The following is a 72089-nucleotide window of genomic DNA, read 5'->3' as shown; positions in this document are numbered from 1 at the left end:
TGGATGGTGGTTACATGAAGTGTGAACTGACATGGTCTTATGTGGAAACAAATCTAATCTCTGACCATGCCTTGAAGGATAACAAAATGCTGGAGTAACTCAGTGGGGACAGGCAGCATCTCTGGAGAGAAGGAATGTGTGAAGTTTCGGGTCGAGACCCTAAAAAGGGTCTCGACTTGAAATGTCACCCAATCCTCTCCAGAGATGCTGTCGGTCCCGCTGAGTTACTCCAGCATTTTGTGTCTACCTTCGATTTAACCAGCATCTGCAGTTCTTTCCTACATATGCCCTGAAGGACCCTCATTATGACAGCCATATTGTATAAACACAATGATCTATATATAAATTATAATTTCGCAGGCAGAATGACTGCTCCAACAGCAGAAGAGAGGAAGAACTGTTGGGGAGCAAGGGACAAGTACTGGCAGTGTCTGGATCAGACGGATGAAGACTTTTCACAGTGTCAGAAATCCAGAATATTATTCGAAGGCAGCTGCCCACAGCAATGGGTAAGTATTGAAATCACATTGTTTTAAACAAAAAACAAGATCAGCAGTACTACTTTGCCCATCTTAATACATCCACCTAAAATAACTTCACACTCTCTCACTCAGTATGTCTACACACTGAGTGGGAGAGTATTCTACCTCAAGAGCTATTCTTGAGATTGGTGTCTTACTTGGAGATGAATATAAATGAATGGATGAATAAGTTTATTGGCCAAGTATTCACATACAAGGAAATTGCTCTGCCCGCAAGTGACAACATGACATACAGTGATAGTTAGGAATGACACATAAAACATTAAACATTAATCATTAATCAGAACACAGAACAAGATCTATTTACAAAAGGTACACAAAAATGCTGGAGAAATTCAGCGGGTGCAGCAGCATCTATGGAGCAAGAAAATTTATCCAGCATTCTTGTGGCTCCATATATGCTGCTGCACCCGCTGAGTTTCTCCAGCATTTTTGTGGCTCCATATATGCTGCTGCACCCGCTGAGTTTCTCCAGCATTTTTGTGGCTCCATATATGCTGCTGCACCCGCTGAGTTTCTCCAGCATTTTTGTGGCTCCATAGATGCTGCTGCACCCGCTGAGTTTCTCCAGCATTTTTGTGGCTCCATAGATGCTGCTGCACCCGCTGAGTTTCTCCAGCATTTTTGTGTACCTTCGATCTTCCAGCATCTGCAGTTCCTTCTTAAACACAAGATCTATTTATAAATCTGCGCTCCTTTAATTTTTGTCCCCTTGCTTACCCATGGATTTAAGTACCGTGTCAATGGTGCACATGGTTGCAGCTGCCAGGCCCACACTTCTGGAACTCCTTTCCTGATTCTTTCTACCTCTTTTTTCCTTCACAGCGCCCTTTATGACCTTTGACCGAATCTTTGATCTTCTGACATGTGGCCATGTCTACATTTGGTCCCCAAGCCTGCTCCACCATTCAATAAGATTATGACTAATCTAACTTCCCTTGGCCATTTTCCTACCCAATGCCCATAACCTACAGTTTAAAAATCTATTGCAGCTTTGAATATATTCGAGTATACAGAGAACAATAATTCAAAAGATTCACCCCTTTGAGAGAAGAATTACTTTCAATTCCAGTCACATTTAGTAGTGGCCAGAGGATCTGGGGTGACGGAGGAACTGAAGGAAATCAACATTAGGCATGTTGGCCTTTATAACAAGAGGAGTCGAGTATAGGAGCAAAGGGGTCCTCTGCAGTTGTACAGAGTCCTAGTGAGACCACACCTGGAGTATTGTGTGCAGTTTTGGTCCCCTAATTTGAGGAAGGACATTCTTGCTATTGAGGGAGTGCAGCGTAGATTTACAAGGTTAATTCCTGGGATGGCAGGACTGTCATATGCTGAGAGAATGGAGCTGCTGGGCTTGTACACTCTGGAGTTTAGAAGGGTGAGAGGGAATCTTATTGAAACATATAAGATTGTTAAGGGTTTGGACACGCTAGAGGCAGGAAACATGTTCCGATGTTGGGGGAGTCCAGAACCAGGGGCCACAGTTTAATAATAAGGGGTAAGCCATTTAGAACGGAGACAAGGAAACACTTTTTCGCACAGAGAGTTGTGAGTCTGTGGAATTCTTTGCATCAGAGGGCGGTATCTGGATACTTTCAAGAGAGAGCTAGATAGGGCTCTTTAAGATAACGGAGTCAGGGGATATGGGGAGAAGGCAGGAATGGGGTACTGATTGGGGATGATCAGCCATGATCACATTGAATGGCAGTGCTGGCTCGAAGGGCCAAATGGCCTACTCCTGCACCTATTGTTTGTTGTCTATTTTGACACCCCTTTATTCTGAGTTTGCCCTTTGGCCCAGAAATCTCCCACAAGGGGAAACATTCTCCCAGCACTGTCCCTGCCCCTTTAGAATTGTATACAGTTTAGTAAGGTTGCCTCTTACTTTGCTAATTTCCAGTGAGTACGGACCCAATCTGTTCAACCCTTCCTCCTAATACATTCCATATATAGCCAGGGGTGTCCTAATGAACCTTTTCTGAAATGCCTCCAATGATAATATGTTTTACTGTAAATAAGGGGAGCAAATTTACGGTGCTCTGGATGTGGTTACACTAGTTCCTTGCACAATGATACACTGACCACCTTGATATGAAGGCCAACATTCCATTAGCTTTCCCAAGCTAATGGAATGTTGCAACCTGCGTGTCAGCTTTCCATGCCCCATGCACAAGGTTCTGAATCACACGGTGCTGTGGCTTTCTAAGTAAAATTAAATTACTTAATTAACAATCTACTTTATCATTTCATCCTTTCAAAGTGAACCACTTCACCTTTTCCCACATGATACCCAGAGTTATGCAGCACGGAATCGCCCCTTCGGCCCAACTTATCCTTGCCGACCAAGATGCCCGTCTATGCTGGTCCTACTTGCCCGTGTTTGGCTCATATCCCTCAAAACCTTTCCTCTCCATGTACCTGTGCAAATGTATTTTAAATGTTGTTATTGTACCTGCCGTTACCACTTCATTTGGGAGCTCGTATACTTACCACTCCCTGTGTACAAAATTGCCCCTCTGATCCATTTTTAATCTTTCCCCTCTCACTTTAAACCTATGCCCTCGAGTTTTGATTCCCCTTCTGTGGGAAAAGGATGGTGTACATTCACCATATCTATGTCCTCATAGTTTCATATAACTCTTGTCAGATTCCTAAGCTCCAAACATAAGTCTTAGCCTGCCCAACCTTTCACTATAGCTCAAGCCCTTGAGTTTTGGCAATATTCTCGTAAATCTTTGCATCCTTTCCAGCTTAATGATGTCTTTCCTACAGCAGGGTGACCACAATCGAACATAAAACTTGAAGTGTGGCATCACCAACGTGTTCTATTGTTGAAACATAACTGTTACATGTGACATGGAGACACAAGGAACTGTAATTGCTGGTTTACAAAAAAAAATACACTGTTGGAATAACTCAGCGGGTCACATGACATTTCTGGAGGACATGGTTATGCAATGTTCCCGAATGTAATAGGGAGGAAGAATGCTGGGAAAGAGGTGGGGGTGGTACAACCATGGCAAGTGATAGGTGGATACATTTGAGGGAGGTTTGATTGGCAGAGGGGTGGTCAAAGCCCAGATGAAAAGGAGACAAAAGGGTATAAGATGAAGAATGAAGAGGAGTGAAATGTGAAGCCAGAGGGAGGGCTATAGATGGAAGGGGACAGGGGGTGAGATAGTGGGAGAAATAGGTGCACACCAGTGTGATGCACGGGAAAGAAAAGGGGAGTTGTTATCTAAAATTGGAAATTTCAATATTCATACTGTAGATACAGTCAATCTGAAGAAGGGTTCTGACCTGAAACGTTGCCCATCCATGTCCTCCTGAGATGCCCCCTGAGCTGCTGAGTTGCTCCAGCACTTTAAAAAAAAATCTGTCACACCACATTCAAGGAACTACGTACTGTACTCTTGGGTCCCTCTGTTCTATAACACTCCTCAGGGCTCAACCATTTACTGTGAAATCCTACCCAGATTTGACCAGAAAATGCAACACCTCACACATCTGAATTAATTGACATTTACATTCCTTGGTCATTTCATTCCATTCGCCCAACTGATCAAGCTCTTGCTGTAATTATCGATAATCTTCATTGTCTATGATACTACCTATTTTAATGTCATATGGAAACTTGCTAACCATGCCCTGCACATTCTCATTCAAATTGTTTACATAAATAATGAACAACAATGGGGCCAACACCATTCCCGGTGGCACGCTACTAATCGCAGGCATCCAGTGCAAAGAAATCTTCCACCATCGCTCTGCTGCTACAATCAAGCCAATTACGCGTCCAATCTGCAAGCACTCTCTGGATCACATGCGATCTAGTCTACCATGCGGGACCTTATCAAACACCTGGATAAAGTCCATATTGGCACTGTCCATTGCTCTGTTCTTACAATTCATCTTGGTTATCTCTTCAAAAAACAGATTTCTGAGGCACAATTTTCAGCACAAAACGCTGTGCTATCACTAATCAAACCTTCACTGAAGCTATAAAATCCTCTCCATCAGAATTCCCCCCAGTAACTTACGCACTGGCCACTGGTTCTCTGGATTATCCTTGCTGCCCTTCCCAAATAACTATTTCGAAGTTTTACCAGTATAGCTGTACTGGATGTTCCTGGACTGAAGTCTGAAGAAGGGTCTCGACCCGAAAGGTCACCCATTCCTTCTCTCCAGAGATGCTGCCTGTCCCGCTGAGTTACTCCAGCTTTTTGTGTCTATCTTCCATTTGCCAAATTGTTGGCTAGTCACTTAACCTATTGATATCTCCTTGCAAACTATTTGTATTCTCTTAATATTTGCCTTCCCATCTACTTTTCATGATTTGCAGAACTGGCTGCAGCACATTTACATCCTCTAAATCATTAATATATATCAGAAACAACTGTGGTCCTACCATTGATTTCTGAAGTAACCCACTAGGTAAGGCTGCCAACCTAAAAATCATAATTTTGTTGCTTCCTGTTAGTCAGTCCATGCAAATATATTACTTCCAATACTAAGACCTCTTGTGAAGTAACATTTTTTTTTTGGAAAGCCAAAAGCCAAAAAGCCTTTCCAAAAAAACATCCAATCTGACTGCAATGACCTCCAGGAACTTTTTTAAATGTGTCAATGATTTCCTCATGAAGACGTGTTGACTCTGTTTAATCTGATGATGACTCTCCAATTGGCAACTTACTCATGAAGTGAATGTTTTGCTCCATACAAGGGCCGGCAAAGTGGAGGTTATTATTGATGACAACAGATTCAAATTATACATGAATCTGACTGATGCATGTCATTGCTGCTCAATCTGATGTAGGTGAGCCGTTCCCGAGTTACATATGTAACTCAAAATGGTTAAATATTTAGAACAAACAACGGCTGAGAGTGGTCGGAATTAGAAAAATCTGCAAGATTTTGGATAGCTAACTTGTCAGAAATGCCTGCAATTCTTTCAACTTTAGGCGCCCCATTTTTTCAATTGAATATTTTAAGGTGAATCCTGTTTTTTAATAATCAGTTTATTACAAGCGTATTCCAGGACTATCTAACCCCAGTACAAGAAGGAATGCTGTGGGTGCAGGAAACATTCATCAGGTCAGGTAGCAGCTGTGAAGAGAGAAGCATACAATTTCAGGCCTGCTGTGAAAAGTTCTGATTACATTGTTGAACTGAATCATTAACTCTGTTTCCCTTTCTGGTGATCCTAGAGATTTGATAGGACATGGAATCCAAGTCTGAGCCATAGAAATCTAAAACCAACCCCAAACCAGAGGACTTGCCTTCAGACCCATCTGCTTAGGTTTGAGTAGCCAGGATGTCAGCAGGACATAGATAACAAGAATTGGACTGAAGGTACAACAACAACCAGCTCCTTCAACAAAGAGATTTGTTAGGTCAGTTCTCATTGGCTTTATTTCCTCTGTATTCATGAGATATTAGTACTTTAAGCAAGGCCAGCATTTATTAACCCCACACTTGGTGCTCAGTGGCCCATTTGAAAGGTAATTATATCACAAATTGGAGTCACCAATGGGTTACTTTCCCTGCATGATAGTGGTGAATACCATTCCCGTGGCATTAAGGATGCTCAATAAATGCTAACCTCATCATGGCATGTATACCTGTAAATCTATTTACCATGCAATTCAATCTACTTCCTCATTGTCAGTGGATTATTTTAACAGACTACCCTTTACTCAACAGATCAAGTATTTTGACAAAAGAAGAGATTATCTGAAATACAAGGCGAAAATACAAAGTGTAGAATATCAGCCGCAGGAGAGCACTGACAAATTATAACCACCCGCCGGCAGAGACTGCATTCAACCAACTTTCGGTGGCTGTTGATTGGGAACTGATCACAGCATATGTTTTATAGTGGACAAAAGAAATTGTGCCCTCAGAAAAACACTCCGGTGCTGCAATAAATGAATGTTGAAGATACTGAAATGGCCAGGCAGTAGCTGTGAAATCAGAAACAATTAAAGTTCCTGGGTCAATGCCATTTCGGATTTCCAGCATCCACAGTGGTTTGCTTTTGTAGTTCTGTGTTCCAGAGAGAATAATATTATGACCATCATTTATTGTCGCATTCTGCTGTTATCATTTGATTTAATACTGATTACAATGTAAGGAAAGCTGCAGCCAAAATCAGCATAACATAATGCTGTCTGATTCACTTGATCTATTCACATCCAAAATCTAGTGATAGTGATGTGACCATCCTAATATGATCCTCCTTCAAATCCACACTTCAAATGTGGCCTAAATTCACAAGGATTGGATGTGTAATTGTAGTTATGTAGTTGCAAATTTGTCCACTCCTCCATTGTTTGATGGGTGCATGGACTTTTGACCTTTTGACTTGGCTTTTAATTTCTACTATCCTTGTGACATTGTTGTATCAACATTTTAAGAATTATAATTAACACAGAATGTCAGAGAATGTGATTTAAAATCGAGTAATGCAAGGTTATTTGTTAACCATGTTCAAATACAGCATGGAGATTATGCTCCCTCTGCTGGTAAACCAGTAAATATTACACCAGCTGGATTTCTCCAACAGAACTGGAACTATTTGTGGTTAAACTATTTATTTAAAATATGTACAATTTTCTCTGTATTACCTTGAAAACAAATCTGAACCTGAAGTAATATCACTTTTGAGGTCTCAATTTAACAAATTATCACTTTAAATGGCTGTCTTTAAATAGTACAAAATAACCAGCTGCTGCACACATTTGGAGTCATGCATATTTATTAAATTTAACATGTTTAATTAACTTCATCGTTTGTCAACAGCTTGTGGTGGAGAGACTGATGGGACTTGAAAGGAGATGCTGCCTGTCCCGCTGTTATTCCAGCATTTTGGGTCTACCTATTTATTTAATATATTAGTTGCTCCGTACAAAATGGGCAAAAACTGAATGCAAATGAACAATGTTGCATGACATCTTCAAATTTCTCTGCTCGTCTACAATCACATGTATAAAATAATCCTTTTGGAAGGATAGAACCAGCATTTTTCTGCAGAATGTTCTTGAAAAACACAAGTGCAAGAACGACAAGCAAGCACTTTTACACATTCCAGAAATCCTGTGATGTGAATTGTACTTATCCCTTTTATAGAGATCTAAAAATATAATTGCATAATTATAACGAAAGATGATGCCAGCAGTGGCCATATGTTAGTAGTGTATGGTTTCAGTTTTCCATGGAACAGTTCAAAAAGAACATCTTCGCCATTTCACTGAAAATAACAGTCAAAGGGAATCTTTCTTGTGTGTGTGTGTAATGTCACAACTGTAAAATGGTCAGAGGGAATTGCCCAACCACCCAAAGCTTCAACCCTTCTGAGAACTGCTGCTGTAATCAGCTTCCATTGCAATAGATGTTCAGTAGTTGCATCATTCTTTATTTTACCTTATTATCTGGTTTACGAAGAGATTAATCTGCAAAACCACTGCTCCATATAATACTCAATCAAAAGATACTGCATAATAAAAGTCCAAATAATTATATAATTGGACTACTTAAGATTGCTGGATAGATTCGCTTGACTATAATAAGAAAATATTGCAATCACGGTATGAATAAAAGATCTGATGTTCTCGGTGTTGATCTGGATTAATGCTTGAGTATTGGTTGATTTTAGGGAGACTACCAACCTTGATTGTGTCTGCAGTTCCAGGTTTAAGCAGTCCCTGGTGCCAGGGTGCAAGATATCACGAACCAACTTCAGAACATCCTTGAGACGGAAGGTGAACATCTGGCAGTGGGCACAAACGACGTAGGAAAGAAGAGGAAGGAGGTTCTGCAACGCAAGTTTAGAGAGTTTAGGAAGAAGATTGAAAAACAGGACTTCTAGGGTGGTTATCTCTGGATTGCTTCCAGTACCTCGTGCTAGTGAGGGCAGGAACAGGGAGATAGGGGATCTGAATGTGTGGCTGGGAGGCTGGTGCTGGGAGCAAGGATGTAGCTTTATAGACCACTGGGATCCCTTCTGTGGTAGGGGTGACCTGTACAAAAGGGACAGTTACACCTTAACTGAAGGGGGACCAATGTTCTGGCAGGCTTGCTAGTGCTAAACATGTGGATTTAAACTAAATGGAGGGGGGAGGGATTGACAAATTGGGAGTATAACGATAGAGTTAAAGGGGAAGTGAGTACAGGAAAAGTTACAAAAGACTCCCAAAATAATGTGAAGGAAAGTTCGAGAAGGGATAAGAGAGTAAGGTCAGGGCCAAAGGTGACTGGTGTGAGAGGGGAGGTGAATACCGAAGTCAAAGTGTTTATGAATGTGCAAAGTATAAGAAATAAAGTGGAGGCTCAGTTAGAAATTGGCAAGTATGATGTGGGAATTACAGAGACGTGGCTGCAAGAGAACCAGGGCTGGGAACTGAATATTCAAGGGTATACGTCCTATTGAAAAGACAGACAGGTGGGCAGAGGGGGTGGGGTAGCTCTGTTGGTGAGGAATGATATTCAATCCTTTGCGAGGGGTAACATAGATTCAGGAGATGTAGAGTCAGTGTGGATAGAACTGAGAAATTATAAGGGTAAAAATACCCTAATGGGAGTTATCTACAGGCCCCCAACCAGTAGCCTGGATATAGGGTGTGAGTTGAATCGAGTTAAAATTGGCATGTCATAAAGGTAATGCTACGGTTGTTATGGGAGATTTCAACATGCTGGTAGATTGGGAAAATCAGGTTGGTACTGGAACCCAAGAAAGGGAGTTTGTGGAGTGCCTCTGTGATGGATTCTTAGAGCAGCTTGTACTGAAGCCTACCATGGAGAAGGCAATTCTGGATTTAGTGTGTAATGAACCGGATTTGATAAGGGAACTCAAGGTAAAGGAGCCATTAAGAGGTAGTGACCATACTATGATAAATTTTAATCTACAATTTGAGAGGGAAAAGGGTAAATCGGAGGTGTCAGTATTACAGTTGAACAAAGAGGACTATGGAGCCATGAAGGAGGAGCTGGCCAAAGTTGACTGGAAAGATACCCTAGCAGGGATGACAGGGGAACAACAATGGCAGGTATTTCTGGGAATAATATAGAAGGTGTAGGAGGAAGAAAGATTCCAAGGGGAGTAAGGGATGACCGTGGCTGTCGGGGACAGTATAAAAATAAAAGAAGATATAACATAGCAAAGATGAGCAGGAAGCCAGAGGATTGGGTAGCTTTTAAGGAGCAACAGAAGATAACTGAAAAGACAATATCAGCCGGAAATGGCAGACGAGTTGGAACAGGTTCTTTGGATCCGTCTTCATTAAGGAGGCCACAAACAACCTCCCTGATGTACTAGTGGCCAGAGGATCCAGGAGGACAGATGAACTGAAGGAAATGCACATTAGGCAGGAAATTGTGTTAGGTAGACTGATGGGATTGAAGGCTGATAAATCCCCAGGGTCTGATGGTCTGCATCCCAGGGTACTTAAGGAGGTGGCTTTGGAAATCGTGGACGCATTAGTGATCATTTTCCAATGTTCTATTGATTCAGGATCAGTTCCTGTGGATTGGAGGGTAGCTAATGTTATCCCACTTTTTAAGAAAGGCGGGAGAGAGAAAATGGAATTATAGACCAGTTAGTCTGACATCGATGATGGGGAAGATGCTGTAGTCATTTATAAAAGATGAAATTACGGCACGTTTGGATAGCAGTAGCAGGATTGGTCCGAGTCAGCATGGATTTACGAAGGGGAAATCATACTTGACTAATCTTCTGGAATTTTTTGAGGATGTAACTAGGAAAATGGACAAGGGAGAACCAGTGGATGTAGTGTACCTGGACTTTCAGAAACCATTTGATAAGGTCCCACATAGGAGATTAGTGGGCAAAATTAGAGCACATGGTATTGGGGGTAGGGTGCTGACATGGATAGAAAATTGGTTGGCAGACAGGAGACAAAGAGTAGGGATTAACAGGTCCCTTTCAGAATGGCAGGCAGTGACTAGTGGGGTACCTCTAGGCTCGGTGCTGGGACCGCAGTTATTTACAATATACATTAAGGATCTAGATGAAGGGATTAAAAGTTACATTAGCAAATTTGCAGATGACACAAAGCTGGATGGCAGTGTGAACTGTGAAGAGGATGCAGGGTGACTTGGACAGGTTGAGTGAGTGGGCAGATGCATGGCAGATGGATGAATGTGAGGTTATCCACTTTGCTGGCAAAAACAGGATGGCAGATTATTATCTAAATGGTGTCAAGTTGGGGAAAGGGGAAGTACAATGGGATCTGGCGGTCCTTGTCCATCTGTCACTGAAAGTAAGCATACATGTACAGCAAGCAGTGAAGAAAGTGAATGGCATGTTGGCCTTCATAACAAGAGGAGTTGAGTATAGGAGCAAAGAGGTTCTTCTGCAGTTGTACAGGGTCCTATTGAGACCACACCTGGAGTATCGTGTGCAGTTTTTGTCTCTAAATTGGAGGAAGGACATTCTTGCTATTGAGGGAGTGCAGCGTAGGTTCACCAGGTTAATTCCCGGGATGGTGGGACTGTCATATGTTGATAGAATGGAGTTGTGAATTTTGAAGGATGAGAGGATATCTTATTGAAACATATAAGATTATTAAGGGTTTGGACACGCTAGAGGCAAGAAACATGTTCCAGATGTTGGGGGAGTCCAGAACCAGGGGCCACAGTTTAAGAATAAGGGGTAAGCCATTTAGAACGGAGATGCGGAAACACTTTTTCACACAGAGAGTTGTGAATCTGTGGATTTCTCTGCCTCAGAAGGCGGTTGGAGGCCGGTTCTCTGGATATTTTCAAGAGAGAGTTAGATAAAGCTCTTAAAGAATGCGGAGCCAGGGGATATGGGGAGAAGGCCGGAACGGGGTACTGACTGGATGATCAGCCATGATCACATTGAATGGCAGTACTGGCTTGAAGGGCCCAAAGGCACCTGCACCTATTGTCTATTGTCTATTGATTAATATGGTTCACTTATTAAACCATAAATCTGTCTCCATTGTTCTCAGAAATATTCAAAGAACATCCCAATTCACCCCTTTAACTGTAACAGTGGTGTATTCTGCATCAAGTCCTGCCACTGTGGTTGGGTTAAATTATTAACGTTGTAGACTCGTTCAGGTTCAGGAAGTGAAGACCATTTTCCTCTTTTTCGTTTTGGAGTGCACAAATGATCACATAAGCAAATATTTTCTCTCCCAGTATCAAAGGATTCCTTGTTTGGGCTGGCATTGACACTTGGAGAGTGCCAAATACAAAAGATGTGTAACTTGTGTATTATATCGATATGTTATTGACTGATTATGGTCAAACTTTGGAACAGTCTCCATTGATACATAGTGTTTGTCTAGTTGCAAATTAGATGGGTTTATTTTAAAAAAGGACACTAAAATATCGTGCATTTTTTGTGTAGTATCAGACATGTGACATTTGAACTATAATTCACAAAGTTAATCACCAATGTAATTTCTCCCTCTTGTATTTGGGTATACTGTGGACTCATTGACCTGTTGTTGCCACTGTAATTACAGCAAAAGTGACTGCATTCACAACTTTTACATTGTGCTCTGGAAAGCACACATAGGAGATGTTAACAGTTTTGCCTGCTTTTGTGTGGGGTGTGTCATTTTGCAGTCTTCCTGATCTTCAGAAATCCAATCCAGGGTAAATTTCTGCTATTTAGGAACTCTTCTCATTTAAATTTCTGAAAATATAATGTTTTATTGCACAAAGTCTCAGCCACATTTTAAAGGTAAACAAATTATGGTAATTAAATATTTTAACGACCATATCAACCATATTTTTCGAATGGATGAAGAACTTTGTTGGAATGAATGAAGCTGATATTGAGGCCAGGTATCTTTGGCATTTAAAGCTCTATTAATAATAGTGTAATGATCGGAAGCTGGAATTTCCAAGTCATCAGCTTGTGGTTTTCAGCCATTTTCAAACAACTAGAAAATTGTGGCTTCAGACCAATTGTTTCCTGTAACAGTGCTTATAACCAGCACTTTTGTCAGCCAATTAACTAGAATTGTGATGAAATGCTTCCAGCGAAGAATGTACAGTACAAAAAGTAGTCGATTTAACACAGGTGTAATTCAGTACAACTTTCCAATGTAAAAGCAGGGAGATTTCTCCACATAAATGCAATGAATGGAGTAATACATTTAAATGACGTGTGTAAGATAAAGTTATATCATTTACAGTGTTGCGGGCATCAAGATTAATTGACAGCGGTATTACCCCATCATTGCCATTCTAGCTGGCTATAGTATTTTCACTTTGTGAATGTGGTTCCAGTCGGTGATATATTCACTAACCCTGAATTGTTTTTCCATTTTGTGGAGGTGCTAATTCATTTGTCATAAATAGCTTACAAATTTGATCTAAATTGCAAGGTGGTATGATTTGTATGAACTCAATATTTCTGCTTTAACAATCTTGTTAACAACCGTAAGGTCATTTGGAATTGGGATGTAGATTTACGATTTCTGGATAGTTATTTATGTCTAGGTATTTATGGAAGTGCCTATAGTCATCTGTTAAGAAAATACAAAATTCTGTAATAGCACAGTAATATGGCACTTAAGTTACTGGAGGAGTGAATCTGAATACCTTCATGGCAGCTGGTGAATTTGTTCAAGTAAGTTGATAACTCTACAATTAAAAAAACTGCTAATAATAACTTTGACCATGTAACAATTAGATTGCCATAAAGCCAAGTGTACTGATGCAGGGTCACAGCTGCAAAATATTAATTTTCTATTTCCATGGATGCTGCCTGACTTGCACAGTTTGTCAGCATCATTTTTATTTGTTTCAGATTTCCAACATTTTTTTTTTTTTGTCAAGTCAGTTAATTGTCATTTCTATGACACGTGTCGCAACTTGGGGTCATACCAAAGTGAAGTCAACAGCCAAGGTACTCTTTTTAGTTTAGTCACTGGTGTATTATAGGAAACATGGCAGCCAATTTAGACACAATAAGCTACCACAAACAACATGATATTGATCACTTAAATCACACAAACAATATTGACCAGACTGGCACCTTTGTGGGACACAAAGATAGAGGGGTGGGGGGGTTGTATTTTAGATTAAGTAGATCATCACTTCAGTGATTAGAGAGGATATTCATTGGGAATCATCCAGTGATGGTATGTGGGTGGAACAAGTCATTAAGGGGATGCTTCTTTGATGGGGTTATACTGAAGCCACTACCCAATAATCAGTGAGAAACAGAGGACAAAATATGTGGGGATGTTACAGATAGTTGCAAGAATATTAGGGTTGTAATAGTGGGGGATTTTAACTTTCAAAAAAAAAAACTGTGACTGCCATGGTGCTCAGGGCTTAATTAGGGTGGAATTTGATTTGTGTTTTCAGGAAAGTTTTCCAATTCAATATGTAGTTGGCCTTACTGGAGCAGGAACAAAACTCAACTTCTTGGGAAATATGGTAGGGCAGATATTTAATGATTAGTGGCAGAACACTTTGGGACCAGCAAACATAATTCTATTAGTTTTAATATGATTATGGAAAAGTATAAGGCTGATCGATATGTTTAAGTCTAAATTGGGACAAGGCCAATTGTGGTATTATTGGACCAATTTTTAAAAGTTGATTGAGTGAGGCTTTTAAATGCGAGATAGTGAGAATTGAGGGCTACCGTGTTCCTGTTAAAGTGAAGATAAGAAGGAGGCATATATTAGGTATAGGCAGCTGGGATCAAAAACATTGATGGATTATAAGGATTGTAGGAGTACACTTAAGAGGGAAATCAGGAGGGCAAAAATGGTACATGAGCTAGTTTTGGCAGATAAGGGAAAGGAGAATCCAAAGAGATTCTACAAGTGTTTTAAGGGCAAAATAATAACTAGCGAATAGGGCTCCTTAATGATGATCAACAACGTTATCTATGAATTTATGGTGGAGAAAGACATGGGTGCAGAAAAATCTGGTAAGTTTAATAGTAATGTCTTGGAGAGAGTCAACATTAATGGTGAGGAGGTGCTGGAGGGTTTAAAACACTTAAAGATGGATAAATCCTTCGGACATGATCAAGCCTATTCTAGGACATTGAGATAATAATCTGCCCCCTTGTTTTTGCCGCCAAACCTGTCCAGGTCACCCTGCAACCTCCTAACATCCTCTTCACAGTTCATACTGCCACCCAGCTTTGTGTCATCCGCAAACTTGCTAGTGTTGCTCCTAATTCCCTCTTCCAAATAATTAATATATATGGTAAACAGTTGCATAGACATAGACGTAGACACAGACACACCTTAATTTAAACCTAAACCTTTGGCAGGTTATCATACATCTGAAGATAGACACAAAATGCCGGAGTAACTCAGTAGGACAGGCAGCATCTCTGGAGAGAAGGAATGGGTGACATTTCGAGACTCTTCTTCAGACTGAAAGTCATGGGAAAGGGAAACCTATATCTCTCATTTCCCTTTCCCCTGACTCCAGTCTGAAGAAGGTCTCGACCCGAAACGTCACCCATTCCTTCACTCCAGAGATGCTGCCTATCCTGCTGAGTTACTCCAATATTTTGTGTATATCTTTGGTTTAAACCAGCATCTGCAGTTCCTTCCTACACATCATACATCTGGTCTGGAAGGTAAGATCCTACGGGATCCCGAGCGAGCTGGCCTATTGCATACGAAATTGCCTTGAAAGTAGGATGCTGAGATTTCTTCTTCAGATTGGAGAAGTGGTGTACCACAGGGATTGGTGCTGGATTCAGTTATGTTTGTTTTTTGTATTAACAATTTGGATGAGAAAGTAGGTGCCATGATTAGTAAGTGTGTGGATGACACAAGAATGGTTGGTATAGTGGACAGTGCAGAAGGTTATCTTATGATTATAACAGGATCTTGATCAACTGGACAATAGGCTGAGGAATGGCACGTGAAGTTTAATTCAGATAATGTGAGTTGTTGCGTTTTTGTAAGACAAACGAGGGCAGGACTTGGTAGTAAATGATGGGCATCTGGTGAGTATTGTAGAACAGAGAAATCTAAGGGTGCAGATAGATAGTTCCATGAAAGTGATGACACAGGTAGACAGGTTGGTAAAGACGCATTTGACGTACCTGCCTTGATTGGAAAGTGTATTGAGTACAGGTGTTGGGATGCCATGTTATAGCTATACAAGATAAGCCCACATTCAGATATTGTGTACAGTTCTGGTCACCTTGCTACAGAAAGGATGACAATAAACTAGAAAGAGTGCAAAGGAGATTTACAAGGATTCTGCCAGGTCTGGAAGGTTTAATTTATAAGGAGAGGCTGAATAGGTTGGGTATTTTTCCAGGGAGTATAGAAGGACCTTATATCAGTTTATAAAAACATGGAGGGCACCCATCCAGTCTTTTCCCGAGAGTAGCAATCTAAAACCAGAGGGCATAGGTTTAAATTGAGAGGGGATGGGTTTAAAAGGGATCTGAGGGGCAACGTTTCACACAGAGCACGTGTTACACATATGGGAAAAATTACCAGAGGAAGTAGTGGAGTACAATTACTGTAAGAACTTAAAAGACACTTGGACAGACATGGATAGGAAAGGTGTGGATTATGAGCCAGGCACAAGCGAGTGGGAATAGCTCAGTTAGGCAACTTGGTGGGGATGAATAAAGGGCTGTTTCCATGCTGTACAGCTCTTTGATTCTTGACTACGAGAGTTCCCCATGGTTCTTTCAGCTCCACCCAGAGACTGGATCTTATTAATATCTCAACCGACAAAGGATATTGCCAAAGTTCTAAACTAGGCTATAGCATCAGTTTTTGTCCTCAATATTCTTGGGTGACCCCATAGTCTTAGGACTAGAGGTGAGAGTCTTACTAACTGAGCCATGGCACAGCTGGGTATGGGTAGTTTGTGTACTATACATACAAACATACATACATTCTAAAATATGTTTTATTTTAATTTTCATATGTGCTATACACATAACCCAACCAGCGATATGCCTATGGTGAACAGTGGTTACTGTGAGGCATGTTTCTCACACTGTCTATTTAAGTATTTGTTAAAAGTAGCAGTAACAACTGACTCACCCTTGATAATTACATAAGTCATGCAAAGGGAGCAATGAGAGAATGATGCCAACGACACACAGCATATTAAAGCTGTACTGGGAAGATCTCATAATTTTATATACCTATCAGGTCTCCCTTCAGTCTCCGATGTTCTAGAGAGAAAAATTAACATCTGTGAAACTCTCATTGTAGCTAATATCCCTTAATCCAGGTAGAATTCTGGTAAACTTCCTCCACACCCTCCCTAAAGCCTCCACATCCTTCCTGTAATGGTCATGTAATACTGCAAATGCGGCCTAATCAAAGTCCTATAAACATGACTTATACTTGATGCCCAAATCTGCTGAGTGTTTCCAGTGTTTTCCACTTTTATAAAATGTCATTTAGCTCAATTCTATCTCTGGATGGTACCCAACACTTACATTTCTAAAAATGTTAGTCAGTTAAATAGCCAATCTCATTCAAAAACCCTTGGCTAACTTTACAGTACACTAATTCTACCTTATAAGAAAGTCAAGAGGGTTTACTTGACATGTGCATCCTGATGGTACCAGCAAGAAGAGAGCATTGCTAGGGTAACGTAGGGCTTTGATGCTGTTAGCTGCCTTCTTGAGGCAGCAATCCTGTAGATCCTTTCGACAATGGGGCAGTTAATACCCATGATAAATTTGTCAATGTCGATCACTTTCTTAACCTTCTTTAACTTGAACATCCACATTTCCGAACAAGGCCATGGTGCGAACTGTGAAGATGCTCTGCACCATCCACTTGTAGGAGTTCGATAAAATATTCAGCCAAATCTCCTCAAATTCCTCAGCATCAATGTGCTAGGTACAGGATAGATCATCAGAAATGTGTACACGTAGGAATTTAAGTGTTGACTCTCCCCACCACCACCATCCTGCTCATGATGCTAGGTCCCCTATATGGTGGACGATGCAGCCATTGGCATAGTAAAGCAGATGAATGAGCCTGCAGCTCTGGACCCCCAACATTTACATATAATCATTTACAGGGGATAGCCAGAAATAATTGAAAAATTAGGGCTAAAAGGAAGTTCTTCTTTCTAAAATATCCTGTCATTTTGGTGTAGCTTATGGCTGTGGGCTTCACATCACCAAATACAGTGCATTCAGAAAGTATTCAGACCCCTTCACTTTTTCCAATTTTTTTTTACATTACAGACTTATTTTAAAATTGGTTAAATTCATTTTTTTTATCATCAATGTACACATAATACCCCAGAATGAAGAAGATGTTTAGAAATTTTTGCAAATTAAAAATAAATAACTGAAATGTCACATTTACACAAGTATTCAAACCCTTTGCTGTGACACTCAAAATTGAGCTTAGGTTCATCCTGTTTCTATTGATTATCCTTGAGATGTTTCTACAACTTGATTGGAGTCCTCCAGTGGTAAATAAAATTGATTGGACATGATTTGGAAAGGTCCCACAGTTGACAGTGCATCTCAGAGCAAAAACCAAGCCATGAAGATGAAGGAATTGTCCGTAGACCTCCGCGACAGGATTGTGTCGAGGGTATAAAACAATTTCTGCAGCATTGCAGATCCCGAAGAGAACACTGTGGCCTCCGTCATTCTTAAATGGAAGAACTTTGGAACCACCAGGATTCTTTGTAGAGCTGGTCGCCCGGCCAAACTGAGCAATCGGGGGAGAAGGGCCTTGGTCAGGGAGGTGACGAAGAACCCGATTGACACTCTGACACAGCTCCAGAGTTGCTCTGTGGAGATGGGAGAACCTTCCCGAAGGACAAGTATATCTGCAGCCTTTATGCACCACCAATCAGGCCTTTATGGTAGAGAGGACAGACGGAAGCCTCAGTAAAAGGCAGATGACACCCGCCTTGGAGTATGCCAAAAGACACCTAAAGGACTCTCAGACCAGACCATGAGAAACAAGATTCTCTGGTCTGATGAAGCCTAGATTAAACTCTTTGACCTGAATGCCGAGCATCACGCCTGGAGGAAACCAGGCACTACTCATCACCTGGCCAATACCATACCTACGGTGGAGCATGGTGGTGGCAGCATCATACTGTGGGGATGTTTTTCAGTGGCAGAACTGGAGGACTAGTCAGGATTGAGGGAAAGATGAATGGAGCAAAGTACAGGGAGATCCATGATGAGAACCTGCTCAAGAGTGTTCCGGACCTCAGACTGGGGCGGAGGTTCACGTTCCAACAGAACAACGAACCTAAGCACACAGCCAAGACAACGCAGGAGGGGCTTCGTGACAAGTCTGTGAATGTCCATGAGTGGCCCATCCAGAGCCCGGACTTGAACCCGATCGAACATCTGGAGGGACCTGGAAACAGTTGTGCATCGACGCTCCCCATCCAACCAGACAGAGCTTGAGAGGGTCTGCAGAGAAGAATGGGAGAAATTACCCAAATACACGTGTGCCAAGCTTGTAGCATCATACCCAAGAAGACTTATGGGCCTGTCCCACTTAGACAACTTTTTAGGCGAGTGCAGGAGACTCTGAGCTCGCCACACGGTCACCACATGTTCGCTGGTGGTCTCTGGTGAGTCTCCTTCATGGTCGCGAGGAGTTCCCGCATTCTGGGAACTAGTCGCGGCCTCAGTATGGTCGCCACAAATTTTTCAATTGTTCGCCATGGAGATGATTGATAATCCTGTAGTCGCAGGTGCAGTTGTAGTGGGGTCGCCATTTAGTTGTAGGTTGTCGTAGGTAATTTTAGTTAAGCGTCTTTGCTGACCGGTCGTTTTCATTGGCTCATTGGGGGAAAAAACTTAATGGGCCTGTCCCACTTTGGCAACTTTTTAGGCGACTGCAGGAGACTTTGCAGTCGCCACATGTTTGCGGGTGGTTGCCGGCGAGACGCGTTCATGGTCGTTAGGAGTTCCCACATTTTGGGAACTAGTCGCAGCCTCATTATGGTCCCCGAGAATTTTACAACATATTTAGCGGCGACTAAAATGAAGTCGCCATGGAGATTAGCGAGAATTCTCGAGTCGTAGGTGGGTCGCAAGGCAGTTCTAGTGGGTTGCCAGGAGGTCGAAGGTTCTCTGAGGTTCTCGTAAGTTGGAGCCGGTGCTGACCAGTGAATTTCATTGGCTCATGGAGGAAAAAAAAGGTAAGCAGTAGTTTTCAGAACCAAGGAACCGACCGGTAATGTTAAATGTCCGCCGAACTTCACAACCGTGTATCTCTGGCTTGTTAAAAGTTGTCTCTACTCCGTCTCCCTCCTCTTTTAAAGGACTTACCATACACTGTGCTTTAGCTGTCTTAATTACAGCGCCAACCTTCCTGTTCATCGCAGTGTGTGTCTATATCACCTTGGCTTTGTACCGTGGGAATTTTTTAGACAGCACTCCCCCGCTTGGTGTGTGTGTGTGTGTGTGTGTGCGTGTGTGTGTGCGTGCGCGCGCGCGCGTGTGTGCGTGGGTGTGTGCGTGGGTGTGGGCGTGTGTGTGTGTGTGGGCGTGTGTGTGTGTGTGTGTGTGTGTGTGTGTGTGTGTGTGTGTGTGTGTGTGTGTCTCTCTCTCTCTCTCTCTCTCTCTCTCTCTCTCTGACAGTCACTGTTCAAGTTCCCGGTTATCGCACAAGTGGGACAGGCCCATTAATCACTGCCAAAGGCACCTCAACAAAGTACTGAGTAAAGGGTCTGAATACTTATGTCAATGTGAATTTTCAGTTATTTCTTTTTAATTACTTTGCAAAAATATCTAAACACCTGTTTTCGCTTTTTTTAAATTATGGGGCAAAATTGATTTTAATCCATTTTAGAAGAAGGCTGTAACTTAACAAAATGTGGAAAATGAAGGGGTCTGAATAATTTCTGAATGCACTGTACATTCTGCAATTAGTTTTCACATGTCATTGCTGAGAGAATTATTTATTACTCAATGTAGTGCTTCAATCAATTCTTAAAGGGTGTACTTGTCCTTAATTAAGTAATCATTAAGTTGTTAAGTGGAAGGAGTCTCCAATAACAAGAAACAAAACAGGGTGGGAAACTGAAAACATATCTGGGAATTTCTCCAAGGAACTGATTCCTTTTCAGACCATAGGATACAAACCATACAAGGACAGCCAGGACAATGACACAATTGGAGTCTTTGTCTAAAAGGACGAAACTCAGATATCTGAGGGTTTTCGGAAATAATTGCTGGTAACTTGGTAATTTTCACAAGTTACTGGACACACAAGTTAATCGCAAACAATAAACTTGTGGAATTGCTCCGCTCAGATTTTGCTCTATATAAGAGCAGGCTCAAGGAAATGCAGAGTTGACTTATACTGGCTTTGCATGTTCATCAAATGCAAGGCGTCATTCTTGTCCAAAAATAATAACAGAAACATTTGGACATTGCGACACTAGACAAGATAATGGAAGCATCTGAGGTTTTTAAAAATAATTTTATTATCAATTGAACCACAATCAACTAAACTGCATATGGTCTCTCCAAATAGGAAAGGCACATTGAGTTCCTTGAGCAGTAGGGCTGTCGGGATGAGTAAAGTTTTGTCCGCTCCCATTTTATTTCATTTTATGAGTCTGACCCAGCTGCAAATGGACCAGTCTAATTGTGGAAAAAGACAGTCATTTTTAATCTGTATATTGCAAGCATTCAGTGTTCCACAAATTGGTCTCAGTCATAGAGAACTGAAGGACCTGACCGGATATCATGTTCAGGCAGGGCAAAGAAACCATTTAAAATAAAACTATTGTTTGTAAAATCTTTAATGTCAACAGCCCGAGCTTAAAATATGGAAAATTATTCCAAGAGCCCTAAAGATTGAAACAAGTCTGAGCCAAGGAATAAAGTTAGGAGGACCGATAAAATTAGACAATGGTATGGGTTTAACTGAGAACAAAGGGATGGAGGAGAGTTGGCGTTCTGATCTGTAACCTAGGGAGTTAAAGGTGCTACTGTTAAATGGCAGATAAAATGAATTTGAGGAGCATGGAACATTAGGCATGGAGAAATTAGGGGAATTTCTAAAAGTGTAGTCACAGAGAAGCAACGAGTTCAGAGGGCATTGAATAGGAGGAAGTATTTAAACATCAAGGTAACAGTCTTAGATTTGCGTTTCCAAGAAGCTTGATGTACTGCTGGTAGAAAAGGTTATGAAACAGTTGAGATAGGGTGACAAGGAGAGGATTGAGTTGTTGTAACTTCTGTTGTTGGAACAGAGTCTGAAGAGGATGTTTTCTGTCTTTGTTAGGTTAAGCTGGAGGAAGTTGTAATTCACCAGTACCGGCTGTCTGATTTTCTGATAGCAGTGAGGCTGGGGTCAAAAGAGGCGCCGCAGAGGTGGATGTTCGCAGGATGACTTTCTGACCACTTTTACAATAATCAAGCTAGCAAAGGCAGAGGAATATCACACATTGCCTAATCGGTGTTTGGTTTCACTGATGCAGAGGCCATATCCTTAGCACTGAATATAGTGGACAAGGTTGGAGGAGGCGCTTATAAATCTTTGCTTGACGTGGAAGGACTGTTTAGGTTCCTGGATGATGGTTAAGGAGGAGGTTTAAGAATAAACTTTACATAGTGGAAGTGCCCAGAGTACTCAATCTACTCAAAATAAAGGCCAATGTACCATTTGTCTTCCTAATTGTTTGCCACAACTGTATGGGGGCTTTCAGTGACATGCCTATAAGCACATGTTGAACACAACATTTTCCAGTCCCTGAATGTTTAAAATGTACTCTGCTTTTTGGTTTTCTGCACCTAAGTGTGTGACCTCACATTTTCCCCACATAATATTACATTCCCAGCTCACACTCTGATAGAGCATATTTATATATACTCTTGAAGCCACACCAACCTCTCTACTCACGATTCCACCTTGCTTGGCATCTTCACCGAAGCTGGAAAAATTATATTTTGATACTCTGCCAAATCTTTGATGCAAATTGTACTTGTCCCCACTTCTTCAATGTCATGAAATCCAACCCACTACAATAAAAATGACATGCGGAGTCATATTAAAATAGAAAATGTTGAAAATACACCGCAAATGTGAAGTTTACACTTTGGAAGGTCAAATGTAAGGGGAAAGAATATTGTGAATTACAAGACAGCTAATAGCATTGATGTACAGAGGGGTTGGGGTCAAAGTTCATACCTCCATGGAAGTGTCAACACGGGATATGGGTTATGCTAGTCTTCATCGGTGGGGGCATTGATTATAAGAGTCAGAAAGTCATGTTGCATCTGTACAAAACTTTGGTTAGGCCCTATTTGGAGAATTTTGTGCAGTTCTGGTCGACCCATTACTGAAGGCTTAGGAGAGAATGCAAAAAAGGTTTACCAGAATGTTGCCTGAATTTGAGGGTATTAGCTGAAAGGAGAGGTGGGTTAAACTTGGATTTCTCTGGACCATCAGAGTTTGAGGAGAGACGTGATAAAAGTATATAAAAGTATGAGTGGCATAGATTGGGTAGACAGTTGAATCCTTTTTTCCCAGGATGGAAATATCAAAGACTAGCAGGCATAGCTTTAAGATAAGAGGGGAAAAGTTTAAAGGAGATGTGCTGTACATGACTTTTTCTTTTACACAGAAGGTGATGAGTGCCTGGAACAGGTTGCCATGGGTGGTGGTGGAAGTAGTGGTATTTAAAAGGCTTTTAGATAGGCACACATCAGATATGCAGGGATGAAGGGATATGAAGGACATGCTGGCAGAGAAGCAGAGGTGATTAGTTTCTTGACATCTTGCTTGGTACAGAAATGTTGGGCCAAAAGGCCTGTAATTGTGCTGTGTTGTTCTATGTTCTATGAGTCAGGCAACATTTGTGGTCAGTGAAACAGAGCTGACATTGGATGATCGTGTCAAACGTGTTAAATGAAACACAAAATGAATAGATCTGATTCTCTTTAAAGCCATTTAAAAGGCTGTAGTCACATCATCCATGGGATGCGCAATGAACAGTGTTAAGGTGCATAGATGATTCACACCATTTGTCTTTGATTTCTTACTTCAATACAGATTGGGACAGCACAGATATAATTCTCCCGTATTGGTTCATGTTTTTCCTTTTCACTTTTTGCCTGTCATTGGGAGTTATGTAGTATCTGTTTGTGTATATTTTGGGGTGGGTGGGGGGTGCTCAGAGAAGCATCGAGTCAAATTACTGTTATGCTGAGTTTTTCCAAATAGAGAGGTGCCTTATCCCATTAGCAGCTGGTTGAAGGCCCAAGGAGAGGGGCATAGATTTGGACAAAAGGTACAAAGGGGATATGAGGAAAACTTTGTGTAGAGGGTTGTTGTGATGTGGTGCTCTACTAGCAAGGCTGGTAAAAGCAATCTGAGCCTTCAACGGGGCATTCGTATTTGTTAGACACTTCAGAGAGTGTAATTTGCTGGACTACAGGATAGGAATGGAGGAACAGCACTGACTGGACTGCTTGTAGGTGTCAACATGATGTAAACTGACAAATGGCTCGCTCTAGCATTAAACGATTGTGCTCAAGCCATCAAGAGTGTGAGACAGCATGTAAGATCAACTGGGCTTTTCCCTGCCATTCAACCCTATACACTGTTTTATTTCTTCCAAGGCTTCTTTAATGTCTCCCCTACCTGAAATGAGTCTGGGCTATGTGTGCACAATACCCATGCTTGTGTTTAACCTGCAGTTGAGTCAACTAGGACTCACTGTTTTGGCACTTGCATGGACTAATGCAACCCACAGTACCCCATTGTTTACAGTTTACAACTGGCGCAGCAACGTTCGAAGCATCTACAGGTCAAGTGCATCGTTTTCAACCTTAACGATGATATTTCCAAATACATAAGTGGACGATTGCTTCTCACTGAAAGTCTGTGACGGCAACAGCATGGTGTCAGCCTCCTGGGAAAGCTGCGGGACTTTCAAGTATTGTTTGGGACAGGGATCGTTCTGCGGGTCCCTGTGGCGCTCCGACATCTTGCCGCACGGCACGAAGACCAGGGAGCTGGCGGAGGCCGGGCAGGACAGCAGGTCGTCCAAGGGCTCATCTTGCCCGCTGCGGGGCAGGGAGCTGATGGAGAAGACGGAGCAGGAGCGGGCCTGGAGCCCTGGCTGGCGGGGGCTGAGCTGGCTGATGGCCGTCACGTTGGAGCTGGTCCTCCTCTGGCTGGCCGGCGGCTTGGCGTGCAGGAGGGCGGAGAGCCCAGCGGCAGCGGCCGCTTCCTCCCGCCGGGCCCGCCCGAGACCCACCTTGGCTTCCAGCCGGCGCTGCCAATGGCGCAGGGCCTTGCGGAACCTCTTGCTGAGCAGCGCGTACAGCAACGGGTTGATGTCCGAGTTGAGCAGGGCCAGCCAGTGGGCCGCTGTCACCAGGCCGGGCGGCACACTTGAGGCCTGCTGGCCACCCACCACCGCCATCTCGATGGCCTGCACCAGCCCCACCACCTCGTATGGCACCCAGCAGCAGAAGAAGGCGAAGATGACCAGGAAGAGTCGGAAGGCGCCGTGGTGTTCGCGGCCTGGGCTGCCGTACTTGCAGAAGATGTCCGGCCCCTTGGCCTGCAGCCTGCGGCAGCGGCCCTGGGCCTCCTCGCACCGGTGATCGGCGATGATGGGCAAGTTGACGCTGGAGATGAGCTGTGAGAATGTGGGGCGGTCGGGGGCTGCGGCGCGACCGGGCGGGCGGCGCTGCAGCTGGTTCTCGATATCGTGGATCCGCTTGGCATGGCCCCGTGCTACCTTGACGATGCGCACATAGCAGAAGATCATGACAGAGGCGGGCAGCAGGAAGGACACGACGGCCACGAAGCCCGTGTAGCTCAGGCTGTCGGCCCAGGCCACCGAGCAGCTGCGGATGGCCGGTGAGTAGCCGAAGCGCCCCCAGCCCAGCAGCGGAGGGCAGCTGCTGAGGGCCGACTGCAGCCAGATCCAGACCACAGTGGCGGCCGTGCGACGCACGGTGCTCTGCGAGTTGTACTGCAGGCAGTCAATGATGGCGTGGTAGCGGTCCAGGGCGATGGCAGCCAGCGTCAGCACTGAGGCCGTGCAGTAGACCGACGAGGTGTAGCCCACGTAGAGACACAGGTCCTGCAGCCAGACAGACAGAAACAGAGAGGGAGAGTGACGGTCAACGAGATAGAGACACGAAAAGGATGATTCACCACCCCCCGAGATAGACACTAACACCACCCCCGAGATAGAGGAACACCCACAGGATAATCCCCCAACACCATCGCAGCGATACAGGCACACCCACAGGATTGTCCCCCAACACCAGTGAAATACAGGCACACCCACAGGATAATCTCCCAATACTATCAGTGGGATACAGGCACACACACACAGGATAATTCCCCAACAGCTTCACCGGTGAGCTATAGCAACATGCATAGAACAATCTCCCACCAGAAACACTCCAACACAGACACCCACAGGACAAGACAGGGGTATAGGCACAATATCCACAGGACAAACCCCACCCCACAACCACTAATGCAATAGAGGCACACTCCGTGAAAAATCCCCCAGTACTAGAGAGATACAGTAACACGCATGGAACAATTACTCTCCCCACAACTGCCACTGCGACACAGTCACACCGACAGGACACTGTTGAAATTTAGGCACATCCAAAGGACAACCCTCTATCTCCACCCCACCACTAATGTGATTCTGGCACCCGCAGGACCATCCCCCACCACACAACACCAGAGTCCTAGAACATGGAAGCAGGCGTTCAGTCTAACCTGTCCATGCCAACCGACTCAGATGCCCTCCTAAGCAAGTCCCATTAAACCTTTCCTATCCATGAATATGTTCCAATGTCTTCAAAATGTTGTAATTTCACCCATCTCTTCCACTTCTGCTGGCAGCTCATTCAACATACCCACCACCCATTGTAAAAACCTGCTCCCGAGTTCCCTTTAAGCTTTAGCCTCTCAATTAAACCTGTATCATCTGATTTTAGGCTAGTGAATCTTTTCTGCGCCCTCTATCGCTTAATTACATTCTTCTGTAAGCAGAACTGCACACGATGTTCCATCTCCAGTTGCACCAATGTCTTGTACAGCTGTAATATGATGTCCCAATTCCTGTACTCAATGCACAGAACAATGTAGGCAAGCATGTTATACGCTTTCTTCAACATCCCATCTACTGTCGCTATTGCCACTTTCATGGAACTATCTACTTATACCCTTCAGTCTCCCGCATCTACAAATCTACAAATCTAAAGTCCTGTCATTCACTGTTCATGGTTTAACTTTCTGCCCTGATTTTAACTTCCTGAAATACATCACTTGCCATTTGTCAGAGTTAAGTTTCATCTGCCATTCCTTTGCCCACTTTCCCAGTTGATCCAAAACCTGTTATGACCTTAGACAATGATTCACTGCCAAAACTCTGCCAATTGCATTGTCATCTGCAAACTTACTAATCATGCTACCTACATTCTCAGTCAAGTTGTTAATATATATGACAAACCGCAGGGACCAAGCCCTTATCTATTAATTAAAGCTTCCAATTTGTAAAATAACCGTCCATTACCACCCTCTGACTCCATCCACCAAGCCAATTTGGAGTTCCAGCTTTCCGGCAAAGAGGGCCTGAAAACATCGGACTGGCTGCGGAGGCCACAAGTAGGCCCCGACCTCGGGTGTTTCACAGAGGAAGAGGACTTAACTTTTTGATGCCTTTCCCCACAGTGGAAAATGTTGATTCTGTTGTGGGGGGACGTTGATGTTGAATTCTATAATGTGTTGTGTTATTTTTCTTATTTTTAATTTTTCTATGGATGTACGTAAACTTTATTATTTATTTTATGTAAAGCACTTTGGTTTCAACGCGAGTTGATTTAAACGTGTTATATAAATAAGATTTACTTACTTACTTACTGAGATGCAATGAAAAGCTTTTGTTGCATGCTTATCAGTCAGTAGAAAGACAATACAGGAATACTATCGATCTATTTACAGTGTATCGATACTTGATGAGGGAATAACGTTTGGTGCAGGGGTCGACAAACTATGGCCCATGGGCCGGATCCGGCCTGCAGGCGTATTTTTTGTCAATTAGTTTTTGCTATCTGGGAACGGTAGCCAGTCCTGGGGCAAGCGAGCCAACCTGGGAACTGCAGCCAATCCCAGGGCACGCAGGCGACCTGGGCACTACAGCCAGACCTGGGGCAGGCAACCCGACCTGGGCGTTACGCCCAGTCCCAGGGCAGGCGAGCCGACCTGGACGCTACAACCAGTCATAGAAACATAGAAAATAGGTGCAGGAGGAGGCAATTCGGCCCTTCGAGCCAACACCGCCATTCATTGTGATCATGGCTGATCGTCCCCAATCAATAACCCGTGCCTGCCTTCTCCCCATATCCCTTGATTCCACTAGCCCCTAGAGCTCTATCTAACTTTCTCTTAAATCCATCCAGTGATTTGGCCTCCACTGCCCTCTGTGGCAGGGAATTCCACAAATTCACAACTCTCTGAGGTGAAAAAGTTTTTTCCCCACCTCAGTCTTAAATGGCCTCCTCTTAATTCTAAGACTGGCCCCTGGTTCTGGACTCGCCCAACATTGGGACAATTTTTCCTGCATCTAGCTTGTCCAATCCTTTTATAATTTTATATATTTCTATAAGATCCCCCTCATCCTTCTAAACTCCAGTGAATGCAAGCCTAGTCTGTTCAATCTTTCCACAATACCTCAACACTGGTCAAGAAGGCTCACCAGCGTACCAACTGTATCACAGTATGGTATGGCAACTGGTATGGCAAAAAGCACTGCAGAGGGTGGTGAAAACTGCCCAACGCATCACCGGTTCCTCACTCCCCTCCATTGAGTCTGTCCAAAGCAAGCGATGTCTGCGAAGGGCGCGCAGCATCGTCAAGGACTGCTCTCACCCCAGCCACAGACTGTTTACCCTCCTCCCATCCGGGAGGCGCTACAGGTCTCTCCATTGCCGGACCAGCAGGTTCAGGAACAGCTTCTTCCCTGCGGCTGTTACACTACTTAACTCTGCACCTTGGTGATTGCCAGTCACCCCCCCGGACACTCCTTCCCCCAGAAAAATGCATGTATGTACGTATATATATTTTATTGCTCATTATTCTGTGTTTGCTCTTCTAGGGAGATGCTAACTGCATTTCGTTGTCTCTGTACTGTACACTGCACAATGACAATAAAGATTGAATCTGAATTTCATATGACAGTCCCGCCATCCCAGGGATCAATCTCATGAACCTATGCTGCACGGCCTCAATCACAAGGATGTCCTTCCTCAAATTAGGAGACCAAAATTGTACACAATACTCCAGATGTGGTCTTATCAGAGCCCTATATAAATGCAGAAGAACCTCTTTACTCCTATACTGAAATCCTCTTCTTATGAAGGCCAACATTCCATTAGCTTCTTCACTGCCTGCTGTACCTGCACGCCAACTTTCAATGACTGGTGTACAAGGACACACAGGTAAGGGGGAGGTACAGCGAGACCTAACCTAACCCCATTGAGATAATAATCTTCCCCCTTGTTTTTGCCGCCAAAGTGGATAACCTCACATTTATCTATATTATACTGCATCTGCCACGCATCTGCCCACTCACTCAACCTGTCCAGGTCACCCTGCAACCTCCTAACATTCACACTGCCGCCCAGCTTTGTGTCATCCGCAAACTTGCCAGTGTTGCTCCTAATTCCCTCTTCCAAATCATTAATATATATGGTAATCAGTTGCGGTCCCAACACTGAGCCTTGCGGCACTCCACTCGCCACTACCTGCCATTCTGAAAAGGACCCGTTCACTCCTACTCTTTGCTTCCTGTCTGCCAACCAATATTCTATCCACATCAACACCCTACCCCCAATACCATGTGCTCTAATTTTAGTCACCAGTCTCCCATGCGGGACCTTATCAAAGGCTTTCTGAAAGTCTAGATACACTATATCCACTGGCTCCGCTTCATCCATTTTACTTGTCACATCCTCAAAAAATTCCAGAAGATTAGTCAAGCATGATTTTCCTTTCATAAATCCATGCTGACTTGGACGAATCCTTTTACTGCTATCCAGTCCTGGGGCAGGCGAGCCTCCCTGGGCGCTACAGCCAGTCACGGGGCAGGCGAGCCGACCTGAGAACTGCAGCGAGTCCTGGGGATGTGAGCCGGTCTGGAAACTGCAGATAGCCACGGGGCACTCGAGGGACTTGGGAACTGCAGAAAACGAATTGAAAAACAAGAAAACTAATGCGAAAAACAACACCAAGTGTTACACTATGGCGATAGATGTGGCCGCTATCCGCTCACAGACATGGGTCCTAGCCCCTATGCAGAACAAGGTTGCCGACCCCTGGTTTAGTGCAAGGTAAAGCCAGCAAAGTGTGATCAAGGATAGTCCGAGGGTCACCAAAGAGGTAGCACCAGTGAAATACAGGCAAATCTACAGGACAATCCCCCACTACCCAAAACCATTTAGTGAGTCACATGTACACCCAAAGGGCAATCACCCACGATTAACACCATTCAGTAGACATAGGAACGGAACCAGCTGCAACATTCATTGAGACACAGGCACACTGACAGGATAGTTACCCCAACATAATACCACGACCAACACATTTTAGTGAGTAAGGACAGAACTGCCCAGAGGATAATACCACCACCAATACAACCACAACCACGCAGGAAGACAAGAATATCAGAAGGAATATCCACACTACTTTCAATGAGGCAAAGGAACACCCACAAGGTAATTTCTCACCACCCAATGCAATCACTACTGTTCAGTGAAATAAGCATTTTCCCATCCCCCCAAACGGGGCAATCCTCCAAAAGCAACTCTCCACCCTAACATGCAGTCAGTCAAAGACCAGCAGGGTATTCCATTATTGAATAAAACACTGAAAAATGAGCAGGGCTCCATCATTTAATCAGAGGCCGGAAACTCAGCAGGAAATTTAAGTCGTGACCAATGCAAAACTGCCAGCGAACACCACTTAATACGACAGCAAACTCTGGTGAGAGAGGGAAAGTTGCAGTCCACCTAGCCGCGGAGTGTGTTCGACCATCCCGATGAGAGGGCCTGTACATGGCCCTGACCACGTGTTAACAATGGAGGAGGACTGACTGTACTTTGTGCCTTCCACCACAATGAAGAATGCTGTGGTGGATGTTTGTGTTAAACCTTATTGTGTATTGTGTGTTCTTTTTTTTAATTGTACTGCTGCTGGCAAATTCATTTCACTGCACTTATATGTGTATGTAACGAATAAAACGGATTAATTGATTGATTGAATTAAGGGGGGGAGTGACTAGGTTGCTCTGCTGGGAGGTAGCACCAGCATGGACAGAAAGGGCTGAATGTTCTCCTGTGTTAAATAAATATGTAGACAGGCTCAATTCTGTGGAAATTTGGAGAGTGCTGTCACCTATTTCCACAGCATTTGTTGCTTTGCAGCACATATTTATAATATCAGAAACCTAAGGAGAACTTCAAGAAACTATTCTCACTCAATAGTTATGAAAATGAAACACTGTATTACATGAGATGCATGAATTTTTAAATAACATACTCTGCCATAATGTCTGTTTAATCCTTTTGGATTCCATCCTTAAATGTCTGGTCACCATAAATGCAAATGCTTAGTTCAATGACTAAATCTGGAGTTTTTTTATTTATTCACTCACAGCATGTGGACGTTGCTGGCAGATTTCCTTCGCAGAAGGATGCCAGTGAACCAGTTTAAAAAAATATAAACAACAATCCAGTAATTTTATGATTGCCAATACCAATACCAACCTTTTACTCCAGATTCATCTAATTACTTAAATTTAAACCTCCCAGCTACTGGCATTGATTTCCAATTAGTATTCTGCTTTCTAATCCTCATCCATTTAATCTCCTGAAATCAGTGACGAGAAGAATTCCAGGAAATTCATCTATCATATCATATTTCTATTAAAACTCTGTGTGTGTGTGTGTGTGTGTGTGTGTGTGTGGATGTGTGTGTGTTATTTTGCATGTGAAACGTATCTCCTCGAAAACCAGAAGCAAAAACGCGGAGATTTTTACCATTTCGGTAGGGATTTAACACGAGTTCAGAAATCCACTCTTTGGTCAATTATTTCCCCAGATTTTGAATAAAATTGATCAAAATTCTCTGCAGATCGGGAGGTCACCGGAGGACACAGCCGGCTTCAACATGGCGGCGGCAGTTATTGTCGCGCGGGCCATTACTCCCTCTGGGAAACCTGAAATTCCTCCGTTGAAATTCCTCCGTTGATCGCAAGGGCACGGGGAATCATCACGCAAGAGCTGCCGTCCGAGCCGCCCGCTCACTGAGTTCAGGTCCGCCATCTCCCTCTCTCTCCCCCATCCTCTCCCCATCCTCCTTCCCTCTCCCCCCTCCCTCCCTCCCGCTGCAAACCCAACGTGCTGCCAGTCGCTCCTCTCGCAAGTCATTTGATAAAAACCTTGCGACCCCCCTCCCCCTCTCTCTCTCCCCCTCCTCTGTCTCTCTCTCTCCACCTCCTCTCTCCCCCACCTCTCTCTCTCTCTCTCCCTCTCTCTCTCCCCCACCTCTCTCTCCGCCACCTCCCTTTCTCTCTCCCCCCCTCCCTGTTCCCCCCCTCCCTGTTCCCCCACCTCCCTGTCCCCTCCCCGTCCCTGTTCCCCCCTCTCTGTTCCCCCTCTGCGTCAGTAGATAGGGCGATTATGGGGTAAAAGGAGCAAATTAATAATATTAATATATTAACAAGAGGGGTAGTTAGCGCGTGTGCAGGGGGGTTATTAGACTGTGTGGGGGGGGGTGGTTAATGTGTGTGACGCTGCATGCCGCCCCCCCCCCCCCCTCAACCGCACGTTGGGGGAACAGACCCAACGGGTCTGCACTTGGTCTAGTATCTATTAAAACTCTGTGTGTGGGTGTGTGCATGTGAAACGTATCTCCTCGAAAACCAGACGCCGAAACGGGAACATTTTTACATATTTCAGTAGATTTTCGTCGTGAATTTAGAAATCCACTCCTCTGTACATTTGGTGCATCATTTTCCTGAAATTGTTGACCAATCTGACCTTTTTTTTAAATCTGACCGCTGCCCAGCTGCTGACATTACAATAACAGTGAAATTTTTACACCTTCTGGTAGAAATTTTCCTTATGATTTCAAAAATCCAATCCTCTATCGATTTGGTCAATTATTTCCCAACATATTTACTAAAATCTATAACCAAACTGACATGTTTAAAAAATATTAAGGTTGCCCAGCTGCTGACCTCACAATGCCTTTGCACCTGGCCCAACTGCTGGCCCCGCCCAGCCCTGCCCCCCCCACCTGCCTTCTGCCACACCTGCCTTCTTGCACCCCCTCTCTCCAGCCTGCCAGGTTGTTGATTCCATTGTTTTTCATTGAATTTAATTTAATTATTTCTCACTTAACATCACTAATTCTTAACATTAACTTTTAATTTCAAAAACAGTTTATAAAAAATAAATTTGCTGTCTTCATTCTCGCTCTCTCTCTCTCTCTCTCTCTCTCTTCCACACTCTCCCCCCTCTCTCTCTCCCCCCCTTCCTTCTCCCCTCCACCCCCTTCCTTTCTCCCCACTCCCCCTCCACTCTACCCCCCTCTTCCCCTCCTCTCTACCCCCCTCATCTACCCCCCTCCTCTACCCCTCCTCTCTCCCCCTCCTCTCTCCACCCTTTAGTCTCTCTCCCCCCCTCCCTCCCCCTCTCCCCCTTACCCTCCTCCCTCTACCACCCATCTCTCCCCCCTCTCACCCCCCTCGCCCGCCCCCCCCCCCCCCGTGTGTGGTTAGTGTGTGTGTGACGCAGCAGGCCCCCCCCCCCCCCCCCCCCCACCCGCAACCGCTTGTTGAGTGGACGGGAACCAACGGGTCACCGTTTGTCTAGTGTTCTATAAAAAGCCAAAACATTGTAGGCTATTTTGCATGAGATGAGAGTCTTTAATCACATTGTATGCTACGGTGCATGTTCAGAATGGAGGAAGACATGGAGGAAGAATAAATGTGAGGTTATCCATTTTGGTGGCAAAAACAGGAAAGCAGACTATTATCTAAATGGTGGCCGACTAGGAAAAGGGGAGATGTAGCGAGACCTGGGTGTCATGGTACACCAGTCATTGAAAGTGGGCATGCAGGTGCAGCAGGCAGTGAAGAAAGCGAATGGTATGTTAGCTTTCATAGCAAAAGGATTTGAGTATAGGAGCAGGGAGGTTCTACTGCAGTTGTACAGGGTCTTGGTGAGACCACACCTGGAGTATTGCGTACAGTTTTGGTCTCCAAATCTGAGGAAGGACATTATTGCCATAGAGGGAGTGCAGAGAAGGTTCACCAGACCGATTCCTGGGATGTCAGGACTGTCTTATGAAGAAAGACTGGATAGACTTGGTTTATACTCTCTAGAATTTAGGAGATTGAGAGGGGATCTTATAGAAACTTACAAAATTCTTAAGGGGTTGGACAGGCTAGATGCAGGAAGATTGCTCCCGATGTTGGGGAAGTCCAGGACAAGGGGTCACAGCTTAAGGATAAGGGGGAAATCCTTTAAAACCGAGATGAGAAGAACTTTTTTCACACAGAGAGTGGTGAATCTCTGGAACTCCCTGCCACAAAGGGTAGTCGAGGCCAGTTCATTGGCTATATTTAAGAGGGAGTTAGATGTGGCCCTTGTGGCTAAGGGGATCAGAGGGTATGGAGAGAAGGCAGGTACGGGATACTGAGTTGGATGATCAGCCATGATCATATTGAATGGCGGTGCAGGCTCGAAGGGCCGAATGGCCTACTCCTGCACCTAATTTCTATGTTTCTATGTTTCTATGTTTCTAAGACGCCATGTAATCTTTGGAGAATGGAGGGTGGAACGCTTGGTGTAATCTAACCAGTGGTAATCTCAGAGCAAAGTGGCGATCTTGGAGTGGAGTAGTGAAATCTGCTCAGATTGGAGAGCTGCTCTGTGCTACAGTGCCCTCCATAATGTATGGGACAAAGACTCATCATTTATTTATTTGCCTCTGTACACCACAATTTGAGATTTGTAATAGAAACAAATCACATGTGTTTAAAGTGCACATAGTGAGATTTTATTAAAGGGTATTTTTATACATTTTGTTTTCACCATTTAGAAATTACAGCTGTGTTTATCCATAGTCCCCCTATTTCAGGGCACCATAATGTTTGGGACACAAAGCTTCACAGGTGTATCTATTGTAACTATTCTTCAGGAAAACACATTTTTTTGGAATTTCCTTACTGGATTCATCTGTAACTGTCATGTTTAAGATCTAATTTTCACACTCATGTGGAAACATTTTCTCTATATTCAATCAAACTGGTTTGGAATTTTAAAGCTTTCATCAGATACTGCCTTGGCCTTTTCTTCAAATCTGATCAAGCTTTCCTGCTGATTAAAACCTGTCAGTTCTAATAATAATGTTGTAAATCTTCCAAATTCTCCTGAGACTCCTTATCCCTTTAATAAAATGGCGAGCAGAACTATTTATAGTTTACCGTGGGTGGTCTAATCAAATTTCTATTCTTGTTTTGCATTATTTTTCAACTATTAAATTCTAATCAATCAGAAATTAAACCCACTTTAGAACATGGCCCCTCTTGATCTGAATGTTATTTACCGGACTTGCAATTTGGTTTGAACAAAATCTATCAATTCAGTTTTAGGTTTATTAATTAATGCCCAGCCTTTTGGAGAGAGAACATTAGAACATAAGAAATAGGAATAAGAGTAGGCCACTCAGTCCCTTGAGCCCGCTCTGACATTCAACAGATTATGTTTTATTCTCTACCTCAGCATCACCTTCCTGCCCAATCCTTATATCAATAGACAATAGGCACATGAATAGGCCATTCAGCCCTTTGAGCCAGCACTGCCATTCACTGTGATCATGGCTGATCATCCATAATCAGTACCCCGTTACTGCCTTCTCCCCATATCCCCTGACTCTTTAAGAACTCTATTTAACTCTCTCTTGAAAGCATCCAGAGAATTGGCCTCCACTACCTTCTGAGGCAGGGAATTCCAACCCTCTGTGTGAAAAAGTTTTTCCTCATCTCCGTTCTAAATGGATTACCCCTTATTATTAACTGTGGCCCCTGGTTCTGGACCCCCTCAACATCGGGAACATGTTTCCTGCCTCTAGCGTGTCCAAACCCTTAATAATCTTATATTTTTCAATAAGATGCCCTCTCATCCTTCTACATTCCAGAGTATACAAGCCCAGTCACTCCATTCTATCAACATATGACAGTCCCGCCATCCCGGGAATTAACCTGGTGAACCTACGCTGCATTCCCTCAATAGCAAGAATGTCCTTCCTCAAATTTGGAGATCAAAACTGCACACAATTCTCCAGGTGTGGTCTCATTATGGCCCTGTAAAACTGCAGAAGGACCTCTTTACTCCTCTTGTTATGAAGGCCAACATGCTTTCTTCACTGCCTGCTGTACCTGCATGCTTACTTTCAGTGAGTGATGAAGAAGGACCCCTAGATCTCTTTGTACTTCCCCTTTTCCAAACTTGACACCATTCAGATAATAATCTGCCTTCCTGTTTTTGCCACCAAAGTGGATAACCTTGCATTTATCCACATTAAACTGCATCTGCCATGCATCCGCCCACTCACCCAACCTATCCAAGACACCCTGCATCCTCATATCATCCTCCTCACAGTTCACACTGCCACCCAGCTTTGTGTCATCTGCAAATTTGTTGATGTTACTTTGAATCCCTTCATCTAGATCATGAATGTATATTGTAAATAGCTGCAGTCCCAGCACCGAGCTTTGCGGAACCCCACTAGTCACTGCCTGCCATTCTGAAAGGGACCCGTTAATCCCTACTATTTGTTTCCTGTCTGCCAACCAATTTTCTATCCATGTCAGTACCCTACCTCCAATACCATGTACTCTAATTTTGCCCACTAATCTCCTATGTGGGACCTTATCAAATGCTTTCTGAAAGTCCAGGTACACTACATCCACTGGCTCTCCCTTGTCCATTTTCCTAGTTACATCCTCAAAAAATTCCAGAAGATTAATTAAGCATGATTTCCCCTCTGTAAATCCATGCAGACTTGGACCGATCCTGTTTATGCTTTCCAAATATGCTGCCATTTCATCTTTTATAATTGACTCCAACATCTTCCCCACCACCGATGTCAGATTAACTGGTCTATAATTTCCTCTTTTCTCTCTCCCGCCTTTCATAAAAAGTTGGATAACATTAGCTACCCTCCAATCCACAGGAACTGATCCTGAATCTATAGAACATTGGAAAATGATCACCAATGCATCCACCATTTCTAGAGCCACTTCCTTAAGTACCCTGGGATGCAGACCATCAGGCCCTGGGGATTTATCAGCCTTCAGTGCCATCAGTCTACCTAACACCATTTCCTGCCTCATGTGAATTTCCTTCAGTTCCTCCGTCACCCTAGATCCTCTGGCCACCAGGGAGATTGGATCTGTCTTCACTAAGGAGGACACAAACAAAGTACCTGTTCAACTCGTCTTCCATTTCATTGTTTCCCATAATAAATTCACCTTTTTCAGTCTTAAAGGGTCCAACTTTGGTCTCAACTATTTTTTTCCTCATCTCATACCTAAAGAAGCTTTTACTATCCTCTTTTATATTCTTGGCTAGCTTACCTTCGTACCTCATCCTTTCTCCCCGTTTTGTCATTTTAGTTATCTTCTGTAGCTCTTTAAAAGTTACCCAATCCTCTGGGTTCCCACTCATCTTTGCTATGTAATACTTCTTCTCTTTTATTTTTATACTGTCCTTGACTTCTTTTGTCAGCCACGGTCGCCCCTTACTCCCCTTGGAATCTTTCTTCCTCTTTGGAATGAACTGATCCTGCACCTTCTGTATTATTCCCAGAAATACCTGCCATTGTTGTTCCACTGTCACCCCTGCTAGGGTAGCTTTCCAGTCACCTTTGGCCAGCTCCTCCCTCATGGCTCCATAGTCCCCTTTGCTCAACTATAATACTGACACTTCTGATTTTCCTTTATCCCTTCTCCCTCTCAAATTGTACATTAAAACTTAACTTATTATGGTCACTACCTCCCAATGGCTCCTTTACCTCGAGTTCCCTTATCAAATCGGGTTCATTACACAACACTAAATCCAGAATTGCCTTCTCCCTGGTTGGCTCCAGTACAAGTTGCTCTAAGAATCCATCACGGAGACACTCCACAAACTTCCTTTCTTGGGGTCCAGTACCAACCTGATTTTCCCAGCCTACCTGCATTTTGAAATCTCCCATAACAACCGTAGCATTACCTTTGCGACATGCCAATTTTAACTCTTAATTCAACTTGCACCCTATATCCAGGATACTGTTTGGGAGCCTGTAGATAACTCCAATTAGGGTCTTTTTACCCTTACAATTTCTCAGTTCTATCCACACTGACTCTACATCTCCTGATTCTATGTCACCCCTCGCAAGGGACTGAATTTCATTCTGCACCAACAGAGCTACCCCACCCCCTCTGCCTACCTGTCTGCCTTTTTGATAGGATGTATACCCTTGAATATTCAGTTCCCAGCTCTGGTCCTCGTGTAACTTCCTCCAGCAGATTGTTTGCTGTTCCGAATCCCTACATCCTTGTTAACTCTTCCAGCCAGATTTCATTTCTGGTGACTCTACAGTGCACATTTTCCATGACCAACATGTCCTTCTTGTCTATCTCTGACCAATCATCTAAATATGCTTTTGCCAGAGTTTTGAATTGCAAAATTCATTTCTCAATGAAGGTGAGAAATAAAGCATATCACATGGTTTTGGATAAAATAAACCTTTGGAATTACTTAATGTCTTAGTGCACAGAAGCTCTTGAAATTCAACAAATCACTATAATGGGGACTGTATTTTCTAGTTGGCCTAAGTTCACAAAAACCTCTATAAAAATGCAACTTCATGTCTTTATAATAACAACTTGCATTTGTACACCTGATGGAATTAAACTTTGGAAAGCACATCACAGATACTTTTTTGGATAACATTTAACGTTGATACACATAAGGAAACATTGGGACAGGTAACTACTATTTTAGCCAGATAGGAATATCTTAAAAGGAACTAGACTCGCACTTGTCAGGGTGCTTACAGAATCTGTGACAAACTAATTCTTAGCCAGGATAACTACCAGGCATTGCATTTAACCTCTGCATTCCTTGTCCTTCTGGGGGGAAATTGAAATATTCAGCTTTCCCAATCACTGACCAGTTTCTTGGATAGCCTGTTATGTTCTAGAAAAGAAACCTGCTCATGATCCACTGCAATAGCCTCCAGAGAAAGTCTAAAAAAAGTAAAAACTGCCTGGTTCAGCATCCTTCGAGGGCTGCAAATGGAAAATGTTATCTGTACTTGCCTTCTTAAACAAAGGAACATTGGCTACTCTCCTCTTTTGCTTCTCTCAATAAGCCGAGAAAGATCCCTACAGGCCCTGGGGATTTATCCAATTAATACTTATCAAGAGACCCAACACCACTCCTTCTTTATCCCAAACTGCAGGGTAACAGGGTATATGATTATACCCTGCAATTATCTCACAATCCTCCATGTCTTTCTCTTTGGTAAATCTTAATGCAAAGTACTTCTTTAGTACCTCGCCTACATCCTCTGACTCCAATCATAATTTCCCTCTTTTATCCTTTAATGGTTCTACCTTTTCTCTGGTTACCCTCTTGCTTTTATAGTGCACATGAAAAGCCTTTGGATTTTCTTTAAACTGACGCCTGTGACAATCTATGCCTCTTTTTAGCTCGTCTAATTGTCTGCTTGATGTTTTTTCTGCTTGCTTTATAATCCTCAAAGGCCCTGTCTGATTTCATTTTCCTAAATTCTACATATGCTGCCATTTTCTTTTTGACCAAATTTAGAACTTCTCTGGTTATCCAAAGACTTGCCATCAACTTGCCATTCTTCTCCTATCAGAACAAGCTGGTCCATCCTTCTCCTTATTGGTACAAGCTGGTTCTGAACTCTAATCAGCAGGCCTTCAAACAACTTCCACATCTCTGATGTAGATTTATCCAATAGTTGCTCCCAATTTATTCTCCCTAGCTTCTGCGTAATAATGTAACTATCCTTTCCCTAATTTAGTACTTTCCCCCCAAAACTCCAGGTTTATGCTTATTCATAACTATCTGAAAACCTAGGGAGTTGTGATCGCTGTTCCCAAAATGCTCTTGCACTGGAACATCAGTCACTTGGCCAGACTCATTCCCAATTCAAGGATCACTTTGGCCCCTCCTAGAATTGGACTATCCATATTATTTTAGGAAAATCTCTTGGATGCATAAAGCAAATCCCAGTCAACATTGGGAAAGTCACCCAATATGACAACCTAAGCAAAAAACTACACATTGAAGGAACTCAATGGGTCAGAGAACATCTGTACACAGAATGAACCCTTCATTAGCATATGGGCAAATTGATCTATTTCCATGCTGTATAACTACATAATTCGAATTTTTCGAGACTAATTTTCCTGATATAAAGTGGTGTTGCACAGACTCTATTGGCTAAAATATCATCTGACCCAAGACTATTTACTGGTACAATAAATTAAACCACAACAGATAATCAATGTGGGAAGAGATGCAATTTATCAATATTTGCTATTCTTACTTGCGGCAAACAATTTAAATGTTATTGAATAATTTTTCAACACAGTAATTCAACGCAATATTTGGACATATTGGCAGAACAAATACATGAAGCATATACCGATTTACCATTGGGTATGGGGGTATTGGATGGAATTCAGACTTGCCAATGCAGTGTAGGTTGCTGTGATATACCAGCAGAAATAAAATCCAGTGCATCGTATCAAACGGAATCAGTTTTGTACATCATATGATATTATTGGAATCTGTGATAATAATTTGAGCCATTGGAGGGAGCTAAGGTTATGATTCTGCAACTCGCGCAGAAAGGAGGGGAAGAGGGTTGTCTTTCTGATGTAGTTCACATTATCATAAGATCCATTTGTACTTCTCTTTCATCCTCTGGGTCACCTCTGAGGTTTGTGCTACCTTCATGTTGAAAGGCAGGAGATTTGATCCTAGGTTTTCGTCATCCAGTTGGAAAGATGCAGCCCTGTGGGCAGTTCTCTCCGAGGTTGTCTTTACAATTCCACCCGTAGCCCTGACCGAACCCGCCTCAGATTCCCTCACGATCCCCTGAACTTCTGCGCAGTGTTGTGGGACCCACAAGGTATGTGTTCTTGCCCATGCTGCACATGTGGAGGTATTTTAATTTAAAGCAGCCATTCCCTTCTGTCCTTCAATCGAAACTGCACTTAGATGAAGCATTGAGAATCAAGGGTAAAAAAATTGGGGATCTTAAGTATCCCATGCCAAGAGAAGATCGCTATTACCACCAAACTAGCCGAGCCCTGACTATTAGATCGGCTGTGTGGCATGCTGTGAGCAAACCTATTACTTAACCTTATCTCCACAAACCATCCATTGCCAGTACATATGTCCATGACATTTCTGCCAGGAGTGACCATCGCATTATCCATACGGACCTAAAGTCTCTAAACTTGGCTGCCCTCCACTACGTTATGTGCTAAATGGGATTCAAAATAGATCAGACAAATAATCAATAAGGCAATGGGGGCCAGAAGCACCAGGAGAATGATATTCAACTACAATCAGTGACCTCATCATGTGGAATATCCCTCATTTCATCTGTCAAGTTATGTGATTCAGTCATTAGCTAATTTACTGATAAGGGGCTGACCTAGTTAGGTTATAAATTAATACGTTCATGATAAAAAAATAAAACAAAAGCAGCATGTTCAGCAAAGTAATCCTTTAACTAATGGATCAGATCTAAGGTCTGTTGTTCCCTCACAATGGCATAATTATGGGATAATTAAGAGACATTTTAGGAGGAGTATGTACAAATTACTCCACCCTGATCACCACGAGTCCACACTAGTTAAACTAGACTGAAGTATCTGGAGAGGCACTTCCAATCTTCTCTCTTGCTTTTCTCAATAACCTGGGATAGATCCCGTTAAGGGCCTGTCTCACTTGCCGATTTTTTTGGCGATTGCCGGCATCACCGAAACATTTGCGGCATGGTGCAGCGTGATGACGTATTGACGCGCGGTGTTTTTCAAGTGTCGCGACATTTTTTTTCTCGCTGCTAGATTTTGAAATGTCCAAAATCATTTGGAGACCCTGATATGCCGCCGGCAGTCGCCGAAAAAAAATCGCCAAGTGGGACAGGCCCTTAAGGCCCTGGGGATTTATCCATCTTAATGATCTTGCTGATAGTTCTGGTAATATCCTCTATTCCTTCAACTTTGTCCTCATGCCTCTGACAACCTGGATCCAACCTGTGAATTTGTCCCCTAAACTCTCAGCCGCTCACCAATCCTTAAAACCTGCCTCTTTACCCGTTTTAAATCTGATTAAAAAGCAACAAACTGAGTTTAGGATACTATGTAAATTTAGGATACTATGTAAATTCAGGTTTCAATCGTGAAATCATACAGGAACCTATCCCTGTGGTTTTAGCTGGAATAAAGCCATCAACCCACTTCTAAAGAAGGGGATTTACAGTTCTGTCCCAGTCTGCATGTACATGAAATCCCTGTCCTCCTCCGCAGGTATCTATTTATTGATCTTGAGAAATTTAAATTCTAACTCCTCCACATGTGATTGTGTGCAAGGTCCCTGAGAACCTGATCTTTTCTTACTGACGATCAATATGTTCTCAACAACACAGGTAAGGCTCAGAATTTTACAGCGAGCCGCCTTTTCCTTTTGTCCTTGTTACATTTTACAAACAAGGCACACAAACTCCTGCCTCTGTTGTGAACTGCAGAGATGATTTTCTTATGATTTTAAGAATTTATTTTTAAGGATATAAATGTTTTAGAAAAAACATATGTTATAATTTATATGTTTAAGAAAGAACTGCTGATGCTGGAAAAATCGAAGGTAAGCAAAAATACTGGAGAAACTCAGCAGGTGAGGCAGCATCTATGGAGATACACCCCAGCGGTATGAACATTGACTTCTCCAATTTCAGGTAGTCCTTGGTTTCTCACTCCTTCCCCTCCCCCTTCCCAGCTCTCCCACAAGCCTACTGTCTCCGCCTCTTCCTTTCTTTCCCTCCCCCACCCTGACATCAGTCTGAAGAAGGGTCTCGACCCGAAACGACGGCGATTCCTTCTCTCCATGCTGCCTCACCCGCTGAGTTTCACCAGCATTTTTGTCTATCTTATAATTTAAAATTATAGTATATGATATAACATTAACATATAAACATTTATGTATATAAATGATTTATATATATAGTGCATACAAAGGTGTATACTAGACTAAGTGGGACCCGTTGGGTCCCATGTTCACACGGGAGGGCTGGTCCCCCGACGCAATATTCCACCTCTCCACCAATTCCAATATTGGTGGCCAGTGGGGGGGCTTTCTGGAGTGCTGGTATGGGTTCTTGGGGTGGCAGCTCAGTCCCTCAAGCTTGATCTGCTGGCAGCTCACTCACGGCTGGTGGGCTGGCAGTTGACTCATGACTATTTGTTGAAATTCCATTTCAAGCAGGGTGCAAGTCCACCAAATTCAAATCCATGTTCCTACCATTTCAATCAGGGTGCAAGTCCACTAAATTCAAATCCATGTTCCTACCATTTCAAGCAGGGTTCAAGGCCACCAAATTCATGTGCAGTTTCTTACCACTATGAGCAGGGTGCAAGGCCACCGAATTCAAGTGCAGTTTCCAACCACTTCAAGCAGGGTGCAAGCCCGCCGAATTCAAGTGCAGTTTCATACCACTTCAAGCTGGATCCAAGGCCACCAAATACAAGTGCAGTTTCATACCACTTTCAGCAGGGTGCAAGGCCACCAAATTCAGTGCAGTTTTATTCCACTTCAAGCAGGGTCCAATGCCACCAAATTCAAATGCAGCTTCATACCATTTCACGCAGGGTGAAACCACCATAAAGCCACACAAAACACCAAACTCACAGTTCAGTAGACATTCAGTGTGTTCAGTTGATTCACAGCTCAGACAGAGTCATGACCTCTCCCTCCCCCATCATGCAGAGACTGAGCCACACCCACACTTCCGGGTTTTATAAACCCCCCCCCCCCCCCCCCCCCCCCCATCCCACCAGAAAAGGTGTGGCTTTCAGGGCGTGATTGACAGGAGAGAGATTCTCAACATTTTTTAAACACTAATAACACTTTTATTTTTCATTGATGGGAAGAATTCTCTGCACCTGCTCAGCAGAGGGGGGACTGAGTAAGATGGCCAAAAATCACAGCCGTAAGTGTAGCGTTTTATCTAAAATCAATATACAGTGCAAACAGGAAGTAAGTGCATTTGCAGTAGTGCCTTTTAACTTCAAGCCAAAGCACCCAAGCCGCCATTTGCAGTAAGTAGTGCCTTTCAACCAAGCCAAAGCACCCAAGCCACCATTTGCAGTAAGTAATGCCTTTTTACTTCAAACAAACCATATTTTCATTTTCAAACCACATTAAGGGTACTCACAGTTGTGTAGACATTTGTTCAGTATCATTCAGAGCTCAGAGAGACGTGACCCGTGGCTTCATCCATCTTGCAGAGAATGAGTGAGGCACACCACTTCCTGGTTTTATAGTCCCTCCCCCTCCCTCCAGCAGGTGCAGCAGAGAGAATGGTGATTTTTTTAAACTTCAAGCCAAAGCTCCCAAGCCACCATTTGCAGTAAGTAGTGCCTTTTGAACTTTAAACCAAAGCTCCCAAGCCACCATTTATAGTAAATAGTGCATTTCAACTTCAAGCCAAAGCACCCAAGCCACCATTTGCAGTAAGTAGTGCCTTTCAACTTCATGCCACCATTTGCAGTAAGTAGTGCCTTTCAACTTCAAGCCAAAGCATCCAAACAACCATTTGCAGGCAGTGCCTTTTTACTTCAAACAAACCCTATTTTCATTTTCAAACCACATTAAGGGTACTCACAGTTGTGTAGACATTTGTTCAGTGTTATTCAGAGCTCAGAGAGACGTGACCCTTGTCTTCATCCATCTTGCAGAGAGTGAGTGAGGCACACCACTTCCTGGTTTTATAGTCCCTCCCCCTCCCTCCAGCAGGGGCAGCAGAGAGAATGGTGACTTTTTAAAAAACATTAATATCTCTCTGATTTGTCATCGATGGGAAAAATCCTCCGCACCCGTAAGGCGGAGGGGGGCTCTGGGCGAGGTGGCCAAAAATGACGGCCGTAGGTGACGCTGTTCTGTCGGAAATCGCAGCACAGTAGGCCAAAAGCGGTCAAGATCAGAGATTTAGTAATATAGATATATATATATATATATATATATATATATATATATATATATATATATATATATATATATATATATATAAAGGATACATAAAAGATTGTTGTTTATATGTGTACATGTAAGTTATTGGGACACAGTGGGGATTACACTGCTGGGTTTATAACTCACTCAGATGCCTTTCTGTGTCAAAGTTTCAAAGGAAATCAGCATTGATAAAGTTGTTCCTAGAAAATTGTAAAGGATTTGGACACGCTAGAGGCAGGAAACATGTTCCCAATGTTGGGAGAGTCCAGAACCAGGGGCCACAGTTTAAGAATAAGGAGTAAGCCATTTAGAACGGAGACGAGGAAACACTTTTTCTCACAGAGCGTTGTGAGTCTCTGGAATTCTCTGCCTCAGAGGGCGGTGGAGGCAGGTTCTCTGGATGCTTTCAAGAGAGAGCTAGATAGAGCTCTTAAAAATAGCGGAGTCAGGAGATATGGGGAGAAGGCAGGAACGGGGTACTGATTGGGGATGATCAGCCATGATCACATTGAATGGCTGGCTCGAAGGACCATACAGGTCCTGCACCTATTGTCTATTGTCTATTGAAAAGGAGATGTAGGATTGCTTTGATTATGATGACAGGTTAGCTATGTAGCATATGAAACTGGAAGGGGGAGTGTAAATGGAAAGAGTCAACATAATCTACAGGGACCTGTAACCAGACACAAAGAAATAATTTTTAAGAAAAGACTGTTTGTATTAAAGCCATACTGCTGGAAATCAGAATGACTAATTTACAAAATAAAACAGATGAAAACAAGACAAAAGGTATGATCTCCTTTTTGGAGAATTAAGCCCTCAGATATTGCAAGCATCTCATGAATGCATGTGAAAGCTTATTTAATGTAGTGCTTTGTGTGAAATTATTATTGAACTTATCGGTTATAATGGAACTATCATAATTTCTGCCTTACCCCCACCTCGTCCTAACCATCTGTCAGAATGGATCACTAAAACCTCAATATGAGAATGAGACAAAAATAATTTGGTTTTGTTAAAAAAAAATATTTTGGACTAGAAAACATTATCCAAGCATTAATGTAGCAATGTTACAAAATTTTGAGATTTTAAAAATCAAGTCTGTAATTTATCCCATCAGATAAAGCATAAAAATAAGTTTAATTTGACACCTAATTCACTTTCATATCTCAAGTATTTAAAAAGTTATGGCCATTTTCATACTGGGAAATGAGCATCTTGTTCCCTATTGATTTTCTATGGACATAACAAAAAAGCTGTGATCGTGAACAGTCAAAAGCCCATAACTTTCTTAAAAATTAAGAGAACTGAATGAAATTTTCAGTTATCATAGATTGAAGCATTCTGAAACAAATATAAAATAATCTTACTTGGATGACCTGAAATTAAAGCATATAATTAGTTAGTTACCTAATTGTAGCTAATTTCAGACTTCAATTACTAGATCTAAACATCTATCCATTTCTTAATAAATGATTAACATTTTTAAATAGCCTAAATGTCCAAATAATATTCACAAATAATTCACAATAAAACATGAATTTTAAATCTCATTTACATTAATTTATAGGCCAAATGGAAGGAATTTAGTGTTTAATTGCTGTAAATAAATGCCCATTTAAATCAGCTTTCCAGTGGGTCCCTGTGGAACGCGCTGGTTTAGAACGTTCACATTGCGGTAGATTTGTGCCCCAAATGCCGAGAAAAATACTGCGCGATATAATGGGCCCAAATTGAGCTACTCGCAATATTAAACTTAGTATAAAGGGATCTTTAGAAGCCCTTTTTAATGTAAAAATATACAACCTAACTTCTGCTATTTGCTTTATGAGACCCTGCGGTTGCTGGCGGTCGCGGGTTTAGAGATTGATTTTTAAACTACTATAACTATTATTCAAGGCCTTTAAACCTAATAATAGCTTTTGCGACGGGGTCTTCCAGCGATTTTTCGTTAATAATTAACTAGGCTGAACATTTTCGATTGGAACAGCTTAGAGAAAATCGCGTTTTAAACCCGCCCCCTCTAAACGGCGCCAAAATCGCGCACACCCTCAGCAGCAGATCTTCAACGACGCTTCAGGTACGCTTTGCAACATACCTAATTAATGCGCCAACATAGTTTATCGCATATATAGTATCACGAAAACCAATTTTGCAGATTTAAAACTTTTGGATCTACATCTTATTACAGATATTCCCTTTGTTCTCTCCACCTTATTCCACTTCCTTAACTTTAGAGATACAGCATGGAAACAGGCCGTTCAGCCCACCGAGTCTGTGCTGACCGGTGATCACCCCATACACTAGCACCATCCTACACTCAAGGGACAATTTACTATCGACAGAAGCTAATTAACCTACAAACCTGTACGCCTTTGGAGTGTGGGAGAAAAGCGGAGCACCCGGAGAAAACCAACGCGGTCACAGGGAGAATGTACAAACTCTGTACAGACAGTACCCGTAGTCAGGATCGATCCAAGGTATCTGGCGCTGTAAGGCAGCAACTCTACCGCTGCACCACTGTGTCATTGCAAAATAAAATGTGCCTGTTAACTCACTCTTCCGAGTGCTAATAAAAGATTATAACAAAAATATTAACTTTATCTCCACACATGCTGCCTCACCTGCTGAATACTTGTCTGCAGGGAATTGATGGGAATGTGGGGAAAATAGGTAAAGGAAAAATTGTTGGGGAATAGAATTATTCTGCATGCCAGCATAAACTTGATGGGCAAAATGGCCTTAACCTGTTTTGTATGGAGCGTGGAGCTTGCATACTGTCTGTATGTGCCTCAGCGTTGTTGGTTGGTTAACTGAGCCACCACGCCATCAAATTCCTGCCTCCTATGTCAACAATCAAGCTTGAACCTAAACGCTGCATTTCCTTCACTGTGTAAGTATTTGTAGCAGTCAAAGTAAAGTCAAAGTATCCTTCATTGTCATTGAAAATCAATACAAATGTATTTATCAACGAAAAGAACTTATCCCAACTCAAGTAAAAATAAAGGGCTAGCATTAGATCCATTTTACACAGTTTAATAACAATAGTGAGATGATTTATGTTTTCTATTTTGGAAGTTCTAAAATATCATAAGAAACAATAAAGTGGGTATTTCTTACAATGGGTATGAACATAAACATCCATAATGAACTACTGAAACCAATGGTAATGGGAAACGTGAAATATATTTTAATAGCAGGCTGAATCAATAGTATATACCCAACCTTGTTAATCAAAGTCAAAAGGAACCAAATAAGTAGCAGGAAGAATAAAAAAGTAGCACAGTCTTGGTTGGTTTTGCATCTCACCCACTTGAATGATCTCTGGGGTAAAGGGCCTGTCACACGAGCATGCGACTCCACACGGCAAGCGTGACCTAACGTGGTCGCTTGAGCCGTATGGCCTCGCAGGGCGGTCCCTCTTCGATCGCCGGAGCCGTATGGAGTTGTGCGGAGCTGGTCCTGACATCGCGCGGGGCTCCGAAAAACTGACCGTGTTCAAAAATTTCACGCGGCAACGGCCTGCCGGCCCGCAGCCGCCTCGACGCTGTACGCACCGCCTCGACGGGCGTGCGCAGCATCTCGATGCCGTACGTCACGTGCGAACTTCCCGCGGACTTCGCTCGAACTTCACGTCACTCACTCGACCTCCGCGCGGCCCCCGCTTCTGGTTTGGTCGCGCTCGCCGTATGCAGGTGTGTGCTGGTGAGACCGGCCCTGTACGGGGATCACTCGACCTCCGCGCGGCCCCGCTTCCGGTTTGGTCGCGCTTGCGCATGCAGGTTGCATGCTCGTGGGACAGGGCCTTAAGGAACTTATCTTGTGAAGTAGGACTAAGTAAATCTGGCCTACACACACACTGTGTTATAAGCCTGAGCTGCTTCAAATGAAAGGATCTACAGCTGTTTCCTCAGGCTGGAGCCATTGTCTCAGAATAACAGGTTAACTGCACCCCTAGAATTATTAAGACACAGAAAGGAGCCATCTGGCACATTGAGTCTATGCCAGCTCCTCAGAGAGTCAGTAATGTTCCTTTGCTCTTTGCCCTCCAGCATTTATTTAGCTCCCTCTTGCAAGCCCAAACTAAGTCTGTATCGACCACCCCTCCAGGCACTGGGTTCTAAATCAATACCACCGTTTATATAAAAGCCTTTTCTTCCCATCCTCTTTATCTAGTTTGCCCTGGTACCATTTGCTAGTGCAAACAGTCTCCCTCCTTTCACCCATTATCTAAAACCACCTTTTAGAAATCAGTTGAGGTCTTCTTTATTCATGTGCGTGTATAAATTCTCTGACCAGGACAGCTCAGCCACATTTATTAGTCACAGCTCAGCCACATATATTTAACACTGACATTGGCAGACTGCAAATGAATCAGAGGAAATAGGTATCTGACAGTCAATCTTAAATGGATAACTCCTTATATTTAAACAGAAACCTCCTCGTTCTGGATTCTCCTGCAAGAGGAAACATCTGTATCTTTTATGCATTTCAACCAAGTTATCTCTCACTTTTCTAAACTCCAGCGAGTACAACCTAGCCCGGTCAACCTTTCCTATTGCCAGGCAGCAGGTTATGAAACCTCCTATGAACTGCCTCACCTCCTCCCTTAAATAAGGAGTACTCTTGATGTGATATGATCAATGTTCCAGCCCGCCATCAAAAGGCATAGATTTAGGCAAGGAATAAGGTTCAGAGGGGACCTAATGAGAAAGGTTTTTAACTAAGAGGATGGTTGACCTCTGGAAACTATTGCCAGAGAAAATTTGTGGCGGCAGAGACTCACCATATTTAAGAAGCATTTGAGCCACCAATGTATGTAATATTATCAAGTCCTGGTAAATGGGATTAATATAGAAGGATATTTGATGGTCGGCATGAAAGCAATGGGCAGAAGGGCCAGTTTCTATGTTATATGACTCCACGAAGCATATTCTGCGACTTTGTCTCCATTTCCCTTCCTGCTCTACAAACAAATCTATCAATCTCAGTATTTATTACATCAAATGACAAGGGGCCACATAATAGTAAAAAGTAATATTGGGACTGGTATTCTCTTTCCCCATAAAGAGATCAAAATGTGAAACGGACAAAGCAGCAAGGGCAAAGAAACAACTGGATGACGTTTGAAAATTTTCAATTCCACAAAAGAGGCTTTCAACAAAATTAAAGGTCATGGAAATGAATTTAAGTTGTTGACTCGATTAGGGGTCTGGTTCCAAAAGATGTAGAAAAGAGTTGGAAGGAAGGGGCTTGCATAACAAGAATCTTTGCTGGGGCTTCAAAACAGTAGCACCTTTCACACCCCATTTCCTGAGGTGCCGACACATTCTCTTACTCTTGATTCTATCCCATTGGGATATTCCATCATTGTACTTTAATATTATTTTCTGTTACCTGGATTTTTCTTTGCAATCTTGCACAGTTTTGCTGTTTTGCACTCATTATTGTATTTATTGTTGTATTTGTTATTTACTGTGTGTATACTCTGTGAACAAGGAATTTCTTTGCACCCTGGTGTGAATAACAATAAACCAATCTCATCTAATCAACTGCTCACTGTATTTATTAATAGTTTAGAAGTGGTACCCACCCACTCATTAGAACCTCAGACAGGAGTGTAAAGTCATGTTGACTTAAGTCAAAGCCTCCACCACCACACCTGACAACACGTTCCAGGAATCAAACACCCTGGGTAAAAAACCTGCCCTGCACATTTCCTTTCGCCTTAAAGCTATGTACCCCTCAGTCTGAAGAAGGGTCTCGACCCGAAACGTCGCCTATTCCTTCTCTCCATAGATGCTGCCTCACCCGCTGAGTTTCTCCAGCATTTTGTCTACCTACCCTTTCATCTGATATTTCCCCCCTGGGAAAAAGGTTCTGACTGTTAACTCTATTTATGCCTCTGATAATTTTATACCTCTTTCAGGTCTCTCCTCAACCTTTGGGGTTCCAGAGGCAAAAATCCAAGTTTGTACAACTTCTCCTTGTAGCTAATACACCTAATCCAGGCATAATTCTGGTAAACAATAAAGTTTATCCAACCTCTCCCTGCAGCTGAAACCATCTAATCCAGGCAGTATTTTGGTAAACCTCCCCCGCACCTTCTGTAATGCTTCCAGATCTTTCCTATAATAGGGAGGCTAGAACTGCACACAATACTCCAAATGCGGCCGAACCATAGTCCTATCGTGCTGCTTTATGACTTCCTCTTATATTCAATGCCCCTAGAAACTAAAGCAAGCATACCTTTTGTTTTGTTTACCCACCCCATCTCGTTGTGCTGCTACCTTTATTGAGCGATGAACTTGGACTTCAAAATCCTTCTGCACATCAATGCTGTTAAGGGTCTTGTTATTAACTATACACTTTCTCCTTACATTCAACTTCCCAAAGTGCAACACCTCCCTTAAACTCCATCTGCAATTTTTACGCCCATTACTGCAGCCAGTCTATATCCTGCTGTAAGCATATGCTTAAGGCAAGAAGGGAAAGATTTAAGGAGAACCTCAGGGGCAATCTTTGCACTCAGAAGATAGTCTGTATCTGGAATAAGCTGCCAGAGGAAGCTATAAAGCAGATACAATTATAACTTTTGGTAATTTGGACAGAACATGGATAGGAAGTGTTGTTCCCGATGTTGGGGAAGTCCAGAACAAGGGGTCACAGTTTAAGGATAAGGGGGAAATCTTTTAGGACCGAGATGAGGAAAATATTTTTCACACAGAGAGTGGTGAATCTCTGGAATTCTCTGCCACATAAGGTAGTTGAGGCCAGTTCATTGGCTATATTTAAGAGGGAGTTAGATGTGGCCCTTATGGCTAAAGGGATCAGGGGGTATGGAGAAAAGGCAGGTACAGGATACTGAGTTGGATGATCAGCCATGATCATATTGAATGGCGATGCAGGCTCGAAGGGCCGAATGGCCTACTCCTGCACCTATTTTCTATGTTTCTATGTTTAGAAGGCAATGGGCCAGATGCAGGCAAATGGGACTAGCCCACTATGGACAAGGTACCATGGACAAAGTAGGCTGAAGGGCCTGTTTCCGTGACTCAATTGTGCACAATCAAAGCTTCTACATCCCATTACAGTCTTGAATTCAAGATGCATTATAAATTCAAGGTAAGACACTACATTTCAAATGCAATTAGTTTATGTGCAGCCTAATTTTATGAGTCCCGTGCAAATAATTTGGGAGAAAAGAAATTTCATTTTTTAATGGAAAAAGGACACACTTATTTCTTCACTGCTGCATTGACCACACCTCCAGTGGATTCCATTAGCTGCAAGGCACTTTGAGACATCCAGAAGATGGTGAAAGGTGCTACATAAATGCAAATCTTTGCTAAAAGCCTAATTGAACAAGAGCAGTTATCAGCAAAAGTCCCTGTCTGTCAACATCTCACTTTAAAACTGCAATCTTTACTGTAGAAAGCTGGGGGGGGGGGGGGGGGGGGGGGGGAGATGCTAATTCATTTCTGCCAGGTTCTTTATTTAGCAAACATCGGGGGGTTTAAAATAAGTGCTTTTGGATTAGCGAATCAGGAACGATTTCTGTCAAAGATATCCTGATTAATTTAACTGCAAGGTTACAAAAAAGACTGCCAATGATTTAATATTTTGAATCTCAGCGCTTTCATACAAGGAATAGATCAAAGAATGATGACTAGTTTATGATGATTGAATGAGTTAATTTCCATTTTTATTACCTGGGTCTCCAACACATGGGAGGTCTTTTTTTGTTATCAACTAGCCTCATTTAAAATCTAGGGTAGTAGTTTATAGTGACCGAGTAAAATTATGTTTTTATCACATGGAATCCTGAATCCTTCACCAGCAGCTTGCAGTTTAAAATCTCTTATACCGTCCATTTTTCCCCAACCACAGTTATCCATTATTACCCTGTAATATTGTGGGCACAGAAGCATAATGGTTCAGCTAATATATAGACTTCAACTACAGGTCTGGAGATATGAGTTCTGGTTTCAACGTGGCATCTGGGGAATTTAAATTCAGTTAATTAAATAATCAGGAATTAAATCAGCATCAATAACAGTAATCGTGAAACTACCATTGTTGTAAAATAAACCATCTGGCTCACAAATGGCCTATAGGGAAAGACATCTGCTGTGCTTACCTGGATCTGGTCTGCATGCGACTCTTAAGGGCCCTCTTGAATGGTCTAATAAGCCATTTAGTTCAAGGGCAACCAAGGTTGCGGCACAAATATTATCCTTGCCAATTATGCCCACATCTTGTAAATAAGTAACTAAAAATGCCCAATTCTTGCATTACACTTTGGGAATCTAATAGAACAGCTGATAAGGAACGAGAACATTTAAAAAAAAATTAAATGTTAATTTCTGGATGTAGACAGACACAGATGCCTCCCTGACATTCCAGCATTGCCCATGTTTATTTCTGTTCAAACGCTCGGGATTATCGGCACTTTGAATGCTGATTTTCAATGAGCATGCCAGGAATTTTAGCAACTGTTCTGAAATAATCTCAAAATAAACTGAAATAATTCACAATTCAAATTTGCCTTCAAAATGATTATGTATGTTAAATGTTTTGAGATGTAATTCTCACTTCCAATTGTGCTGCACAGGTCTATTGTTTAGAAACCAGGCCCGAATCCAGATCCACCAATTTAACCTCCTTCTAATCTTTCCCTGGCCCACAGCATCCAGGTTCCTCAATCCTGCAATTCTGGCCTGCTGGAGTCCCGATTAGATTATTTTGCACTCTTTCCACCTCCTAAGACCCCATACATTAAAATTATCTCCCCAATCACCTTCTTCCTCCATCTGCACCTTTAACGCTGCTTAAGTGTAACATTTAAAAATGCATCCTTGATATATTTAAAAAATAGTGGCAGAGAACAATGCGTTGCGGCTACCATATGTCACTAATGACCATTAGAAACATAGAAACATAGAAAATAGGTACAGGAGTAGGCCATTCGGCCCTTCGAGCCTGCACCGCCATTCAATATGATCATGGCTGATCATCCATTCAGTATCCCGTACCTGCCTTCTCTCCATACCCCCTGATCCCTTTAGCCACAAGGGCCACATCTAACTCCCTCTTAAATATAGCCAATGAACTGGCCTCAACTACCTTCTGTGGCAGAGAATTCTCATCTCGGTCCTAAAAGATTTCCCCCTTATCCTTAAACTGTAACCCCTTGTTCTGGACCAATTGATAACATTTTGCGCACAGTTCTTTGATTAAGCTTTTGGCCAAATGTTTCATATGACAGGATATTAAATTTTGCCTTAAAATACTATTAAGAATCGTCTAGCGTGTATGTTTAGTATTGACGGTGCCATGCAAATACGGGTTGTTCTTCTTGCTTTTGTCTTAATTTGTTTTTATTTATTGAAAGATTTGCTGTTTTAAAATTAGCATCAACAGTCAAGAGAAGGGTTTCCATGTATTACAATCAACAATTGTATTCTGGAGTTATGGTCAGAGGTCAAAGATTATTCCTGAGCTCCCACTGCCTTACACAACCTCAGGGAACTGATGGCCCTTTCATATCTACAAGCCCTTTCCATTAGTTAAGGACACGTTTTGTTGAATGTAGAATTAATATATATGCTCAAGTATAAATTATTTCCATTCTAGATTGTGATGTTGCTATGCAATCTAGTTTTAATCATCAGAGGCACAATGTTAATTGGAAAGTCAGAGCAACACTCACGTTGTATCTGTTCCAATCCTGGTAAAACACGGACATGGCAACAAATGGCATGACTCCAAGCCCCACCAAACAGTCACTGACAGCCAGATTGACCAGAAACACTGAGGTCACCGAGTGGAAGTGTTTGGTCACAGCGATAATGGCAATCACCAGAACGTTACCTAAAACAAAACAAATCCATTCAGTAATTTCTAGCAGTGTAGGTAATGATCCAGGACGTAAGATGAATTATTAAACACAAACTAAGTCAGCTTTTTTCCCCCCCACAGATAACAGCACTGGGATTCTCAACTGAAGTGATGTTGGGGAGGGTTAGAACTAAACTTACATAATGAAGGTTGACTGGTAGAAAATGAATAGGAGATGCCTTGACCAGAGCTGTATGAAAGGACCTAGACAAGCCTTCTAAAGAAAGGTTCTGGACTGCGCTGGAGGGAACGGCCTCTAGAACCTAGATATATTGAAATTGGGTGACTGGGCTGTGTGAGTATATAGATGTTGGGGTGGAGTTAGTGGGACATGCACAAAGCATGTGAGGCTGGATTAGACCTGCACAAATTGTGTATATGTCTGGAGGGAGGAGCTCTAGACTCCACATCTAGACTCCAAATAACTTGTTTGAATATTTTGGTGTAGTAACAAGATGCACAATGCCTTTGATATGCACCGCGTGGATTTTAGCAAGGTTTTTGATGAATCCGATTGATCCGAAAAAAATTTAAACCCATGACTCTAGGAGAGAGACAATCAAATTAGATCTAAAGCCAGCTCAGTGACAGGAAGCAGAGGGTAATGTTTGATAGGTATTCCTATGATAGGAAGTCTGGTACTGGTGGTTCCACAGGGTTCTGTTCTCAATTCGCTGGACTTTTAATATATAGTAATAAAATTAGGGCACACAATAAAGAAGATTGCAATTATACAAAAATTGGCCGTATGGTCGTTAGTGTGCTTTCAACCATTCTAGACAGAAATGGACACAAAATGCTGAGTAATTCAGCAGGTCAGGCAGCATCTCTCGAGAATAGGAATAGGCGACGTTTTGGGTCGTGACCTACTAGAACCTAGATCCTTCTCGGCCCTTCTAGAATCTAGATGGGATTCTAGAACCTAGAAGGGTCTCAATCTGAGATGTAACCTATTCCTTTCCTCCAAAGATGGTGCCTGGCCCACTGAGTTACTACAGCATTTTGTGTCTATCTTCGGTGTAAGCCAGCATCTGCTGTTGCTTCCGACACTAAATAGAGATGGTCTAGTCAGCTGAACAGCCGAATGTCAAACTGAATTTCATCTAAAGAAGTACAAAGTAATGCATTTGGGGAGGTGCAGAAAGGCAAGGGAATATAAAATAAATTGAGCGATATGGAGGAACAGTGGAACGGAATTTATATCTAGTGAACATCAAAGATAGATCAGGCAAAAAAAAGTTAGAAAGGCGTTCGAGTTGCGTTCCTTTTATTAGCCAAGGCACAAAAAGTATGACAAAGAGAGAACCATAGACAACATTAATGAGGCCACAGATTGAGCACTGCATATAGTACTGGTCACACATTACTGGAAAGATGTGATTGCACAGGAGAGGGTGCAGAGACTTGTGATGATGTTGCTGGGAATGCAAAATTTTAGTTGGCAAGAAAGACTAGGTATGCAAAGGTTGTTTGCTTTGCAAAGAGGATACTGAGGGGCTCTCGGATGAGTATATTAAATTATGAAATGGCTAGGGGGGAAATGAGGGAAACATTCACCACCCAGTGGAAGGTGAGGATTTGGAACTCACAGAAAGTGGGAGGTAGAAACACTCATTACCTCCAATCTCCTGGTGAAAGGCCATGAATCTCAGGCTACAGACTTGGTGATTGGTAAGGGGGGGGGAGAGAACAAGTCGTTTTGGTTGGGTAGCTCTTTCAACCAGCACAGATGCAATGGGTTGAATGGCTTTCTCCTAAGTTATGCATTTGCTATGATCTCTATACCTGTGTAAGTACATAGACTTGGTGTTTGGCCTGGGGGTGAGTTGAGAGGGGCAAGTAGGAAGGTGGGAATGGGGGATCCTAGTGACAAAGGCATAGCGAAGCACTTCAGTCTCCGAGTAAAATGAAAACAATACCAGGGGCAAAACAAGTTATTTTGTCTCTCAAAATGTTGCAGCCAGGACATTTTTCATTCTTCACATGAAATGAAACAAGAAATCAGTTTGAGACTCTGCCATACTGGCTCAAGAACAGCACAGAATTTGGGGGCAGTTGGGAGAGGAATCAGACTGAAAACAGCAGATTTGAAGCTTTTAAACCTCGAGGGCCGAAATGCCACCAAACTGATAACAAACCCACAACCGCATTAACAATAACCATGAAGTAAAAACAATCCCAAGGCATTTGTCTTTGAAGCATCGTGGAAAGGCTTAAAAAACGAGAATCTGTGAAGTAACCAATTCCCTTTCCAATTATCCCTAATATTAACCCATCCCATTAATATTTCAGGTTTAATTTTTGCTGAATCAATTGCTTTGGATATATTGATTTGGTTAGTTTTATGTACATATATAAAATACACACGTGTGTATGTTTACACATAAGCAGACATTTTATACACGAATATATCAGTGTATATTATGTATATATACGGATACAGATTAATCTCCACAGACATACCAATTAAAGGTTCTGAATGATTGTTTATGATGTTTCAGTGGTAATTTATGATATTTTATTGATTCTTGTCCCTGCTACAAACTATTGCACAATGTTAACCTGCTTGAGTCTAACGCCAATTTCCAGCCTCAGTCTGTGAAGAGGCGGAGGACTCGGTTTAAAGGGTTTACATTGATGCTGACACGCTTTTACAAGCTAACTCCACGCACGGCAGCGAGTTACTCAGGCCAGACCTGTGATAGCAGCCACACACATCAGGACCATGATGGTTTCCAGCAGTATGTTGACCGGGACGGAGGCAGAGCGGATGCCCACGGTGTGCCCTGTCCCGCCGGCGGACAGGTTCGTGAACAGCGAGGAGGTGGCACCAGTATCCATCGTGTGAGGATCAGCGGCTGCGGGCACCGGGGTTCGAGCCCCGCACCGTCTCCATGGCCGGACCGCGGCACCGGGTCCCGAGCAGCGAGCGCAGACAGCAGCCGGCGTCCGAGCCTCCGCTCCAACCAAGTGACACCGGATTAAAGCAAAATTCGCACGCCCAGACTCAACCTCTCCCGAATCCGACAATTGCCTGACTCCTATTTACACTAGCCTTGTTTTAAAACAATTGCAATAGTCCCAAGCAGAAGATCTCCAGGTGTTCTAAACCTGCCGCTTGTAGCTCCATCCTCCACTCGTTCATCGTTTCTCTATAAGTCAATATTGCAGCGACTGAGATGAACCGAGCTCCGTTCCGCCCCGCCGTCCCTTCCTCCTTTCTCTCTCTCTCACACGCACACTTCAACTCAAAGGTGTTGAAGGCAGGCTGAGAGATTGCACCCAGCCCGCCCCTCGCACGGCATCTGCCAGTGCCAGGAGAGGCTGGAAGGTTGTGTGGAGAGGAAACAGTGCTCGGCAAAGATAAACCCAGACCTTCAGGAAGAGTTTATGTGTGAGAGAAGGGAAAGGCAGGTTGAAGTCTCTTATTCATTGGGACAGGGATGGGAAGACTGGGGGCAGAAGCAGGGGACACGGAGAAGTAGATCCCAACATGGTCTAGGGATAGACACAAACATGCTGGAGTAAATCAGCGGGACAGGCAGCTTCTCTGGAGAGAAGGAATGGGTGACGTTTTAGGTTGAGCCCGCTTAGGGAAACTTCCCGCAAAGCACAATTCACCTACATTTCCTCCAAACTAGTTGATATGGTCTCCTCTATACTGGAAACACCAAACATTGGCAGGGTGATTGCTTTACCGATCACAAAGATAACCCTGTGTTTTCTGGAGGGTTTCGGCAACATCTGTGGAGGGAAACGGACAGGCGATGTTTCCAGTAGGGACTGATCAAATCTGAAAATGGTCCAATCTGAATCATCATCTGTCCATTTCCCTTCACAAATGCTGCCTGATCCATTGAGTTTAGTTTTAAAAAAATACAGCATGGAAACAAGCCCGATCCACCAATCAATCAACCATCAATCACCCATTCGTAATAGTTCTATGATATCCTATTTTCACATCCCTACACATTAGGGGCAATTTTACAGAAGACAATTAACCTGCAAATCGTCAAGTCTTTGGGATGTGGGAGGAAACTGGAGAACCTGGAGAAAACCTACACAACTACACGGAGAACATGCAAACATCACACAGGCAGCATCCAAGGTCAGGATCGAACCTGGATCTCTGGAACTGTACCAGTAATTGAAAAAACCCCAACAGGATTCCAACATCTACAGTTTCTTGTGCCTTCTTGTGTTCTGCATTGCTTGCCACATTGGTGTTCCATACAAGTGACACCCTGCCTTATTGGTCTGTGGCCTCCTGCTCCATTACAAAGGGACCCAACACAGGAGTGTTGAGGAATACCACCATCCATCATAATTCAGACTGCAGGACTTTATATTATTGATATTGAATATTGAAATTTCCTCCTTTCTCTGTCCAGGAAATGTAAGAAACTGGACATTTTGCTGTGTGTGATATTGACTCCGTTTCCAACCCCCCACCCCCCATCACTCTTCCTATATTTCCTTTGGATTTTCTATCCATTCCCACACTTTAACTGAAACATAAAGATGCCCATTTTTTCTCTCGAGAATCTTTTGTGTCTCCTTTTGCTTTCCTAATTCTGATGAAGACTCTTCAAACTGAAACATTAACTCCATTTCTTTTTCCACAATTGTTGTGGTCCTGCTGAGTCATGGCATTGTGCAGCATGGAAACAGGCCCTTCAGACCATCCCATCCATGTTGACCAAGATGCCCATCTATGCTAGTCCCACTTTCCTGCATTTGACATGTAGTCCTCTAAACCTTTCCTTTCCATGCATCTGTCCAAATATATTTTAAATGTTTTTATTTATGCCTCTAGCTCATTCCATGCAGGTCTTGCCATATAAGTGAAAATGTTGCGCATTAGGTTCCAATAAATCTTTCTCTTTTCACCTTAATACTTTGCCCTCTGCTTCTCGATTCTCTAACCCTGGAGAAAGTACACCCTATCTATGCCCTGAATATTTACAGTGTTTTCTGGTTTTGTTACAGGAATGAGAATGCTATGAGAATGCAGGGTGACTAGGACAGGTTGGGGGAGTGGGCAGATGCATGGCAGATGAAGTTTAATACGGATAAATGTGAGGTTATCCACTTTGGTAGCAAAACCAGGAAGGCAGATTAATATCTAAATGGCATCAAGTTGGGAAAGGGGGAAGTACAACAGGATCTGGGGGTCCTTGTTCATCAGTCTATGAAAGTAAGCATGCAGGTACAGCAGGCAGTGAAGAAAGCGAATGGCATGTTGGCCTTTATAACAAGAGGAGTTGAATATAGGAGCAAAGCGGTCCTTCTGCAGTTGTACAGAGCCCTAGTGAGTATTGTGTGCAGTTTTGGTCCCCTAATTTGAGGAAGGATGTTCTTGCTATTGAGGGAGTGCAACATAGGTTTACAAGGTTAATTCCCGGGATGGCGGGACTGTCATATGTTGAGAGAATGGAGCGGCTGGGCTTGTACACTCTGGAGTTTAGAAGGATGAGAGGGTATCTCATTGAAACATATAAAATTGTTACGGGTTTGGACACGCTAGAGGCAGGAAACATGTTCCTGTTGTTGGGGGAGTCCAGAACCAGGGGCCACAGTTTAAGAATAAGGAGTAAGCCATTTAGAACGGAGACAAGGAAACACTTTTTCTCACAGAAAGCTGTGAGTCTGTGGAATTCTCTGCCTCAGAGGGCAGTGGAGGCAGGTTCTCTGGATACTTTCAAGAGAGAGCTAGATAGGGCTCTTAAAAATAGCGGAGTCAGGGGATATGGGGAGAAGGCAGGAACGGGGCACTGATTGGGGATGATCAGCCATGATCACATTAAATGGCGGTGCTGGCTCGAAGGGCCGAATGGCCTACTCCTGCACCTATTGTCTATTGTCTATTGTATATAACTAGACAGAAATTTAACACCGAACCACTTAAGGAGATTCACTTAATAAGTAACCATTAACTGGAGGTAGGGTTTAATAAATATTTTAAAAGGAGGAAATAAATGAATTTGAGGAGGGAATTGCAGGGGTTTGTACCTCAATAGGCATGGATGCAGTCATGGGAATTATATGGATATTCCTAGAGGTGAAATTAGTTCACGAACAAAACTCAATGGAAACTGCTGTGGTTATAAATCCAAAATCAAACCGACTGGAATGACAAAGAGGGTTAATGTTTCAGTTTACAATGGTTCATCAAGATGATATCAGTTTACTGACAGCTTCAAAATGCACAACTTATCTCAGACAAATGTGAATTTAAAAAGTGAAACAAAACTGCATTGTTTTAGGAGTTATCTTCTGGAAGGACAATTAGACCTTGTCACTGGAGCTGGCATGTGAGCATGTACAGTAACAGCACAGGATAGTGCCCAAGTGTAGCCAACGGCAATAAAGGCAGCTTTCAGTAAATGTATTTGAGAAGCACTCAAAAGCAAGACTTGCCTAACAATTTCACAGCGGCAGGACACCCAAACCCTTTAAGCCAGGGAAGTAATTTTGAAGCATTCTCAGTGCTATAATGCTGAAACAGTTGCCAATTTGAACCCAGTAAGTAACCACAAATGTCAGTCTCCCAATGTTTTATGTATTGTCTGAGGAATAAGTATTGGCCAGAATGCGAAGGATAATTTTATACTGTATAATAATGTTGCAGAAAAACTGAGTCTTAAATTTAGGCAGCACAGTGCAGCAGATAACAGCTGCTGTCTCACAGTGGCAGATACCTGGGTTTAATCCTAATGCCTGGTGTTGTATTTGTACATGCTCCCTGTGACGACATCGGTTTCCTTCACGTGCTCTGGTTTCCGTCCATATCCTAAAGAGGCCGCGCGGGTTGTTTGGCTCATTGGTCATTGTAAATTTTCCCTAGTGTGATGGGTGAGAAAGTTGTTGGTTATGTGGGGAGAGTAGGTCATAGGGAAAATTAGTGAGTGGGGAAAAAGGCATTACTTTGTGAGCCAGCTTGGGGCAAATGGCATCCTTCTTTGTCCAAGTAAAATAAAGGTTACATGAAAAAGACACAAAGGGAAGGTTCAAGAGGATTCTGGCATTGGGCATACCTTCCCTTCCCCTTTCATCACTACAAATTACTCTTCTCTTCAATACCGCTTGGTCTATTTTTGCATGCCTGCCTAACACTTCCTTTTTTATTGCACTTTACCATGTCGTTTTTTAGACTTCCATTGAGTGGATGTATGTGAAATCGAGCTGTCTAGATTTCGGCCCTTTTTAGTCAATGGGTTCCTTGTGAGATACTCTTTCTAGTTTAGTAATTATCTTTAGTTACAGTCATCTCCATCTTGCAGCTGTGCAACTGTCACAGCAACTCATTCATGTTGCCTATTATCTTTTCCGCTTGTGTTACTTGATTGTTGGAACTCAATTAGCTGAGGAGATCACAGCAGTAGATCCTTAAAGTAGTGTTCAGGCCTAACAATCTTCAGCTGATTCATGAATGATCTTCCTTCCATCATGTCAAAACTCAGGATACTCACTGGTGATTACATGGCGTAATTCCATTCACAAATCATGAGTGATATAGATAAGGCCACAGTACTTTTTCCAGGGTAGGGAAATTTAAAAGTGGAGGGCCTTTTTCTAGCTGAGAGGGAAAAGATTTAAATGGGATTAGAGAGCCAAATTTTACCACACATAAGATGGTGGGTATTTGGAACAAACTGTTAGGTGAAGTGGCAGAGGCAGGTACAAATGAAACATTTTAAAGACATTTGGACAGGTTCATAGATACGAAAGGTTTGGCAGGATATAGGCCAAATGCAGGCAAATGGGACTATTTTATGTAGGTCGCCGTGGACAGGTTGGGCCAAAGGGCTTGTTTCCGTGCTGTGTAACTCTATGAATCTATTACATCAGCAAGTGCAGCAATCCGCGCTGCAGTAAAAGCTGGACAATATTCATGCATGGGCTGATAAGTTACAAGAAACAATCATACCTATCAATGCCAGGCAACATCCATGATCGCCACAAGAGAGAGGTCAATCAAAATTTCATGACATTAGTAGCATTTATGTAGTGTATATTAATTATAATGATACATTGTTGCACCAGCCACTGCTCTTCAGTTGCCTACAATAAGGCTCAGCTACAGAAGCACTTTGATGGTCGTTTCCAACATTCTCTTTCGCTTCGGGTGGATGGAATGGTGAAATAGCCTGGTGTCAAATTACACATGTCACTATTGCACAGTTCATTTCATCCCAGGGTGTTTTTAAACACATCAGAAAATGTATAAGATAGAAATTAATGGTTAGGAACAGAGTAAATAAAGAGAGTTCATCTCATGATGAATGGAAAATAAGGCTTCATAATTGTCGAGGTCCAGAAAATTATATTGATCTACTTTTGAGAGGTGGGGAAAAAAGTAAATCCTTTATCAGAAAATTAATTAAATGAACAAGAATATCTAGAATCATTTTGGGATTAACTGGATGGAATAAATGGTCTTTTATCTTTTTGTGTTCCCATTTGTTCCAATTACAAGAACTTTTGGGGTTACTGTAAATAAGCAAGTTACACAATCTGGAGTTCAAAGTCATCTTTAATATGTGCACATGATATAGCGGTACAGCAGGTTGTTAGTTGTTACTTCATCGTTACCACTTCCAAGACTGACCAGTGTAGGAAGTGGGTGTTAGTATAAAGCATACAGTAAGGTGGGGTTAGTGATGCTATTTCTACAATGATTGGTTCACATGCAATAACCAATCTACATCCTTCTCCGTAAAGGGCGAATATAGTTAAACACACATGCGACTTCAGAATCTAAACATACTCGCCGTATCTGTCAGGCAGTCTACTAATACGGCCCGAGACGGCTGGAACAATAACGGTGGAGTGAAAGGATCAGCTGGTAGAGGACGTGGTTCCTTCACAGACAGCAAGTGTTGGCGGCTCCGTCGGTACAAGGCGCCATCGACGTCGACAAGGTAGGATCGGGGTTCTTTGGACGGGTTCAACAACGCAACCTAGACAGAAATGTCCCAAAGTAGTTTGCAAACGGATGACTTGGCCCCGCAGTAGTGGTTTCAGTGGTTTGCTGGACTTGTCATATGATCGTTTCTGGGTGTTGTGTTTTTCCTGGATGCGCTTCTGGATGTGGCTGGCTTCAGCACCTGTGGCACCAGCTTCTGCTGGGCAATTGGTATCGGAGGTCGCGTTGTTCTGGACATCAGGCGTTGGGCTGGTGAGCCCAGGACCCCGTCTCTAACGATGTTTCTGAGGTTTAAAAGGTCGAGGTATACATCCGACTTGGCTAGGTTGGCGCGTTCCATTAGTTGTTTTAAGCTTCTAACGTTCAGCGAGCCCGTTACTTTGAGGGTATTCGGGGCTGCTCGTGACATGGAGGAAATTCCATCGGTTGGCAAAGTGTTTGAACGCGTGGCTGGTAAATTGTCTTCCGTTGTCGGTTTGCAGGCGGACAGGTGCGCCGAATGTGGAAAAGTGTCTCTGTAGCTTCTGAATGACCATTTCTGATGTGATAGAGGGCAGAAAATCAAGTTCAAACCAGTTAGAGTAGGAGTCGACCAGGACTAGATAATGTTTACCATGCCATTCGAAAATGTTGGCCGCCACCGATGTCCAGGGCAGTGCTGGTGGAGGTTGTTGTAGCAGGGGCTGTCTCTGTTGGTGCGGCGCCAGGCTGTTGCAGATGGGGCAGGAGGCGGTCCTGTCCCGTATGTACTTGGCCATGACAGGCCAGTAGAACATGTTCTGTGCGTGGGCCAATGTGGCATCGGTTCCTGGGTGGCCGTTGTGTGCCTCTTTTGTAGTATTCGTCTCGTAAGGATCTGAAAGCGGCACCGCTGAGCCATATATTTCAAGTCACAAATAAATCTTTCTACAGGCTCATCGGGAAGCTGGTGACTTGCAAAGAATTTGGCTCTTTCTAAAATTCGGTTCGAGGGTAGGTCGCATAGTGGGGTCACGCATAGACTCAGCAGGCACAACTACCTGATCATTGTCATCGTGAACGGCTGGTGCGTATTCAAATGTCCGTTCTCTCATCATGGCTTCGGGTCCCGCCAGGTTAAGTAGGAGGGAAACCTTTACAGCGTCAGGTTCATTTCGGTGGACGATATTGATGTAGTGTTCATAGTCAATTTCAAAGTGTCTCCATCGTTCCCCGATGTCAGAATCAAAGATAAGCTGCGCAGGCTTTCTGTATGATTGAGCCATGGTGATGCGAGAAAAACTGATAAACAGAAATAAAACCCGATATACAGACGCAGTGGGTTACTCCAATTGAAGGCGTGATTTCAAATCCCACTTCTGAACCATGTAAATAAGCAAGTTACACAATCTGGAGTTTAAAGTCATCTTTAATCTGTGCACATGGTATAGCGGTACTGCAGGTTGTTAGTTGTTAGTTCATCGTTACCGCTTCCAAGACTGACCAGTGTAGGAAGTGGGTGTTAGTATAAAGCATACAGTAAGGTGGGGTTAGTGATGCTATTTCTACTATGATTAGTTCACATACAATAACCAATCTACAGTTACCAATAAAATAATTTTGTTTAGGAAGGAACTGCAGATGCTGGTTTACACCGAAGATAGACACAAAATGCTGGAGTAACTCAACAGGACAGGCAGCATCTCTGGAGAGAAGGAATGGGTGACATTTGGGGTCGAGACCCATCTTCAGACTGTTCATTTTCCAGATTTGATTTAAAGGCTTTTCTCTTTACTAATCTCAGTCGAGCTAGCAATTAGACTCCTACAGTTACCCACAGCTATACTAGGCCAAGAATGAGAAATTGTAAAACATCAAATCCTTTTCTTCATTGACAGTAGGAAGAGCATTTCTTTGGACATGAAATGGGAACAGGATTGAATCAAGATGCAATGTGTTCCAGGTGGATCAGCCATCTGAAACACCCTGAGGAGAACTGTATTTCCGGTTGCCAGAACAAAAGGTATATGAAATAGAAGTTGCAGGCTGACAACGAAAGGAAAAAAAAAAAAAACATTATCCTGGTGCATGCCTATAGAAGACAGCTGATGGGGTCTATGGAGGTCATTGGGTACCTCAGCAAGGGGAAAAGGCACAATTAAAATTTAAGGAAAAAAATAAAAGCAATTCTAAACCCATCCCAAATGCCTTCCACGGCAGAATGACAGAGCAGTTAATTAATACACATTCCCAACAGTGATGAAAAGTAGCATAACATTGCAAAGGAAAAAGGCCAACAAGTGTGTACATAGTGACACTACCGAATTCCTCATCCCAGATGTTTTCATCGGCAGCTTGGATACAACACAATGGATACTCAGTGATCAACTTGCCAGTGGCTTTGGATACGAAGACCACAAACATTTAGTAATAAAAAATGTTATGTCAGACTTGATCTCTGTTCTCAATCAGTACTCTCTAGCCCCAGTTGTTCCTGAAATGTGCCGCGTTTGTTGCAATGTAGACCTTGGCGATCCTTTGTTTAAAGTATCAGTCTTGGAGACGAGGCTGGATGTCTTTTGACAACAGCACGATAGTGAGACAAAGATTTGTATTCATTTGTGAACAGGAGCCCAAGTATTGACTCAGATGGAAGTGTTATTGGTAGATTTAAAAACATTGTGCCTGCTGGTATGCATTCTATCCAGTGTTTAAGAAGGAACTGCAGATGCTGGAAAATCGAAGGTACACAAAAATGCTGGAGAAACTCAGCGGGTGCAGCAGCATCTATGAAGCGGAGATAGGCAACGTTTCGGGCCGAAACCCTTCAGTCTGAAGAAGGGTTTCGGCCCGAAACGTTGCCTATCTCCTTCGCTCCATAGATGCTGCTGCACCCGCTGAGTTGCATTCTATCCAGTCCGTTCATTGCAGAGTTATCAGGGCTGAATACATTGCACATGGAACAAATATACTTGGAATTACAACTCAGAATCAAGCTAAGCTGCTCAATCTGCATTTATCCTCAGCAGATTCCATACTCCTCATCCCATGTGTTCGCTGTATTCCTTTTTTTCTGAAACCACCAATCTAAACTATTCTAAAATTTTGACCTGATTTCTTCCTCAGACCTGAGCACGCCTGTCACACATTTTGCATCCTGCCAGCTCTCTTAGAAATATATGTCCTGTCCTCTCTTCCAAATCTCTTCATCAAACCAATACATTGTAGAACTCTTCATCTATGCCTAACTCTACCCCCATTTTGTGGCAGTTCAGAATTACCCTCATGGAATTCACAGAGCTTCTGAGATACCATCTAAAGATTAGCTCTGACTGAATTTAGCTGAGAAATAGTAACTAAATCAATACAGTAAAATGTAAATTGCCATGTAAATGGTTCTCTAGCTGTGCAACCCCTTCGTAGCGCAGTGCTGTACTTTGCCTTTTAAGTATAACTAGACCAAGTGCAGACCCGTTGGGTCTGTTTCCCCAACGGCGTTTGCGGGGGGGGGGGGGGGGGGGGGGGAGTGAGAAGAGGGGAGGGAGGGGAGAGGAGGAGGAGGAAACGGGATAGATTTGGGAGGGAAAGGAGAGCGGGGTAGGGGGTGAGAGATGGGGAGAGAGATGTGGGGGAGGGGGGATGGGGAAGATGGGGAGGAGGGAGGGAGGGGGAGAGGGGTGGGGGAGAGAGGGGAAAGAGTGGGAAGGAAGAGTGGAGGGGAAGGGGGAGAGAAGTGGAAGTGTGGGGAGGGAGGAGGAGAGGGGTAAGGGGAGTGATGGAAGAGGGACAGAGGGATAGGGGGAAGGGGGTGGGGTAGAGAGGGAAGGGGGGTGGGGGAGAGAGGGATGGGAGGGAGAGAGGTGAGGAGAGGGAGGGGGAGGAGAGAAGGGGGAGAGAAGTGGTAGAGTGGGGAGGGAGGGAGGGTAGAGGGGTAGCGGGAGTGGTGGAAGAGAGACGGGGGAGTGGTGGAAGAGGGACCGAGGGGTAGGGGAAGGGGTCGGGGAGAGAGGGGAAGGGAGGGGAAGAGAGAGGGGTGGGGGTGGGAGAGGCATGGGGTAAGGGGATAGAAGTGGAAGAGTGGGGAGGGAGGGGTAGGGGGAGTGGAGAAAGAGGGACAGAGGGGTAGGGGGAAGGGGGTGGTGGTAGAGAGGGAAGGGGGTGGGGGAGAGAGGGATGGGTGGGAGAGGGAGAGGGGTGATGAGAGGGAAACATAGAAGCATAGAAATTAAGTGCAGGAGTAGGCCATTCGGCCCTTCGAGCCTGCACCACCATTCAATATGATCATGGCTGATCATCCAACTCAGTATCCTGTACCTGCCTTCTCTCCATACCCCCTGATCCCTTTAGCCACAAGGGCCACATCTAACTCACTCTTAAATATAGCCAATGAACTGGCCTCAACTACCTTCTGTGGCAGAGAGTTCCAGAGACTCACCACTATCTGTGTGAAAAATGTTTTCCCCATCTCAGTACTAAAGGATTTCCCCTTTATCCTTAAACTGTGACTCGCATGTCCTGGACTTCCCCAACATCGGGAACAATCTTCCTGCATCAGACAAATGCAATTCAGGACTTTTCTCTTCACAAGCAAAGTCAGAATGACGGTTAGTGAAGAATTCGAATAATCGCTGAGCGTTCAGATGCTGTGCGCGCCTCCTGCACCAAAGGGGGGAGGGGGGGGGGAGCGTGTGTCGTCACACACAAAGATCTTGTAGCGGAGAGCTCCGCTATAAGATCTTTGGTCACATACTAAGCACGCGCCTCCACAAACAGATGAGCGTCTTCTTGAATGGAGAGCGCGTGGCCGCCTCCACAAACAGTCACACACACTGTGGACCCGCCCCCACAAAAAATATTGTGTGAGGAAGGGGAGGAGGAAGGTGGAGAGGGAGAGGGGGAGGGGGGGGGGAGAAGAGGGGGAGGAGAGGATGGGGGAGAGAGGTGAAGGGGGGGGGGTGAGGTTGGAGCTGGCGTGCATGAGTCGAGAGAAGAGAGAAGGGCAGAGAGAGAGAGAGGCTGGTACAACATCAAAAAAGCTGGATAAACTCAGCGGGTGCAGCAGCATCTATGGACCGAAGGAAAAGGGCAACGTTTTTGGCCGAAACCCTTCTTCAGGGTTTCGGCCAAAAACGTTGACCATGCAATTCGCTCCATAGATGCTGCCGCACCCGCTGAGTTTATCCAGCTTTTTTTATGTCTACCTTCGATTTTCCAGCATCTGTAGTTCCTTCTTAAAGACAGAGACTGTGCACGGTAAGGGAATGAGGAGGGAGAGGGGGAAGAGTGTGGAGGGAGGGGGAGAGTGGGATGGGAGGGGGAGAGGGTGGGGGGAGAGAGGAGAAAGAGTGTGGGGGGGGGAGGGGGGGAGAGAAGTGGAAGAGTAGGGAGGGAGGGAGGGAGGGAGGGAGGGGAGAGGGGTAGCAGGAGTGGTGGAAGAGGGACAGGGGGAGTGGTGGAAGAGGGACAGAGGGGTAGGGGAAGGGGTGGGGGAGAGAGGGGAAGGGAGGGGGAGACAGGGGTGGAGGAGGGAGAGGGGTGGGGTAAGGGGAGAGAAGTGGGAGAGGGAGGGGTAGGGGAGTGGTGGAAGAGGGACAGGGGGGAAGGGGGCGGGGAGAGAGGGAAGGGGTGGGGTAGAGAGGGAAGGGGTGGGGGAGAGAGGGATGGAAGAGGGGTGAGGAGAGGGAGAGGGGGAGGAGAGAAGGGGGAGAGAAGTGGAAGAGTGGGGAGGGAGGGAGGGGTAGCGGGAGTGGTGGAAGAGGGACGGGGAGTGGTGGAAGAGGGACAGAGGGGTAGGGGAAGGGGTGGGACAGGGAGGGGAAGAGAGAGGGGTGAAGGAGGGAGAGGGGTGGGGTAAGGGGAGAGAAGTGGCAGAGTGGGGAGGGAGGGGTAGAGGGACTGGTGGAAGAGGGACAGAGGGGTAGGGGAAGGGGGCGGGGGGGGGAGAGGGAAGGGGGTGGGGTAGAGCGGGAAGGGGGGTGGGGGAGAGAGTGATGGGTGGGAGAGGGAGAGGGGTGAAGAGAGGGAAACATAGAAACATAGAAATTAAGTGCAGGAGTAGGCTATTTGTCCCTTCGAGCCTGCACCACCATTCAATATGATCATGGCTGATCATCCAACTCAGTATCATGTACCTGCCTTCTCTCCATACCCCCTGATCCCTTTAGCCACAGGGGCCACATCTAACTCCCTCTTAAATACAGCCAATGAACAGGCCTCAACTACCTTCTGTGCCAGTGAATTCCAGAGATTCACCACTCTCTGTGTGAAAATTGTTTTTCTCATCTCAGTCGTAAAAGATTTACCCCTTATCCTTAAACTGTGACCCCTTGTTCTGGACTTCCCCAACATCTGGAACAATCTTCCTGCATCTAGCCTGTCCAACCCCTTAAGAATTTTGTAAGTTTCTATAAGATACCCCCTCAATCTTCTAAAATCTTGCGAGTACAAACCGAGTCTGGGGCTGATTCTATGAGTGAGATGCCAGTTTTTAAAAAAATATTTGGTGGGGGGGGGGAGGATTTGATTAAAAATGTGTACATAAACACGACGAAATGTAATCAGGAATTTCTATAAGATCCCCCCCCAATCTTCTAAAATCTAGCGAGTACAAGCCGAGTCTATCCAGTCTTTATTCATATGAAAGTCCTGACATCCCAGGAATCAGTCTGGTGAACCTTCTCTGTACTCCCTCTATGGCAACAATGTATTTGAGCATTTGGCATTGTGACATCACACGATGGAACGTTCACCAGGGGCTGGGGCTGGTGCTGATTCTATGGGTGAGAAGCCAGTTTATTTTTGAAATATTGGGGGGGGGGAAGGATTTGATTAAAAACGTGTACTTAAACACGATGAAATGTAATGAGGAGCGGATACTTAGAAAGAAAAGTGAAATCTCTACCGAAATGGAAAAGATGTCGGCGATTCTGCGTCTGGTTTCGGAGTTGCAGTGTATCAAAGGAAGAAAGGCAGTCGGCAGCCATCCATGTAAATGGATCCATTGGGCATTGTGATTGGACATCTGCGAGCATTGGGCATTGTGACATCACACGATGGAAACAAATCAAAAGGCAGAAAGGCAGCCGGACGGACGGCAGGCGACAGGCACAGACTTTTATATATTAGATTTATGTATAATTTATATTCTGTGCATGTGAATATAACAATAAACTGCACCTGACGACTTCTGGATCCTCTAGAATAAAGAAAAAAACGTTTCCAATTCGATCTTCCAGGAACCTTCATAATCTTAAACTACTATCAAATAAAACAACCAAGCAGCATTCCGTTCCATCTGGACTCCAAGCTTTCAGTAGACTTCCTTTTGCTTAGAGCCTAAATCTGTGATTATTTTCTTCCATTTATTCACTGGCTGTACTTAATTTGTAATTGTCCCCTCTGAATTGTGGGCATTACAGAGGGCATTTCATAGTAATGGCCATGGATTTACATACAGGCCAGATAGGAATACCATATTTCCTGTCCTGAGTTACAATTTCTCCTTGTGATCCCAAGGGTTTCCTCCATAGCTCCAGTTTTCTCTCACATCTCAGACATGCAGGATGGTAGGTTGCTTGGCCTCTGTAAATTGGCCCTAGTGTGTAGATGAGTGGGCGAATCTAGGAACAGTTGAAGGATTCAGATTCAGATTCAGATTCAATTTTAATTGTCATTGTCAGTGTACAGTACAGAGACAACGAAATGCATTTAGCATCTCCCTGGAAGAGCGACATAGCAAATGAATAAATAATAATAAGTGATAATAAGTGTCCGGGGGGTGGGGGGGTGATTGGCAGTCACCGAGGTACGTTGTTGAGTAGAGTGACAGCCGCCGGGAAGAAGCTGTTCCTGGACCTGCTGGTTCGGCAACGGAGAGACCTGTAGCGCCTCCCAGATGGTAGGAGGGTAAACAGTCCATGGTTGGGGTGAGAGCAGTCCTTGGCGATGCTGAGCGCCCTCCGCAAACAACGCTTGCTTTGGACAGACTCAATGGAGGGGAGCGAGGAACCGGTGATGCGTTGGGCAATTTTCACCACCCTCTGCAATGCCTTCCGGTCGGAGACAGAGCAGTTGCCATACCATACTGTGATGCAGTTGGTAAGGATGCTCTCGATGGTGCAGCGGTAGAAGTTCACCAGGATCTGAGGAGACAGATGGACCTTCTTCAGTCTCCTCAGGAAGAAGAGATGCTGGTGAGCCTTCTTGATCAGAGTTGAGGTATTGTGGGTCCAAGAGAGGTCATCGGAGATGTTGACTCCCAGGAACCTGAAGCTAGAAACACGTTCCACCTCCGTCCCGTTAATGTGGATGGGGGTGTGCGTGCCGCCCCTGGACTTCCTGAAGTCTACAGTGAGCTCCTTGGTCTTCTTGGAGTTAAGGGCCAGGTTGTTGTCAGCGCACCATGCTGCTAAGTGCTGGA

At 43.6% G+C, this 72089-nt stretch overlaps 2 protein-coding genes across 3 annotated transcripts in view; one reads left to right on the top strand and one right to left on the bottom strand.

Moving 5' to 3' along the window:
* The window catches only part of LOC116976221 (cytochrome c oxidase assembly factor 6 homolog), a 14493-nt gene extending 6322 nt beyond the window's left edge, over positions 1–8171 (top strand). For both annotated transcript variants that reach the window (XR_004412896.1, XM_033025908.1), the window contains exons 2-3: positions 361–509; positions 6249–8171. Coding sequence is in view for 1 of the 2 variants with exons in the window: in XM_033025908.1 (XP_032881799.1) it covers positions 366–509; positions 6249–6344 (240 nt within the window). In the remaining variant the exon portion in view is untranslated. The remainder of the gene's footprint in view (positions 1–360; positions 510–6248) is intronic.
* Positions 8172–23179: 15008 nt separating this feature from the next.
* LOC116976219 (beta-3 adrenergic receptor-like) lies at positions 23180–58070 on the bottom strand. The gene is made up of 3 exons (XM_033025904.1): positions 57480–58070; positions 54596–54756; positions 23180–25610 (listed from the first exon to the last, which is right to left on the bottom strand). The coding sequence occupies exons 1-3, from the start codon at positions 57622–57624 to the stop codon at positions 24315–24317; spliced, it is 1602 nt and encodes a 533-aa protein (XP_032881795.1). The 5' UTR covers positions 57625–58070; the 3' UTR covers positions 23180–24314.
* Between the last annotated feature and the right edge of the window lie 14019 nt (positions 58071–72089).

Source organism: Amblyraja radiata, chromosome 8, assembly GCF_010909765.2.
Source record: "Amblyraja radiata isolate CabotCenter1 chromosome 8, sAmbRad1.1.pri, whole genome shotgun sequence".
Classification (NCBI taxonomy): Eukaryota; Metazoa; Chordata; class Chondrichthyes; order Rajiformes; family Rajidae; genus Amblyraja; species Amblyraja radiata.
This window is presented reverse-complemented; position numbering and strand designations above follow the sequence as displayed.

Excerpts from the sequence above, each read along its gene's own strand:
- LOC116976219 (XM_033025904.1), bottom strand. The coding sequence starts at position 57,624 with ATGGATACTGGTGCCACCTCCTCGCTGTTCACGAACCTGTCCGCCGGC. Across the intron at positions 54,757-57,479 it reads GTGTGTGGCTGCTATCACAG|GTAACGTTCTGGTGATTGCC; the intron begins GTCTGGCCTGAG and ends GTTTTGTTTTAG. Across the intron at positions 25,611-54,595 it reads AGGATTGGAACAGATACAAC|GACCTGTGTCTCTACGTGGG; the intron begins GTGAGTGTTGCT and ends GTCTGGCTGCAG.